The sequence below is a fragment of the Pseudochaenichthys georgianus genome, chromosome 12, assembly GCF_902827115.2.
Source record: "Pseudochaenichthys georgianus chromosome 12, fPseGeo1.2, whole genome shotgun sequence".
NCBI lineage: Eukaryota > Metazoa > Chordata > Actinopteri > Perciformes > Channichthyidae > Pseudochaenichthys > Pseudochaenichthys georgianus.
The window spans coordinates 28,767,886-28,839,974 of NC_047514.1; the positions used below are offsets into that span (position 1 = coordinate 28,767,886).

General features: G+C 42.4%; 2 protein-coding genes across 3 annotated transcripts; both read right to left on the reverse strand.

Annotated features, from left to right (window-relative positions):
- Positions 1-927: 927 nt before the first annotated feature.
- Positions 928-38,973, reverse strand: scai (suppressor of cancer cell invasion). Of its 2 annotated transcripts, XR_011644194.1 has the most exons (18): positions 38,730-38,973; positions 37,219-37,343; positions 35,346-35,441; positions 31,082-31,168; positions 27,850-27,948; positions 27,398-27,494; positions 26,524-26,622; positions 26,129-26,281; positions 18,340-18,441; positions 17,413-17,514; positions 16,666-16,744; positions 15,495-15,594; positions 15,142-15,223; positions 14,592-14,664; positions 12,573-12,746; positions 11,937-12,037; positions 2,042-7,571; positions 928-1,477 (listed from the first exon to the last, which is right to left on the reverse strand). XR_011644194.1 is itself a non-coding variant. In XM_034096056.2 (17 exons), the coding sequence occupies exons 2-17, from the start codon at positions 37,323-37,325 to the stop codon at positions 7,425-7,427; spliced, it is 1,698 nt and encodes a 565-aa protein (XP_033951947.1). In that variant the 5' UTR covers positions 37,326-37,343; positions 38,730-38,973; the 3' UTR covers positions 928-7,424. The 2 variants fall into 2 exon arrangements, 1 of the variants encoding a protein (XP_033951947.1); XM_034096056.2 differs by having other exon boundaries at positions 928-7,571.
- Positions 38,974-47,997: 9,024 nt separating this feature from the next.
- On the reverse strand, positions 47,998-63,648 carry LOC117456345 (serine/threonine-protein phosphatase 6 catalytic subunit-like). The gene is given in 8 exon segments (XM_034096194.1): positions 47,998-48,380; positions 48,382-48,597; positions 48,690-48,899; positions 49,696-49,775; positions 49,863-50,004; positions 50,617-50,682; positions 51,053-51,148; positions 63,481-63,648. Coding segments are annotated over 8 exon segments (918 nt in total). The 5' UTR covers positions 63,556-63,648; the 3' UTR covers positions 47,998-48,347.
- Between the last annotated feature and the right edge of the window lie 8,441 nt (positions 63,649-72,089).

Consider the following 72,089-nt stretch of genomic DNA (forward strand, 5'->3'; position numbering starts at 1 on the left):
GCTGTTAAGTGGTGCCCACTGACTGTTTCGGAGTCATCTCTGGAATCCATCGATCTGATTGATTCGCGGAGCAAATGATCAAAATAGTATGGAGGGAAGATGTGTGTGTGTATACGTGTGTGTTTGTGTATTTTTGCGTTTGTGTGTATTGTTTGTTTCCCGGGGAAAACCCTCAGGAGAAACACCGGCTGTTGTTTAGCCTGCTGTGACGTTAAGTTACTCCGTTCTCCGCTTGTCATTATGCCGAAGCTTCAAAGTTGTATTTATCATCTGAATTTGCCGAAACAAGTTTAATATTCTGAAAGCCAAGACTTTGTTTATTTGAAACCAGATGAAAACAAACTGTAACGGACCCTGCCGTGTTACTTATGATTACTATACGCCTTACATTCATAATGTCAGCGGAGGGAGGGGGGCGGCGCTGAGGAACAGCAGATTGCGAGTGAGAGCTGTCATCGTCCCTTTACAAGCTTCAAAAATGTATTTATTGTGTGATTTTGGAAATAAAAGTTTCATATTGTGAAAGACAAGACTTTGTTTATTTAACATTTTTAAAAAACACCCGAAAAAAATATATTTGAATTTCTTTTTAAATTATTGGCTCATGATAGGCCCCCGATCTCCGTAGGCCCCTGGGCTTCAGCCCAGGTCAGCCCGTGCATTAAGGCGGTCCTGCGAACACGACTGGGCGGTTGAAAAGACTGCATTTGAAATTGGACATTATTGTTTGTTTGAAAACGTTTGGTTAAATAAATAGTCTTTGAGATGCACGTCAGTCTCGCTTGAGGGGGAAAGGGTTATTCAGAGGCAGTGGCGGATATTTGATGTTTGATTAGTACATGTGTTTAACTTCTCTCGATAAACAAAATGCAACAAAGCAGTGTTATATATACTTCCCAGTCCCACAATGAAGACATTCACTGTTCCTTTTATGAAGCCAAATGTTTTTATTTTTTGATTATTGGCTCTTTCTGGCAACACATTAAAAAAGATCTTGGTTGTTAAGAGGGGAAAGCAAGAGTAAACCAGTCTTTGGCACTTTCTATTCTAAACAAACATGCTGCTCACAGAGAAATCATCGGTGCATTTTTTTTTTAAACAGAGTTTTTAAAACACATTTGACATTTTGACACTGACTGAAAATCACAATAAGCAAGTCACACATATTCCTGTTAAGGAAGGATGCACCCATCTTTTGGACATTTATACACAGGTACAAAATGATAGAAATGACCCCTGCACATCTGGGGCGGGGGGATTGATCAGTGGGCAGTTACTGGTGTTCCCAGTCAACGTGCGCTCCATTCCGGTAGGTGGAGCGGGGGGCTTTGTGCTTGTGGTCCATGTCAGAGACACGTTGACTTCCTTCCTCTCTGACTGCAGGTTAATGAGTACTGTCTGTCCTGCCTCTCTTCCATGGAGCTAAGAAACCTTATTGTAGCTGAACTCAGGTCATCTCGGTCTATCGGAGTTTGATCTGTGAAGCACGGGAATAGAACACAACAAACCCATACATGGGTCCAGGAACGGAAGTCGGTATATTTGATATCCCAAAATCTCAACAAAAAAAAGCAATTCTTAACCAATAAGGCAAAAACAGGTTATTACATGAATCGGCACAAATATATCTTAAGTGGCTGTTTGTAAACTGCTCTGTGCGAGGTCCAGGCTGTGGCTGCAGGAAGCCTAACATGTTGCTGAGTCAGCGCACACCATGCGTAAGGCTTCTTAATTCCATATGAGTAAGATATGAATTCTGTGGTGCTATAGAGCAGCCACCAAACACAGAAAGATCAACCATGTTGTGATATCTTATTCCCACAATTCAATGTTGATCACACGAGCTTACTTGTAAATATTTTGTTAGCATATGATCATTAATCATATTCAAGTTATCTAAATATATCTTTATATGTCGATCGCTCAAGCTATCTTGTTCATCTTTTGGGCCAATGTTGGTTTCTTGTTTAGATAAATTAATATCTTGCTTTTGGACATAAATATTTGTTCACAAGAATAGTGGAGTCACAAAAATAAATACCTTGTTACTTTGTGCTTTCCCAAATGAATATCTTGGTCCTATGTGAACACACATTAGCTTCAGGACTGTGTAATGTTCTGATAAACACAGGACGTGAAGCAGTCTGCCACCTGACCACACCCACTGCACCGCATGCTGCTGGGTATCTCACATCACAGACAAGGAAAGAAACAATCCTTGTTAAGCAATTTCACTGTCATACTTTTTTCTTAGCGGGTGACCACACTGGTGCTACATAATAAATTAAGTGGTTATGGTTGTGATTTAATTATGAAGCACAGAAGACATCAATACGGTGTCAACAGAAACCTTTATCGTCATATTACTGATCGGAGTACAGCGTCACTTCACTGTTTGGGATATTTCCCATTAAATAACGCTTATTTTGTGCCTTTAGGACACATCTTTTATATTTTAGAGTTCAGGGAACACACCATTCATTAAAACATTATAAACATATAAACACAAGTGTTTGAGACTTAACATACGAACTTGTCATATTTCACAGTTTAAATGACATTTCTTATTTTCTCCTGTCCGAACATGTACATGTGCATGTTCTTGGTATTCCCTCAGAATGGAGTATAAAACATGATACGCATGGTTTGGAGCACCGCTGGCTATTCAGCACAAGGATTTCTACTGCTTCCACACATGGAGCTCAACATGCTGCATATTCAAAACTTTTTGGAAACCAGCCAACACGCTGACACATTTCAGGCAGAGGCTGTTCAAAAGTGACAGCTCGTGAAATGTTTGAAATCACGGAGACGAGTTAAACTGTAAAAAAGGTCCCGGTGAGACGGCTGGCATGAAGAACTCTCACATGGAAGGATTCTTTTCCTTTTCCTTAAAGCACAACAACTACATCATAACAATATTCAACTTAGTAAAGTGCAAGCTTACAATATATGGTCATAACTGTCAACACAAGGGAATGTGAAGGTTGATATTACAATACAAAAGAACAAAGTGTAGAAACGGCTCAGTTTCCCAGACTAATGTCAAATGGAGAAAGTGCAGCAGTGTTCCTCTGCCTCTCTTCAAGTCCTTGGAACGTTGGAATGTAACATATTTAGAAAAGTGGCCGAAGAACCAACTGGCCTCTGACGTTTTGCTGCTCCTTAAGTTCAACTTCATATTTCATCACACATTTTATAGACTTACTAAATACTGAACAAACACATCTGTGCCAAAACATCGCCTTCCTCCAACCATGTCAATAAATATAGTACACACTGAAAGATAGCGTTCTGTTAACATTACAGACAATTCATAAATCTTAATCCCAACCAGCGGACGTGGCTACTTCCTGCTGCGCTCAGTTAGCCTCACTCTGACCTGTCGCTGTCACACAGAACCCCCCCACACACTCTGCTTCAGCTGGTCTCGACCTGGGTGTGGATCAGAATTCACACCTGTGAAACTGTCCATCCAAATGAGAAGCCTGACAGTTTAGCTAGCAGACGGAGTAGTGCCGGAGAAAAATATGTTACACACCGACAGCTTTGAGCTATTCTAAGACCCATTACAGGCTAAAGACGTGAAGTTTGAAAGGACGAGGCTTTTTATCTATTAATCCCATAAAAGACAGAAACCAAAGGAAGTTCCTGTTGACAGGAATCAGTGGTCTGCGTATCCAAAGCCTGAAACATGTTCCTCCTCTCCTGCTGAGCGAACGCTCACCGGAGCACTGCGGTATGAATGCTCCTCTTAAAGTGGTCCTCAACTAACCCACTAGTTCCTAGTAGTACATTAGGAGTCATGGACTAAACACTACAGAGACCAGGTGTTTAAGAGATGTTATGAGATCTTACAAACACAAATGTAATTAAAGATTAGGGTCTTGATGGGCTTGAGGAACAGGCGGGGTAGGAGACGTTTTGAGAGAGGGGACTGATGAACTTGGACTTAGAAAAGGAACAGCCTTATCCTTTATGCTAAAGGGAAATGATCATTAGATATCTGGTACCCAAAGCAACGCGTTGGCCCTACTAATGGCACTAAAGGCAAGGCGTCATCCAGAAAGTATGATCGTAGTTTTTTTAATTCCTTGTCTTCACCTAAATCTTCTGATTTCTTAAGATTTGTTTCAGCAAATCAGCTATTTCCTGTAAATCTGGTCACTGCTTGAAATCTCCTTCTAACTGTTACAGTACGGACAGAATCGTGCTGACAGACCCTGCCAGTCGCCGGGATGGCTTTTCTTTAGAAAAATGTATCTGGCAATTGTGGAGATTCTTCTGGTTTCCAGTGAGCACTGAAGTAAGGAAGCACCGCTCTGTCGGCTCTCCTATCCTCCCATGAGCCGAGTGTCAGAGTGACAGCTGACTACTGAAATGCAGAACAGAAGTCAAACAGAGAACACAGTAGGGAACCAAAGGCTGCTCTGTCTCTGCTGGGGGGCACTCTGTCTGTCTGAGATTGTATGCTCAAACATTCTGGGATTTGATACTTTTTATATCAGTGCTCAATAAATATCTCTCGAGTGGCTGCTCGGGGAGAGAGCAATGAGTGAGAGGACAGGTGCTGGGCCAGGGGAAGTGCACGGTCTGAACGCACAGCATCAGCAGAAGAACAAGTTCAAATGAATATTCTGGATGTACTGATAAATGTGCTGGTATTTATATGTGCTTTGGTCTACTTTAAAATGGTTATCGTGAAAGAATCTATGTCGTAAATGTTTTGTGTGTTCCTGCCCAGGGACTGAAGATGGAAATTGGCTAAAAGCTAAATCTGACAAATCATCTCCTCTTTTTTTTGTGTGTATGTCTGGTCCTTGATCAATTAAGACACCATAACTAAGAACAAGTAACAGTATCAGTGTGTAATAAGATGTTTCCAGTGGTCCATGTCAGTCCTCAGTGATCTCAACACTTCCCACAGTACCACCATGGCGGCGGGCGGAGCGCTGCAGTGTCTCTGTATGATCCACTGCACTGACAAAACTCAAACAGCGACTTTAATGAAATGCGTTATGTCAACAGATTTCACATAACTGTATTAGGTTAGTTGAAAGCAATAATATTAAGTTGAACCTAATATTTTTCAATTAAATGTAATATTATTGCAGTTTAAATCTGTTGACATAATACATTTAGTTAAAGTCAACAGTTCATTTATTTCAGTGTAGATACTGGCTTCACTTGTCCTAAAATAATGTCTGGTTGGAACTACAAACAAGCACTCTGATGTGGTGGGGCACAGAGAACATGCTATAACAGTATTAAAGTTACCGCCCTCAGCCGGGGCTCCTCTCTTATCACTACATTCCATTTTTGTGTTACCAGTTCCTGACTAAGGTGGCAGCGTCTGTCAGCATGAGGCAGTGGATGCATGGGGGGGCGGTGGTGGCGAAGTCCATAGGGACTTGGCTTGGCAACTGGAAGGTCACCAGTTCAAGTCCTGGAAAGACCAAGTGCTACCGAGGTGTCCCTGAGCAAGGCACCGTTCCCTACACGGCTCCCCGGGCGCCGTACATAATGGCAGCCCACTGCTCCTATCACTAGGATGGGTCAAATGCAGAGAAACCGTTTCGTTACATGGTACCTGTACTGTGTAATGACAATAAATTGAATCTAATCTAATCTAATGGGAGGTAAAGCGGCAGGAGAGTAGCCCGTCTGCAGGAGGAAGATGAGTGGAGGCCTTCATCACTTAGCTCAGAGGTGTGTGGTGTCATTAAGTAACAACAGAAAGGTGCATGTTGACTGAGAATAAATGATGGTGTGCATACCACTCTACCTTCCTTCATCTCATCTGCTATTCAACTAGATTGTCTTCATGTGTTGGCACTACTACAAAATGTACAGGCGCATGCAACACATGCACTGGCTCCATTTCCCTCCCAACCCCATAGGCGCATTCACACCGTAGTACTTTTCCCACAAAGGTTCGTGAGAACTCTTTTGTCGCGTTCACACCAAAAAGAGTCGGTACTAAAATTAGTTCATGAGAACCTTTTTACCGTCACGAAAGTCCCTGCTAGAGAGCATGCGAGAGAGCAGGGACTTTCGTGGGGCTCTCTTGTGAGAAAAGAGCTATATTTCTGATTGGCTGGGCGGATTGCAAACCACGCCCCGTAAAACTCCAAAAAAGTTTTGTGAAGCCGCCATTTTATTACCCTCGCATTAGCATTATTAGCATTAGCATTAGCCCAGCACAGAAACGCAGAGAGACTAACTTATGGCAGCACAAAAGAAAACATGGGAGCGGTGGAGATGAGGAGGTGTCGGCGTTCTGGCGATTTACTCGGAAGGCTTCAGTAGAAGCTGCTGGGACTCCCAGCAGCTTCTACTGAAGCCTTCCCCAACTCCGGGGACTTCCGGCCGGGGACTTTGGGCGGCAGTGTACGCCGTGAAGTGGTTTGCGGCCTGCCAGTAAACCCAAAGCAGAAGAAGAAGAAGTGACGTCAGCGGCTTCATTTGCCTAATCCTCCCCCAGGGACTTATTCCAGTGTGAACGCGATCTGTACTTAGTTCATGAGAACTAAAGAGTTCTCATGAAAAGTACTGCGGTGTGAATGCGCCTCATGCCATTAAACTTACAACCATTTGAAATCCTCAAAGGCGGAGGTCATTCTATGTGGAATAAAAACAACTAAATGGAAACCTCTCTTTGTCTTTGAGCATGCAGTCACAGCACAGTGATGTGGGAAAGCAATAACAACCCAGTTTCTATTAAAGGTGATAAATGGGATGCTAGTTAATGCAGAGAGAGTGTGATATCTTTACAATAATGGGGAGCTCCAACACACAACAGAACCTCATGCACCCCGCCTGCTACACGTGAAGCTGTTCAACAGCTGTTTGGCAAATACCAGGAAAACACATTTTTGGTGAAATATTTTAAATTCCAACCTCTGTGCGATTAATCTGCTAACATTATTCTTGTTGTTCACATTCACAGATGCAGTGAAGGCTTTTGTTCTCTCTGCTCAGCCTTTAGATAGATAAAGTCACACAGGCTGTCCCAACCTTCACTCTAATAAACATTCATAAATATTATAAGAAAAAGAAAAAACTGGCAACAATGATCTGATGTTGTTAGAGGCTACAGATTGTTACTGTACACTTTGACGGGGAGAACAGCCTTTGCAGCCTCTCACTTGTTCATTCACACTGACGTCTTACGTGATGCTTTATGAGATGATTCCGAGACTCAAAATGGGAAATGTATAGTACATCATATTCTCTGGCTTTTCCATGTGAACATTAATGTTGCACCACATTTGCTCCCACAGTTAAATGCAAGACATTAGCGTGTTTATGCTAAAGAACATTACCTGTAAGAAAAGAAAAGAAGAACAAACCGAGAGCTGTGAGGGCGCTGGCACGCAGTGAGTCTGTATGTACATGGTGCCATTCTGCCCGGTGACAAGATGTTAGTATGCTTCCAGTGAATCATCCCAAAATAAGCTCTGCACGTCCAGCATGGTGGCCAGCTCCAAAATGTGCTTCTGTAGGAGGCTGCTCTCCACTGTGTCCTGCTTCGGGAGCTCAGGGTAGGACTCCGGGAAGCTCTGGGCCTCCTGCAAGCACACAGAAACAAACCTGTCTTAGACAGACACTGACAGAAGCTCTGCTGTCATTCCTAGCTGCTGGGAGTTCTACTGTGGACGGAGGTCTCTACTGAAGTTCAAGGTACCAGAAATGTAGTATTTGAACTAGGGCTGTCAGTCGATTAACATATTTAATCGCGATTAATCGCATGATTGTCCATAGTTAAATCGCGATTAATCGCACATTTTTTTATCTGTTCTAAATGTACCTTAGAGGAATATTTTTCAAGTTTTTAATACTCTTATCAACATATGAGTGGACAAATATGCTTTATATGTGTGTTTATTATCATTTGAACAATGAGAAATATTCTCATGAATATTAAACACAACAACCTCTGAACATTACAAATATTCGCCTCAATTCAACCTGGAACCTCTCTCATACAATACAAATGGGGTTTGTGTGTGCGTGTGTGTATGTGTATATGTGTGTGTGTGTGTGTTGGATCGTTGTAGCTATGTGCAACTCAAGGCATATGCTCGAACGGGAGCTGCCTGGACGCTGCAATCATGTTGCTGCAATCATGAGTGTGCTGACTTTTCGAACAATGTCCCACTGTCTGGCTTCCTGCATCAAGTCAAGTGCTCGGCGCAGTTGTGGCGAAATGTCGCTCCTCTGTTTTAATTTAAACAGCTCCTTATATCAGTTAGCGCAGCTAGCTAGCACCAGACAACAACAATGCCACACATACACACACCCTCCCGGTCCTCCAGATGGCCAGTCGGTGCCTGCCGGTGAGCGTGGAAGTGTGGTCTGCCGCAAGCAGACAGCAGGAGCGGGGCTGTCAGCAAATGGTATTTTAAACTCGATGCGCTCTGAAACTACGGGCGGCCGAGGAAAAAAAATACACATGCGTTAATCGCGTTAAAATAATTAGTGGCGTTAATTTTTTATTTTGTTATTAACGCGTTAACTTGACAGCCCTAATTTGAACATATCAGTGATAGTCCACGATCAGTGGTGTAAAGTAATTAAGTAGATTATTTTCAAACCCTGTACTTAAGTACGATTCTAAGGGACTTAGTATTGGGTATACAGTAGGAGTATTTCAATGTTATGTTACTTTGTACTTCTACCCCACTTCAGTTCAGAGGTAAATGGTGTACTTTTACTCCACTACATGTATGTAATACCTTTAGTTACTTCACAGCAGTGTTGTAGTCAAGTCACCAATTCACGAGTCCAAGTCACTCTCGAGTCACCACTCTTCGAGTCCGAGTCCAAGTCTGAGTCACCAAGGGAGAGTCGAGTCCAAGTCCGAGTCACCCAAGGAGTGTCCGAGTCGAGTCCGAGTCATCATTACCTGTGTTCGAGTCCGAGTCCCCTAAGAAGTGTCCAAGTCCAGTCTGAGTCACAAGTCTTCATGTATTAACCTTCGTGGACATACAGTGGGGCAAAAAAGTATTTAGTCAGCCACCAACTGTGCAAGTTCTCCCACTTCAAAAGATGAGAGGCCTGTAATTTTCATCCTAGGTACACTTCAACTATGAGAGACAGAGGGGGGGAAAGAATCCAGGAAATCACATTGTAGGATTTGTAATGAATTAATTGGTAAGTTCCTTGGTAAAATAAGTATTTGGTCACCTACAAACAAACAAGATGTCTGGCTCTCACAGACCTGTAACTTCTTCTTTAAGAGCCTCCTCTGTCCTCCACTCGTTAACTGTATTCATGGCACCAGTTTGAACTTGTTATCAGCATAAAAGACACCTGTCCACAACCTCAAACAGTCACACTCCAAACTCCACTATGGCCAAGACCAGAGAGCTGTCAAAGGACACCAGAAACTAAATGGTAGACCTGCACCAGGCTGGGAAGACTGCATCTGCAATAGGTAAGCAGCTTGGTGTGAAGAAATCAACTGTGGGAGCAATTATTAGAAAATGGAAGACATACAAGACCACTGATAATCTCCCTCGATCTGGGGCTCCACGCAAGATCTCACCCCGTGGGGTCAAAATGATCACAAGAACGGTGAGCAAAGATCCCAGACCCACACGGGGGGACCGAGTCCATGACCTGCAGAGAGCTGGGACCAAAGTAACAAAGGCTACCATCAGTAACACACTACGCCGCCAGGGACTCAAATCCTGCAGTGCCAGACGTGTCCCCTGCTTAAGCCAGTACATGTCCAGGCCCGTCTGAAGTTTGCTAGAGAGCATTTAGATGATCCAGAAGAGGATTGGGAGAATGTCATAAGGTCAGATGAAACCAAAATAGAACTTTTTGGTAAAAACTCAACTAGACGTGTTTGGAGGAGAAAGAATGCTGAGTTGCATCCAAAGAACACCTACTGTGAAACATGGGGGTGGAAACATCATGCTTTGGGGCTGTGTTTCTGCAAAGGGACCAGGACGACTGATCCGTGTAAAGGAAAGAATGAATGGGGCCATGTATCGTGAGATTTTGAGTGACAACCTCCTTCCATCAGCAAGGGCATTGAAGATGAAACGTGGCTGGGTCTTTCAGCATGACAATGATCCCAAACACACCGCCCGGGCAACGAAGGAGTGGCTTCGTAAGAAGCATTTCAAGGTCCTGGAGTGGCCTAGCCAGTCTCCAGATCTCAACCCCATAGAAAATCTTTGGAGGGAGTTGAAAGTCCGTGTTGCCCAGCGACAGCCCCAAAACATCACTGCTCTAGAGGAGATCTGCATGGAGGAATGGGCCAAAATACCAGCAACAGTGTGTGAAAACCTTGTGAAGAGTTACAGGAAACATTTGACTTCTGTCATTGCCAACAAAGGGTATATAACAAAGTATTGAGATGAACTTTTGTTATTGACCAAATACTTATTTTCCACCATAATTTGCAAATAAATTCTTTAAAAATCCTACAATGTGATTTCCTGGATTCTTTCCCCCTATTTTGTCTCTCATAGTTGAGGTGTACCTGGGATGAAAATTACAGGCCTCTCATCTTTTTAAGTGGGAGAACTTGCACAATTGGTGGCTGACTACATACTTTTTTGCCCCACTGTATGTGTTGAAATGTAGCTATAGCTCTTCTACATTGCTTTTATCCTGTCATGCTATACTAATGTGTCTATTGAACTGCTGTGAAGCCAGTTTGGCTACAATTCTTGTAATAGGTGCTATACAAATATAAAGCTTATTACTAATGTAAGCATTGGGTTGAGAGGTGCATGCGCAGTCTGTCCTGGAGTGGTGAAGGAGAGCGTGGTGTGACTCGACAATAATAAACGGAGGCGCTATCTGGGACGCTCCAAAAAGTACTAAGTTCCTGAGTTTTTGTTACACAGAAGTATCTTTGAAGCCTTAACACCTCGGACGTTACACTAATATTAATATTATATATATTTATATATATATATTTAAAATGAGTTACCTTTTAGAGAAGTGATTATATTTGTATGCCAATATTTTCCTATGGTAAAGTTTTCGCCTCGCAGGTGCACACGCCAGGATAGAGGACATCAGACTCCAGAGAAAATTTGCCCGAGTCCGAGTCGGAGCGTCAATGTACGAGTCGAGTCATCGTGGGGGGGAAAATTCACGAGTCCAAGTCAGCTTACGCGATAATTCACGAGTCCGAGTCCAAGTCCAAGTCATCCTGCGCGAGAATTCACGAGTCCAAGTCCGAGTCAGCATACGTGATAATTCACGAGTCCAAGTCCGAGTCGCGTCAATCAGTGCACGAGTCCGAGTCGAGTCACGAGTCCCGAAAATCGGCACTCGAGTGCGAGTCCGGGACTCGAGTGCTCCATCTCTGCTTCACAGATGTGGATGAATGATGTGAAATATAATCAAGTGTTGAATCAGACTTTAGTGCAGCTACCCTGCAGTCTACAAAGTACTTCAGACTAGCTGCACCTTCACCAGCTTTGAGAACACTTTCATGATCAATCATTATAAAACATATCTTATATATTATTCTATCTGCACAATGACTACTTTTACTTTTGGTACTTTTACTTTGTTTTGATGCCAACACTTTTGTAATTTTACTTGAGGAACATTTTGAATGCAGGACTTTTACTGTAACAGAGTATCCCTACACTCTGGTACTTCTACTTTTACTCAAGTACAAGATCTGAGTACTTTTGTCACCAAAATATACCATGCTCTTTAACATACACTCCTTTATTATTGTTTATAAGTGAAAATACAATGTATTGTGTTTAATAATGTTTAAAACCAAACAAAGTTGCAATGAGGGTTCTCCAAATGCCATGATGCACTTTGCTCTGAATAGTCTGACGAGTGCATCAGTGTGGGTTAAATGTATAGTGTGTCCGAAAAGAGGGGCAGCCTTTGGCATCAAACAAACGATGAAACTTCCCGAGGAGACGCACAGCACAGAGACTCACCCGGAAGAGTTTATGCAGCCTCAGAGCAGCGGAGCAGAACACAAAGCGGATCAGGAGCAGCCGGAGGAACTCGTCACCAAAGAATTGCAAAAAGGCTTGATCTGTAGAGACGGTGAGAGACGTAACTCAGTTAGTGCTCGGGCTAGTTATTGATACATGGATTAGTTGACAGAGGGATTAAAAAGTCAAAAGGGGAGAGAGCAATGGGAAAGGAAGAGCCGTGTCCCCCTGGACCCGGGGACACGGCTGGTGAAGAATCGGTTTTATCACCAAGTAGGTTTAGCATACGAGGAATTTCATTTGGTGTAAATTGTGCATACAAAGACACGGAAAGAAGACATGGAAGAAAGGAGCAAAACAATTGTACTAATATAGAAGCTATTTTAACTTTTTTAAAGACTATTCAAACAAAATAAAAATAAAGACAATATTGACACACAAAATAAATATGTAAGAAATGGAGTATCGTCATATAAAATAAAATATGACAAATACTATATTGCAAATACTATGTATTATATGTTCACTAACTCATGTTTCACTAGAAAAACAAGCTATTCAATTCAAACATTTTCCTGGTCGACTCTTTTATTTAATGTCTGTTAGTATGTCAAGAGAATGAAAGAGATGTGCTACCTATAGTGCGTGATCGAGTTATCATTTGCCCGATGTCATGGTAGACTTTATGCAGAAACTCCTGCGCCCGCTCCCAGAGGCCGCGGTGCACACTGCTCAGGCCGCACACCGAGGAGAAGGCCAGCAGCGGGCTGTACAGGAACAGAGTGAACAGACTGCCCCGCTGACACTGATCTGAACAGGGCACACACATGAAAACAGTACATCACACACATATTCCCTCCATCGTTCACACAGAGACTCTGCCGTGATTAAACGCCATATTCTGTTCCAAACCACATCAAGCATTATTTCTGAAACAGTGTGGAGCTCAAACACTTTCTCTCTCACAGGTTTACCACAAGTTGAGTGAGTACCTTTTATATCCGGCTTCTTTACACGTATACTCTCTCCAGTACAGCGTTAGCTCTGAGTGTTAGCGATGCTTGCTAATGTAAACAGACCATATTACTTCCAACACAGGTTGCGTATTGTTTCTGATAAAGCACATGTTCTTTATTCAGTGCTTACCACCAGAACAGAGCCATTGTTTGTATTATTTATATAACAACTTTACTCTAAGTCCTTCCCGTAGACATCCTGCTGAACACACAGACACACAGCTGAGGGAGGGGATTCAGCTAGCGACTGTATATGGGGACGATAGGTTGGGACGTGGGCGGGAGTTCAACGTAAAGCCAGCCCACATTTTAGTAATGATGTCAAGTTCTCAGCAACTCTGGATCAGCTCCGTTGTACCCCCGTTTTTAGAGATGTTGGTACGGAGCAAAAGAGAGAGGGTTGTATGTTCTGACACTGAGAGCCTCCTGCACACCGGGGACACATATTTATGTGTACAATACATCAAAAAGTGCATTTTGCATAATAGGCAACCTTTAAATGGTTTCTGTATTCTGTGGGATATCATTCTGTGGCAATGTGAAACATGGGTGCACCGTAATCATACTATGGATGTGAAATTGGGGCAATAACAGTATAATATGGGTATAAAAAAGGTGTAATGTTGATGTTATACGAGTGCCATATGGGTGCAGTAATGGTGTAAAAAGAGTGTAATATGGGTGTAAAAACAAAGGTGTAAAGTGGGTGTAATAATAGTGCAATACTGGTGTACTAATTGTGTAATATATTGGTGTTACACGCTGGTGTTATGGTGTAATAACAGTATTATCGGTGCAAAATAGAATAAATATGGGTTAAAAATATAAAAATGAATAAGAAAATATTTATATGTGCTTGCCCATTTAAGTGAAAGCAATTACACATAAAGGTCCACCTAACAATGTGAATACATCGTAAGAATAAGAGCACAGTGCAAATGGAAAACCAAGGCGTATGTTAGCACGTAAGGGCTGATTGCTTTATACGGTGTGTATTTCATTACAATGATGTCAAACTGTCAGCTTTTTGTTAACTTATATCAAATGCCTGCTTTATATTGTGTATTTGTACCTTTGTCGACCACCATGAACACGCTGTAGTTGTTTTCACTCAATCACCAGAGCACGATTAATCAGTTGCTGAAAATAGTCTACATTTAACACATTTTCAATCGTCTAGATAAGGTTTGATAACTAAGTTATGTAACTGGGAGGCGTGTGGCGCAGTGGATAGAGCCTTGGTGTTGGGGTCAGGGGGGCACAGGTTCAAACCCCACTGCAGTCAGCATGTCGTTGTGTCCCTGGGACACTTCCCCCCAAAGTGCTCCTGTGGGGATCGTCCACAGTGCTGAGTGACAAGTGACATGTCATGTGATGTAACTAATGTATTTGTTGTGTCTGGAATCTCGACCCTCTTGCTCATACTGTAGACGCATTTCTGATTGGATGGTGAATCAGAAAAGCGTTGCCTGGCTTGCATACTGCAACATGTGATCAGATGCACAAGGATATCCTGTGCATTGAATGCTATAGTGGTAATACAGGCACCCCCCCCCCCCCCCTGTTCATGTGAGTGGTTGACAGTAGGAGTATATCACAGGTATAATTTAGGGAAGTGTTGATGCAGAGTGACACACACCTTGCACACTCTTGGGATATACAGTAGGAGACAGGAGGCACACCAGAGGCTGGCCAAACAGATTAGTGAAGTGCTATAAGGACAAACAAAAGACAACAAGTCAGATTCATTATAAGAATATACATTTAGGGTCAGATCATCCATTCATATACACAATAGGGTTTTTAATCCCCCAACCCAAAAATATAAACATTCAGAGAATCATCAAATGGAGGCTTCGGTGGATGTGAACAGGGAGTGCAATAACGCACATATTCAGTGGGCTGGCTGTGGGCTCAACTTATCCCCGTGGGTCTCTTTGCCTCCATTGGTTCATACTTGACTAATTGATACCGTTGAAAGTATGCTCAATGATCTATAAGCAAATCCTGTTTGTAGGGTACACTTGGATGTGAAGACCACTTCACTGGAGTACTCTGATACTGAAGGGAACTTAAACACATGATAATGGTCAGGAGCTTTTATGGGGTAGCTTATAAGATGATAAGTCACACTGAATCTAAACATGTGTCTCAGGTAAGTGAGAAGCAGTCGGAACATGTTTACGCACCTTGTAGGATTTGCTGTTTGTAGAATCCACAATTACAAAAAGTGGTTTCCGGGTGAAAGGGAATAAGTCTCCTGGATGAAGGCTGCAACATCACAACAGGTACATGTCAGCAAGCTTCTGCTGGCTACATGTGGTTCTATTATATCATTAACACTATCATGAACACAGAGTGTGGGCAGCACACATCCGACTGAATCAGACCGGATTTAGACTTAGTCCCAACATCAAACAGAATGTAGTCTTGGATTAGGTCGAAAGCAGCATTCTTCTCTTAAACATGGACACATATTCAACTTTTCTAAATCAACATCTTTAAAAATTAGAATACATCTATAAAACAAATCAATAATCACCAGTGCATTTCTTTCTGGGCCTGATTCCTCTTCTGCACCGTCTCTCCGTTCACCACGTCTCGATTTGTGTTTGTGAGAACTCCTCCAAAGTCATATGGTCCTGCAGGACACGTTGAACAAGACATGAAACACACGATAAGACATCGCTATCTACTCAGCGATTGCTTCTTAAAGACGTTGATGCGTTGGAATGGGCGTCACAGTTATACAGTTGAGAGGCGGTTTTATGAGAATAACCCTCCTGTTTTCTGGCAGACCTTTGGGAGATAACATTCTGTGATTACAGGACTTAGCGCTACGATATCAGGAAAGGGTTTCAGACATGGAGAGAACATGTTGATGATAGATGAACCGTTCTCACTGTAACTGTGAGCCTTCAGTTACAGTGAACAGTCAAAACAATCATTAACTATTTATCCCCATATGAAGGGACATGCTGCACATCTGCATGTGTACAACATCCAATAGGATTGCCCTCTTTCTGCAATGACCCGTGATTGGTCAAATGCCCTGTTGAGTGTAAGCTTGTCTAAAGACTAAAAAGAGCAGAAAGATGTAGAATTGAAGCTTTCTCCCAGATCATTTGAGGTACAATATGACGAGGTAATTAAACCCCAGCTTTAAGGTACAACAACGTAACATTTTGTAAACTTCTGTTAAACTACCTGACCATTAAGTGGTATCAAAGTCAACCAGGAGAACCAGCTTTGCTTTACATGACGGTCAGATCCAAGTACAGCCTCCTGACTTTACGTATGGAATACATGACATTATTGGCTTCATCATTTATTTTTAAATCTCTTATCATCAGTGACTTCTTTTGCAATTGCAGTCTTTATTAAATAATAATTATAAGAGGGAGGAACGACCCCTCCTACATTTTTGCAGCAACTTTTCAATTGACATTATTAGAAAGTGAATTGTGTTTGATAAGGTCGGAAAGAGCAAAACATGAAACCAATATTTTCCGATGTAGCCTGTCTGCTATGGACGCAGCTCAGAGGCTGAATGCTGTGCCAAGAATAACACAACGCACCCATTCAGACAACCTTTGCCTGTTAAGTTGCCAATGTGAATGATATATCATTTAACATTATGTTTAAAATATACATTTGTATTTATAAATTTCAGAACACATAAGTAAGATTATGAGTTGTGTTCATTTAGTTACCTTCATAATCTGAATGTCCGGTGGGGAACACTCCGGTCGCTGACAGGTAGACGAGCAGAGCGCTGTTGGCAGGCAATTCCTAAACATGAGGGCAATGAGAGAAAAGATAATGTCGCTAAGTATACTTTAGAGCAGTGTTTCTCAAACTTTTTCATACCAAGGACCTCCTAACCAATAAAAAAACACTCGCGGACCACCTAACTCCACAAATATCCAAAAACACATCGTTTTTTACAAATCCCCTGAAAATGGTACAAACAAGTGGCAACATGTGTGATGAAGGTGTTTATCTGGGCTATAACATGCAATCGAAAGTGAAACTTAAGCTTGTTCCATTGCGGAGATATTCCCACGAGAGTGCGAAAAACCTAAATAAATGTATTTCTTTCAAATGTGAAATTTTACCAATATACTTACGGACCACTAGGGGGCGCTCACGGACCACCAGTGGTCCGCGGACCACACTTTGAGAAGCACTGCTTTAGATGGAAGGGCTAAATGTACTTTCACTGCTGACATTAAATTGTTATATTAAAATAAAAGAATAATAACTAAATATTGTTACTAACTATGAGAATCTCCCCCCAGCTGTAAAAAAACGTTCAATAAAACTAAATAATAACCTGCATATATAGCGTATCATGTGGTGAATATACGTGACAGATCGTGGCGATATTGTAAGTTTGAACACAGACCATTAACTGGAGTAGTATTTAACCCAGAAGGTTACGAAGAGCGAACACTGACCTTAAAAGAGGCAGACAGGAAGGTATACAGCTGGCTGAACGTGGGCTTGTACAGCAGATACTTGTGAGGGTTTTCCCGTTTAGCTGGCTTCTCATTTGGTTCCTGTGGGAAAAGGTTTTCAAAAATTACTGTTCAAATTTCATTCCAACATTTCTGTATGCTTGGCAGGATAGTTAGTCTTCTGGAGGAAATGGGTGTTCTTCACGTTTATAATCTGTAATCAGTCAGACACCATCGGCCACAGTTGAGTATAAGTGGGGATGCTATATTATTTGATTTCAACCATTTTTCATCAACTTTGTTCTTTTGTAAATTCATGTATTTCATCTATTAATGTATTTGTTAGTTTTTATTTTTTTGGGGGAGGAAGTGACATTTTAAAATGTAGTGTATTCAAACCCCCACTCATTCAGTAAAAATAGAATGAGGAGAAAAAACATTGGCCAAAGGGAGGGATGTATCCTCAGAATGCAGATAGACATGGGGCCCTGGGACTCTCTGCTGAGGGGCCCTGGGACTCTCTGCTGAGGGGCCCTGGGACTCTCTGCTGAGGGGCCCTGGGACTCTCTGCTGAGGGGCCCTGGGACTCTCTGCTGAGGGGGCCCTGGGACACTCTGCTGAGGGGCCCTGGGACACTCTGCTGAGGGGCCCTGGGTCACCCTGCAGTTCGGAACACAACGTTCGGTTCTGTTTATTAAATACCTCAACATACAGCTTTATTGTCTGGCAGGAAGTCAAACTTCACACACACTGATGTCATTGTATGTGAACCAATCACAAAGAGGCTTTTGATAAAAAAGGCGTATCCATATATTCTGTGAGAATATAACAGAAAGTAAGACAGATGAATCTTTAGCTAATGGTGTTTCTCTTTATGTTGTTTGAACACAGCCTCCCAAGAGCACTCTCTTCAGACCTGACACTCACCAGCGCCCCCTGCTTGGAGGTCTGTGTTGCCAGGTTCACAGGCTCCCTCTCCAACGCTTGAAGCATGCGGAACATATCGATGGTTAACTCACTGAATTTCACCTGGAGAAATAAGGAAACAACACTGGCATTACCTTACAATACAGAGAACTGTGGAGAATTATATTTAAGCATTGGGGTTTTACAGATGAGACAAAAGTTCAGGCTTAGAATCAGAGGATGAAACCCTCTTTAACTCTCACACATACATGCACACAGCGACATTTAACCCATCCCTAGGAGCAGTTTGTTTTAGTACACAGAGAGTAGTTTGTAAGTAGAAAAAAAAATGAAGAATTTCAAATGCGGTGTTGATCCGATGCTGAAAATCAGGGGACAAAAACACTGCATGTCAGGAGTCATATTAGCGGGCCTGGAAAATATGGGCTCGTACTTGTAATTTTCTATCTATAGCCAATCAGATGTCTCCTCAATTCTAAGCCAATCACATGAGCGCGCCCCCACGAGGGTAGATTTCTTGCGTTCATGACGTAGCGCTTCGTGTACGCATTTTGCGCAGTCCGGAGCTGACAGGTCCATGGAGCCTGCAGGCGCTAATCTCAGGACATCTCCACTCTCAGTACAGCGCCACTTTCCGAACAGGAAATGCACGCAAATACAAGCCTTTATATTATTAAGGTACAGCGCCACTTTCCGAACCATTGATGAATGCTTGTGTACACAAAAACGGCAGGCAAACCCGTTTTAAATGTGTGTTTCCTGTGTGGCGAATACAGCTGCTGTATTTAGGTCTGTATGAAGTTGTTGCGAGTGTGGAGGGAGCAGCTACAGGTTAGCTTAGCCTAATTTATCAGTGCACTACGAAGCCAGTGGGGGAGGAGCCCCACCGGTCATTATCATTTATCGTAATATTTACAGAATTATAAATATATAAAAATATTTTATCATAATATTTTTAATTTTCGCACCTATACCTGTCATATTATTTCATCCAGTAGCCTAGTTAATCTTTCACCAAACCGTTGAAAATGGCTTTTATGATGTTCTGAGGGATTCGGCGGCTCATGGTCTCAGCCTCTCGTGCGCACGAGAAAGTCACCGGTGCGCCAAGTAGGAAGTGGAGCACGCAGGAGACAACCGTTTAATTGCAGACTGTTATGTTAATGTGGGGAAATGGCAGTGCATACATTATTTGAGACATATTTCAAACTCGGACTTCATTTTAAAGACATGTCGGCCAGGGGTGTAGATCTATTTGTTTAGGCACCGGATTGTCAAAACAGGAGAGTAAACCAGTCTGCCTTGATCTATGAATTCATGTCCGGGACCTCACGGTATCTGCTGTTTTATAGAAGGAAAGCCTCCTTCACTTCATGAAATGGCTGCAGCATCAGGAGGCAGCGGGACGTGTAACTCCGCCTCTGAGAAGTGCAGCACAAGCGGGTAAAGATGTGCCTTTTTACGCACCGCCTTCACTGTGTTTATCTTCATCAGAACAGTTTAGAGTGACGGGGTCGTAAAGTCACGTAGATGTTACTCATCTATGAAAATCGATAGCCTAGTAAGCCTACTGCTATATTTAACCATATATCGAGCCCGATCGTCGATTTCTAATGGCTTAATGCAATGTTTTTTCTGTCTGGCCATTGGAATGGGACTCTTTGAAGATCCAAAAATCTCCGGTTTTCTTACATTTCTGATCGGATTAGCAAAAACTTCAGAATTTGTATTGACCGCCCGTTGTTTTCCCCAAAAAGTCGGCGGAGCCGTTATTTTTGCCCGGAAGTGAGGCATTTGTTACTAATCTGTTGAAAAAAAAAAAGTGAAAAAAAAATGAATGCATGAATCCGGGTTTCGGCAGCAGAGGAGGAGAGTGATAGGCGGAGACGGGCAATGTTTTTGAGGTGGAAAAAGGCGGTCCTGGTGATGTGATTGATGTGGTGGTTGAATTTGAGCTGACTGTCGAAGATGACTCCGAGGTTGCGGATGTGAGGGGGGGGAGATGGAGTGTGGCTGTCAATGGTGAAGTTGAAATTCTGGATGGCTTTGGTACGGGATGGGGGGCCGATGATGATGTCTGATTTGGCACTGTTCAGTTGGAGATAGCTTGTTTGCATCCATGCTTTTATTTCTGAGAGACATGGTGAGAGTGGAGTGTGCTGTGGGGGTGATGGTTCTTGTTGAGATATAAAGTTGGATGTCATCGGCGGAGCAATGAAATTGAAGGTTGTGGCGACGAATTATTTTTGCACCAAACCCTGGGGGACGCCTTGGGACAGAGGAGCAGTGGAGGAGGAGCAGTTGTAGATGTTGATAAACTGATGTCTGTCGCTGAGGTAGGATTTCAGCCAGGAGAGTGCAGTGTCGGTGATGTTGAGTGATGATTGGAGGAGGGACAGCAGGATGGTGTGGTTGATGGTGTCGAATGCTGCGGTGAGGTCGAGGAGGATGAGGATGTTCAGGTTGCCGGAGTCAGAGGAGAGGAGGAGGTCGTTTGTGATTTCCAGAAGAGCTGTTTCTGTGCTATGTTTTGATCGGAAACCGGATTGAAATGGCTCAAAGAGGTCATTGGAGCTGAGGTGGGATTTAAGTTGTGAGGCAACGACACGTTCAAGTCTTTATGACAGAAAGGGGAGATTTGAGATGGGCCGGAAGTTGGACATGATGTCAGGTGTGAGTCCAGGTCTTTTGAGAATGGGTGTGACAGCAGCCAGTTTGAGAGAGGGGGGGGAACTGATCCAGATCTGAGGGAGGAGTTAATGATGGTGGCGATGAGTTGGGAGATGGCAGGGAGGCTCTCTTTAACACATTTGGAGGGCATTGGGTCAAGTGTGCAGGTGGACTTAATTCCAGTCATGAAGTGGGACAGTTGCATGGGGTCACAGGGGAGAAGTGGGACAGAGGCTGTGAGGTGAAGGGGGGGAGCCAGGAGGGGAGGTGGGGGGTGCGATGAGGGTGTCAGATTGCTGTAAATGTTGCTGATTTTGGTTTGGAAAAACGAGAGGAAGGAGTTGCACGGTTCGGTGGTGAAGGACGAGGTGGCGTTGTCACAGGGTTTGAGAAGTTTGCTGATGGTGGAGAACAGACGCTTGGGGTTGCTGGAGCCAGACTGAATGAGTTGTGAGTAGTAATTAGACCGGGCTGCTTTGAGTGCGTTACTGTACTGCTGGAGATAGTCTTTGTAGATTTGAAGATGGACTGTTAGTGTGGTTTTCTTGTGTTGGCGTTCAAGTTGACGTTTCCTTGATTTCATTTGGCGGAGTTCGGGGGTATACCAGGGGGTACGAAAGAGACATTTTGTTTTTTTGTGGGGGCCAGTTCATTGAGACTAGGGATGCATATCATTGACTTGTTTATATGTATACCGATACATCTATACCACTGAACGATACCGATACTCAACCGATATATATCGTGATACTTTGAAAATGTATCATCCCACAATTACTCCCATGAAGCGCTTTACGATATAGTTAACATGTCAAATGAATATTAAATTCAATTGTGGGACTTCTTGGATCTTTTAGTACTGAACAAACATTGAAAAATACATACAAAATATGGAGAAAACCGATTATGGAATATCTTTTATAACACCCGCCATCAGGTGTGCCGCGTGAATAGCACATCTTGTCAATGCAAACAGACCGTTATAGCACCGTTATAATTAATGTTAAACCTGAGATTCGACTAGAGAACAAATACATAATAGAATAATGGTCATGAGATCTCGGCATTGCACAAACAAACAAATCTCATCATTACAATCAACATTTGCCTTCACTGGTGAGAGAAAACAAATCCCATCACAGTTCATTTGTGGGACTTTTACCTTTCTAGTATTGAACAAACAATGAAAAATACATAAAATATGAAGAAAAACGATTATGCAATCTAATTCATAACACCCGCCATCACGGGCCATACCTTAACATTTATTTATTTATGCATATTTGTTTTTATCTCTCCAGTTTTATAGGATGTTTTTGGTTACTGTCCTATAGTATGCATTGGAATGATTTCAAACCTGTTTATCCCAATAATTATAAAGGAGTGCCTTGGAAATGTGTGTTTACATAAATTGTGACCAAACTGTTTGAACTTAGACTAAAGTGAACTATCTAAACACTCAATAATAATAATAATAAATAATATATTTTATTTATAAGCGCACTTTTCATTTGCGTAAACAAAACTCAAAGTGCTACAAAATTAAAAAGGGTGAAACAAAACAACAATAAAAAACAATTAAAACAACATAATAAAAGAGGTGACATTCATGCCCGCATGGCATAATGTGGGGGATTTAAAAATCTAGTTAAAGGCTATTCTAAAAAGATGCGTTTTTAGGCCTTTTTTGAAAGCCTCCACAGTTGCCCCTTTCACACCAGCGCCTTTTCAGCTCCGGCTCGGAGCTAGAGCCTGAAAAGCGCCGGGTTTTCCAGTTCACACCGGAGCTGCGCCGGCTCTTAGCTCCGGAATCCGCTTCATTTCCAGCTCCAAAAAATTGTCGGTCCAGAGGCAAGAGCTTTGGAGCTAAGAGGTGACGTCGCTTACGTCTCTCTTACGTTGAGGCGTGCAGGAAACTAAACCCACCTCCCATGGGTCGACTGTCAGCCTGCCTACAAGCAGTAGTGCCTATAAACACACTTTATAAAGTCAGGCAGCACTAACCAGGCTTCGTGTGATTCTGTTTATTTGTGCCTTACTTTGACCATCCGTTCACTGTTATCGATCATTGTGGAGAGAGGCAGACGTGTTGTTTTGTATTATTGCAGCTATCGGATGCAAGTAGTCAGTTTAGCTTCGGTTGCTATGCTAACATCACCCGTTTTATACCAGAGAAACTTTCATAACAGCGTTGTGATACCAAACAGTGTCAATTCAGACTGACACACATTCACTTAGGCTAAGGGGAACTGGGGATATGCATCAGCTGCTTGTGTGAGTCGGACAGTGAATACTTTAGAGCGGCCGCTGCAGTGTGAGCTAACCGGGAGCTAACGGGAGAATAAACTCCCGTGGAAGAGCAGCACTGCAGCGGTCGGTAAATGCTGCAGAAACACATTAATAAACAATGAACCACGGCACTCTGGAGAAAAGCATAAGGTTGGAGAAGTCGTTATTTAATTTATTCTGGCTTCGTGTGATTAAAAGCAACACGATCATCGACCCGACGCAGTTGTTGTTGTTGTTGTGAGCTGCCGTTGGGGGGCAAATCAGCGATGTAAACAGTGACGTCATGACGCAGCAAGGGCAGCTCTGGGGCGCCAGTGGGCGGTGTGCACAGAGCGGGAGCTGAAAAGGGAAACCGGAGCTGAACCAGAAAAGCTCCCGCTCGGAGTTAGAAACTGAAAAGCGCTGGTGTGAAAGCCGCAAGTCTGTGGTGTCCTCAGCTGGTTTGGGAGGGCATTCCACAGTCTCGGAGCAGCGGAGCAGAAGGCTCGGTCTCCCATGGTCTTCAGTTCTGTCCTTGGTGGGATGAGGAGGTTTGCCTTTACTGAACGTAGGTTCCTCGTGGAGGTTTGTGGGGTGAGCAATTCCTTGATGTAGGAGGGAGCATTTCCATATATGCACTGATGAGTGAAGAGGGTGATTTTGTAGTCAATCCTGAGAGAGACCGGGAGCCAGTGCAGTGATTTGAGGATGGGTGTGATGTGCTCGTACTTCCGCACTCTCATCAGGATCCGAGCAGCGGTGTTTTGGATGTGTTGCAGCTTCTGGATGTTCTTGCTAGGAATCCCAATGAGAAGTGCGTTACAGTAGTCCAGCCTGGAGGAGACAAAGGCGTGGACAAGCTTTTCAGCATCTGGCAGACTGAGTGTGGGGCGGAGTTTTGCAATATTTCTCAGGTGGTAGAAAGAGGTCTTGCATATTTGCTTGATGTGGGCCTCAAAGGTCAGGTGAGGATCCATTTTAACTCCCAGATTGGTAACCGTTGTTGAGAGTGGAATGTTCTGACCGGAGAAGGTGATGCTGGTGATGGCAGATGAACGGACCTGATGTGGAGTGCCAATAAGAATGGCTTCAGTCTTGGAGCTGTTTAGCTGGAGGAAGTTGACTCAAGAGTCCTTTACCTGTACCTCACTGAGCTGAAGTTATCAGCCTCTCAGTCTGACTGGAGAGGACTCTCCCTCCACATTATTGTAGAAACATCTTCTTCTTATATCCGTTAGAGCAGCTAGCACCAGATGCTAATAACAACACCGGGCGGTGCGCCCTTCTCTCTCTCTCCCTCGCATTTTGGCTGTGAGCTGCGGGCGCCAGATAAGCCAACATCGCCCATCGTACAGGGCAAATGAAACGTGTAACCGGGGTGAAAAGGGTGTTACATTTACTTAATTATGAATGTTGTTACATCAAGGCCGAAAATTAGGATGAGCACCAACGATCAAAACTGTTTTTTCCCTCCCAGAACTGTCAGCACAGCGCCTCCACAGAACTGGCGCCCTAGGCGAACATCTAGCCAGCGCTACGGGCCGACCCCGCACCTCTGCACCAGTTATGTGCAGCCCTGGTAATAAGGGTGTTATGAGTGAGTTTCTGTGCAATGCGTTAGCATTTTCCCGCTCGTGGCCAATTCAGAGGCAGAGTGTTAGCTTTGTGTTTTTTTTTGAAAAAATAAATAAAAATGATCAGTTAGCTGAGTTTCCTCCCGTTTCATGGATATAAAACATTCATAGATTATTGAATATTAAGATGCCCTCAGACGCTGTTTCCTGCAGATGACGCATTTTTTTGGGGGGGGGGGGGGGGGCGGTGTAGAACAGGTTAAGTGTAATTTGGCTTCCTATTTTGTATGGACATACTTTTATTTTGAAGGAGAGTTAGCGCTGTTGACAGGAAGTTGTTGTTGCTATGGAAACAATGTGACGGAGATTAACGGAGAAAAGTCATATCTACATATAAAGATGGAGAAAGTAAACGATAAAGTGTATGGTTAAGTGTTAGCACCCCCCGAAGAGGCACAAGCTCTTACGTTGATATTGGAGATTTCAATAAATAAAAAAATACGAATAACGAAATTGAAACCCAAATAGTACTCCAACGAACGAATATTCGGATATTCGGGTACAGCCCTAGTACAACTTCAGATAAAAATGAACACATAATAATTAAATATGACCCCCGGTTTGATGATTGACAGGTCACAGAACAATGGGAGCTATCTACCCTTACCCACAATTTAAAGTAATTCACACAGACTATCTCCTCTTTACTCTTCTTCTTCGTTTGTTTTTCACTTAGTTCAGCTTCAGAACTAAGTGAAAAACAAACAAGGGCATAAAATATTATTAATATGTCGGGTAGTAATAGATTTCTTTATTTTCTTCTCAGAGTGTACCAGAATGCGTAGTTTATATGTTAGTATTTCTAAAAATCTCCTCCAGACCCCATCTGGGGTGGGGTTTTCAGCATGTGGGCCTTTTTATGTTATACAGTTCAGCTTTGATTCCATCATCGCATTAAACCTTTTTTTAAAGCATTCTTAAGTTCTGTGAAGGGATATAAGGGATATATGTACTTCACTTTAATTAATATTGTATGCTGAAAAGCGTATGTATATTACAGCACGATTTTCTGTTGAATAGATTTGAGTGGTTCAAATTTTCGGGTCGCGAAAGGAAAAAGTGGGTCCAGAGGCCTGACCAGTTGAGAACCACTGCTCTAGGGGAAATGTGTTTTTAATATTGTTTGTTTGAAAGCCAACAACCTGTCTTCTTTAATAAACTGGTCCACAACAGTATTGATGTGTAAGAAGTGTGAATTATAATTAGTGGGTTAAAACCTGGTTGTTACAGTTTCCGATGATGAGTGCATCTGCAAGCACAAGCTGCCCCACCACCATGCCTTGCTCCAGCGGGGGCACACTGCCCTCCTGCAGACGGTTGCTGTTGACAACCACAGAACTGTTGTCGTTCAGAACTACCACTGGATCTGCCTGTTTGGTAAAAACAGAGAAAAACAACAATGACCCACAACAGACAACTCACTCCTGCCAGATGAAATGTTGCATTCATGTGTCACCATCAGCAACAAACCATCAGTCTTGCTCTAACAGATTAAACAGCTATGACATATTAAGATAGGCTGAATACAGAATTAAAGAAACCTCAGGAAAATCTAATCAAACATGGATAATAAAATAGACAACATTGACAGTTTCATTTGGAGGTCAGTTACCTCTACAAAAGCTGCCACTTCCTGTAGAACCAGGTTCCATTCCAGCTGGTCCTCCGTGTTAAACCTCTGTGTGTAATCTTCAATCTCCTCAGATAACTCCTGCAGGCAGCAAACACACAAAGACTGTCATGAACGGCTACAAACAAATACTTATTTTATAGTTTTAAAGTTGGACTTCTGCTCGACTCACAAAGTAAGATCTAGTACAGGTTTCATACGGCAGTCTCACTCGCCCAGTATTCTAAATGCCTAAAGTGGAGCCTGCAATCAGAGCTTGGTTTGTGAAGCCAGTGTACTTGTTTTGATGTCTGACTAAGAGAAACACTTCCCACATTCTCTCTTTTCTATGAACACCAGACGTTTGCTTTGATCCACTTGGCAGAATGAGCCGCTCATGCTGGGTTACAGTGAGGAGGGAGGGCGGTTTAATGGGAGAGGAGTTTCTCGTGTCACATGAGGAAGAGAAGGACAGTTCTTACTTAATTACCCAAATGCAAGGAAAGGAAATCAGGATCAATAAAACCTGCTCTCCTCTCCTGCACCACAGCAGGCTACTGCTCTTTACAGCAGCCTGGTAGACCCCCACAGCAGCCTGGTAGACAGACCCCCACAGCAGCCTGGTAGACCCCCACAGCAGCCTGGTAGACCCCCACAGCAGCCTGGTAGACCCCCACAGCAGCCTGGTAGACCCCCCCACAGCAGCCTGGTAGACCCCCCCACAGCAGCCTGGTAGACCCCCACAGCAGCCTGGTAGACCCCCCACAGCAGCCTGGTAGACCCCCACAGCAGCCTGGTAGATGCAGGAATGTGTCCATGCTCCTCAGGGGTTTTCATCACTTGGCATGCTATAGTTAAGGGAAACTGTATGACTTACCTTAACCAACACTTTGACTAGGTCCATCTTGTTCAGCAGTAGACAGACGACTATGTAGCGAGCATAATATCGAAGCTTCTTCACTACTAACTCCGGCCTGAGGGAAGATAAGTCAATATTACATTTAGATCTCAGACAAACCCACGTTGAAGAACACCAACATTTGTATTTCTTCGTTGGCACTTTCTGACGTCTGAAGATTACAAATAGTTGTTTTCCGGCACAAACCTGATCATCTTAGTTTGCCATAAATATATGATTTAATCCTCAACAAACCTCGAGCACACAAGAGAGTTTGTTTTCAATCACAAAAACAGTCAACTTTCAAACAATAAATGTCCAAGCTGTTTACTGTAAACAAGGCAAAGACTTATCTACTTCCTCATATTGAGACTCACAGCATTTTAAGTAAATATTGTTATACATATTATATAAATATTGTAAAAATGTACCGGTCTTCTTTGTTGACCTGGAAGTAGTAGGAGCGCTGGCGGATGGCTGAGTAGAAGGAAAAGGCCTCGTTCAGGTAACTCGTTTCTGAGGTACGAAGGCTGTGAATGGACATCAGAAAGGTGGGTTACTATCTCTGTCGCACCCCATTTCAAATACATTCATGTCATTGCAATCACTCTCAGCTGAGGGGTTTTTCTACCACACCCTCTTCACTAAGCCAGCGTCAGCGGTGGTGTTAGAGGATCTCAAACTAAATGAAATATGAATAGTGAAAATGCCAATCGTGTGTCATCAGAGCAGCGCTGTATTGTGCAAGACATGAAGAGGGAATGCTTTTCACTGAAGTGATGTTCCTAAAGTAAAGCTAATGGACAATAGAGAGTATATTAGGCATGTTTTATATTTACTGTCACTTACAACAGAAGATGACTGTGGAAAATGATCTTCTCCGACTGCCTCTCAGTTCAAACAACGAGTGACCAGTTAAAGTTCCAAAACCCGCCCCTTACAATCTGTGATAACCTATACAGCTCAGTGAGTTGGCCATGACGATATGCTGAAGAGAAATCATTGTTTATACATCAACACATTATATTTAGCTTAATGTCTGTATATGTCAGAAAAGTGGACAGTACATGCAGGGTCGGCGTCATGGGGGGTCATGCTCCCCCCAAATTAATCACTGTGCCCCCCCCAACGCAGGGCGGGCAAGCCTTGCCACTTTTTCTTTCTTTTTTTAGATCATATAAGTGAAAACGTTTCCACTAAAAGCAGTGTGAAATAAAGCAGAAATAAAGAATACAAATATAAAACACAGCCTGAGGTGTGCTCACTGCTGCTCTCTGATTGGTGTGTTGCTTGACCAATGACCCCCGACCTTTGTTTTGTTATCATTACGTGGCTGTGTCTTTAGACAGGGTTGCCAACTCTCACGCATCTGGCGTGTGACACACGCTTTCACTCTCAATCTCACGCTCTCACGCTGCCCAAACTATTGTCACGCCAAAAACAAGATGAACCGGAGATCGTTTTTGGTTGGTTATTTACAATGTTGAGTTGACAGCTGCTCAAGCTGTCGATCCGCCCCCGCCACTCTTAACCACGTTAACAGACAGCAGAGCAGTGGGAGCCGGTTGGTCAATCCTCGACCCGTATTGCGCATGCGCAGATCTGAGATCCAGTAGAAATGATAACAAGTAAAAGCCTGCTGCTTATTGTTCTACTAGGCCCAAATAGAGTCAAAGAGTATATGAGAGTGTGAGTGTGTTAATTAATATATTTGGCAGTTTGGTCTGTAGATTTGTGTGTGTGTGTGTTTCATGTATAGGCCTCTCACGATAATTAATTTTGTTGGATACATTTTCCCAGAAATTATTGCGATAACCGATAATATTGTCGGCACCGTTGTATGACCATTTTAGACCACTGACATAATGATAATAGATAATAATAATTCAAGTTCATCCTTTCAAACTGCTAGTCACATCCTCATGTAAATGGCAATTTATCGAGGTCAGAAAAGTTATCGAGTTAATTTTCATTTATCGTACGATAAGTCAATTAATTGCTTATCGTGACAGGCACACAGTGGAAACAAACATGTGTTTGACTTTCATTAGTGAATGAAACTGTGTGCCCTTTATAGTCTGTGTCCAATATTGTGTATTTGTATATATTGTATACATCATATATATATGCTACTGACAAGATAGCAGTCATTTAGTGCGCATATGCGTAATTAAACCCATGATATCAAAATCTCTCCAGCCAGGTACTCAAAGTTGGCAACCCTGCTTTAGATGAAAGCCCAGTGGCGATCTGTTCATCTGTTATACTGATTATACAGTAAATCCATCGAAAATAATATGATATACAGTACAAGTACTTCTGGGTCTCTGTGCTTCAAGCTCGGCTCTGTGTGTGTGGCACGAGCGCATTTTGTGAGTGCGGGAGCGGTAACGTGGAATGTTGTTGTTAGCATCTGGTTAGCTAGCTAGCTATGCTAACGGATATAAAGAGCTGTTTCTACACCAAGGTGGAGGAGAGTCCTCTCCTGTCAGACTGAGAGGATCTTATAACGTCAGCTCAGTGAGGTAAGGAATCTCTCAGTGTTTAGATAGTTCACTTTAGTGTAAGTTATCTCAGTGGGTCTCAAACGGTTTGGTCACCATTTATGTAAACAAATATTTGCGAGGAACACCTTTATATGATCATTATAGTTATTAAAAAATAAGAGAATAAATGAAAACACAGACAGTAAAACAAGAATACAGTTTAAAAAGGGGAGTGATTTGTAAAATATCCATAAAGAAAAAGTAAATCTGTTTACAGTTCTGTTTCATATGGATGCTGAGAGATGTAGACTATCCATAGATCTCTTCATTTTGCTCTCAAAGTGCACCAGATTGATGCATTTAACTTCAATATTTTAAAAATAATCTTCCCGGGGGAGCATGCCCCCAGGACCCCCTAGAGGAGGTTAGGTCCACCCCAACCTAAAACATGTTCACATGGATATAGGATACTAAATACATTTGCACACTTTTTATATGGTGGCCTATGTCCATATGTTTCTGTTTTGGTGGTTTTGCCACAACCGTGCACAAGTCATAGGTGCGCTGTAAAATAACACTACACCCTGCAATGTGTGTGAAAACGAGAGACTTTACAGCATGTTTTTTTTAAATTGAAGTTGTGTTTGTGTGTTGGTTGTTGACGGCAGTGTGTCCCCCCCCCCCTGTGGTAAATGATTGCCCCCCCATTCGATTTGTTCTAAAGCCGACCCTGAGTACCTGACCTGTCAGACTGGACCATTTGAAATTCTAAGTACAGGAACATTGGTGAAAGCCAATACATCTGTTAAATCACTGGAACCTGCCACATATGAACAGATCTGATGAGTGGTTCTAGCATGAGACCCGTTTTGTGTATCCGTGATAGCTGATGAACATCCTGAATGCATTTCCTTCCTCATTAAATATGTTCTGCATTATTTGCATCCATGTTGTTTGTGGCCCAAGTATGCTCTCTGGGGTTTCCCTCTCCTGTAGTGTGTTCCATAGGTTTCTGTGCATGTAAATGGTCTGCAGAGGCTAAAATCCCTGTGTTCCCTGCAGAGGGAAATCTGTTCCTATACCCTTACCCATCCACCTTTTACTAATACCTTTTTACGGACAGTGAGACAGTGAAAGCACTTAGTGATGTGCACGGTGGAGACATGGATAGACTTACTAGTAGTGGTAGTAAAGCTGTCCAATTTTAGAAGCAACCTCTCCAATCTGCCATCTCTTCAAGCCATACCGGGTGTCCAGAACCTGCCTGTCAATAAATAAAAATAAACAACACTGAGCAGTGAGTGTGACAACAGACCTTTTGACAGTTATCACCCTATGTATCTTTTGGTGTATTTACTAAGAGACACATACTACAACATATTTAATAGAAATATGAATATGGGGAACACCAGTCCTTACAACTGTGTGTAAACCCAGCTAGGGTTTCAAATGACTTCATGAAACACCCAATATGTTTTACTTCGAAAAATGAAGTGATAAAATATGAAATGTGTTGGGAGTAACAGATTATATGCAACTGGATAATGTCATCAGAATACAAAATAAAAAGGTATGTGTATTCAAAAACGGATTTAATCAGATTACTGGTATATTCGTTAAAAATGGGGATTACTAGCAGGAATACAATGTTACAAAACATTTAACAACAAATAAAGATATATATATTAAAAGGTAGACATACTACTACTTTTTTTTTTTTCAGGGTACACACATGCTAAACACCACTGAACATTCCTCGTTGAATGTGGTCGTGAGAGGACGCTGGCGTAGACTGTTCGCCGCTTCTCCGGCTACACCTAGTAGTGTTTTTGTTTGTTTGTCGTTTTTTTTGCCGGCTCTAACTGTCGGCCTCTTACTCAGCCGTGTATCTCATACTTCACGTTTTATGTGAACACGTCTTTACACCCAATTCCTCTGATCTTTTACCTGTACGCAGCAGCTGCTACACCAGCTCCTCTAGCTAGCTGTAGCAGTTAGCTGTAGCAGCTACTCAGGCTCCAGGCTAGGTGTTCTTTGCTTTCCTGTCATCTCCGACGGATTGCTCTGTCCTGCCTTCCCTGCGTGCCCCGACTCTGGACTACCTGTCACCGACTTTCGATCACTCATTGCCAACATCACCACCGAGTGCTCGACAAACCCACCGGTGCGGTTAGCCTTGCTGGCTAGCTCCGCTACATCTCAACGGCTGGGGCTTCGGCTACCCTCCTCAGAACATATCTGGATCACCCGTCCTCACCCGTCTCACCCCCCCTGTGCTGTCCATGCTGAGAGTTCTGTTCCACGACACATTCAAATCCATCCCGGAGTGGCTAGCCGCTTGGTTGGGACCACCCTCTCCCAGTTGGCTCTCAGCTAACGTAGCATCGTGCTACCATACCACCGGCTCTATGATGCTGAAATACTCCACCGCACAACTGGTTACTCTCAATAGTTGTATTATGCACCCTCTACGCTTAGCAGTCATCTAAAAGCTTGGGCTGTTACGTAGCAGACCTCAGTACATCCATAGAGGCTCTTGGCGTAGGTTTGTTGTCGCTGGGTCGGAGCCTCTCTCCAGCTGGTCCTGCGCACCGTCCCTGCCTCACTACGTCATCACAACAAACCTCGCACGTGCATTGGCAATCTGAAGGCCCTGGTTTGTGTTGACCGTGTCATTCTGCTCACACCACCAGCATCCAGTAGCAACGCCCCCACATTCATGCTGCTGATACCCGTTCCCTCAATAATAAAGCACCACTCATTCAGGACATCATCACTGACAGGAAAATGGACTTTGTTTGCCTAACGGAGACCTGGCAAAATCAACAAGACTTTTTCACCTTAAACCAGGCCACACCCCCAGGCTATATTTACCTACAGAAGCCCCGCTCCCTGGGTCGGGGTGGTGGGCTGGCTGTTATCCACAGAGCAGAAATCCCGATAAAACAACTAGCTGTGGTAAATACAACCTCTTTTGAGTGTATCGCCTTTTCTCTGGCTGGTTCATCACAGCTACAGGTTGTCCTCATATACCGCCCCCCCAAAGCCTCCGCCATCTTCATGTCTGAGTTCGCTGAGCTGCTCACCTGTGTCTGCTCCAGGTCTCCATCCACATTACTGCTTGGTGACTTTAACATCCATGTCGACTCTAGTACATGCACCTTTGCCTCTGAATTTCTCTCACTACTCGACTGCTTCAACATCACACAGCACGTCCAAGGTCCCACCCACACCAAAGGTCACACGCTGGACCTAGTGTGCTCTATAGGCACCCCTCCCTCCCATCTCCAGTGCCTGGACCTAGCTGTTGCGGACCACCTTGCCATACTCTTTACTGTTCCTGTCCCCTTGCCCACTCAGCGTGCAAAACGCACCATCACATTCAGAAACACCAAAATCACTGAGTGCACCAGCCCTGACCAGCACGATAGCAGCCCATCTAGCCTCCATTCCCCTTACTACCACAGTGGATGGCCTGGTTGCTCGCTACAACTCAGCTCTATCCCTCAGCCTTGACTCTCTAGCCCCCCTCAAAACCCGGACTGTCTCCTTCACCCGTTCGGCCCCTTGGTTCACCACTGAACTCCGCGCCCTGAAGGCTTCTGGTCGTCGGCTAGAGAGACTCAAAACAAGAACTGACCTCGCCGTCCACGCGAAGCATACCAGGACCATGTAAAGGCCTACAAAGAAGCCCTCTCCCTGGCTAGGTCTTCGTACTACTCCACCCTCATTGGCATCCAACAATCCCAACCGAGAATGCTGTTCTCAACCATAAACCGGCTTCTCCGCCCTCTTGATCCCCCCCATCCTCCAGGTGCTCTTGATCTCTGCTCTTGGATCTTGGAAAGAGCAGTTGCAGCACAACTGCAACACCACATGTCACTGCATGAGCTCTACGAACCCCTCCAGTCTGGCTTCAGACCATATCACAGTACTGAGACTGCCCTCATCAAAATCACAAACGACCTCCTCATCGCATCTGATTCTGGCCTCATCAGCATCCTCATCCTCCTGGACCTCTCAGCAGCCTCCGATACCATATCCCATTCCATCCTCCTCAACCGCCTGTCTGACTACCTTGGCCTCAGTGACACAGCTCTTGCCTGGTTTGAGTCCTACCTGTCTAACAGGAAAAACTTCGTCACCATCAGTGACTGCAGCTCCTTTCCCGCCCCAGTCAACCAAGGTGTACCTCAAGGCTCTGTGCTTGGACCCCTCCTATTCAATATCTACATGCTCCCACTTGGTCAAATCATCCGCCAACATGGTCTCAGCTTTCACTCTTATGCTGATGACACACAGCTCTATCTCCGCACCAAACCGTCCACTCAGCTCCCCCCTCAATCCCTTGTCAACTGCCTACAGGACATAAAAAACTGGATGTCATCAAACCTGCTCAAAATCAACAGCAATAAAACAGAGCTCATGATTGTGGCTCCCAAGACGCAGCTCCAGAAGGTTGGAGACCTGCTTCTCTCCATTGACGGCTGCTCCATCTCCCTGTCCACTGAAGTCCGCAATCTGGGAGTCATCCTGGACACCACCCTCTCTTTCCAGGCGCACGTCAAATCTGTCACCAAATCCGCCTTCTACCACCTAAAAAACATTGCCAGAATCCGGGCTTCACTCTCTGACTCTGTGGCAGAAACCCTTGTACACGCCTTCATTACATACCGTCTGGACTATTGCAATAGAGTCCTGTCAGAGGTTCCCAGCAAAACCCTGGATAGGCTCCAATACGTCCATGGCACCATATCACCCCCACCCTCATCCAGCTACACTGGCTGCCGGTCAAGTCCCGGATTCAATACAAAACACTCATCCTCACGTACAAGTCCCTCCATTCCCTCGCTCCCCAGTACTTATCGGACCTCCTCCATCCCTACACCCCTTCTCGGAGTCTGCGGTCCTCAGAAACGGGCCTGCTCTTCATCCCCCGCTTTCGCCTCCGGACTGTTGGTGACAGGGCATTCAGTGTTGCGGCCCCCACCCTCTGGAATGCACTTCCTGCCGAGATCCGTAATGCTGCCTCCCTGAACATCTTCAAATCATCACTAAAAACACACCTGTTCACCCTGGCCTTCGGGCACCCTTTTCTGGTCCCCCGGCTTCCTTTATTTATTTATTTGGTTTGCCCGTTGATTGTCTGTTTGTTTTGTTTGTCCACCATGTACAGCGACCTTGGGTCCCTTGAAAGACGCTGTATAAATATCATTTATTATTATTATTATTATTGTTGTAATTTTGACTTTCATTCTTTTTTTATATTTAGTTTTTTTGAATGCAGTAAATAGACACCCTATTTATAAAAATAAAACTGTGTTAACTTTTAATTAAAGTTTTAAACTTAAAAAGCTATAGTATTCTGTAGGACATGCAACTAGTAATTGTAACGAAATAAATAGTTATAGTATCCCTCCCAACCCTGAAGATGGAGTAACCTGTGCTGCTGCTGGAACTTCCACAGCTTAGTGTACACGTCAAAGGTCCGTCCGAAGTACGACTGCCACTGCTTGTGTCCATACTGAGGGAGGTCTCTGAAGCAAAGAGCACAACAAGGTTCAGAGGAGAGAACAGAGACACAGTCACATACCCAACATGTTTAAATCCTCTCAGCTCCACAATCAACCACTCTGCCATCAAAGGGACTCTCAGCGTTTGGGACACAGCTGTCAGCAGTGACTGTGCTTCAGCTGCTCTGCGTCTGGAGGCTGTTCAGGCTTTTTTTACCACACCCTACTCATGATCAAAATAAATTATTTGCACATAAAAGAGAATCCTTTCAGATACCTAGCTTAGATTCATTTACATTGATAGTTTGGAGAAGTTGAATTCTCATTTTGCCCATTGTAGAACTCAAGAACCAGTTCCCAGTTTCAAAACCTATTCTTTGGTTGTTTACAAAGTCTGGCTCCCTCCTCGGATATTATGTGAGTGTTTTATTTTTTCAAAGGATGGATATGATACCAATGCCAATTCCTTGCCAGCCATGTTTTATTCCCCCACCGCTTGAGTCTCATCAGCATCCTTTTCATACGTTTTATATTTAGAGAAGTAAATATGATTTTAACTGTGCTATTGAACCCTCAAGATAAAGACTGTGTCTCTTTAGCCTTACAACATCTCATAGAACAAAATGACATTATTTAAGAATCAAAATAGATAGAGAAATTAAACTAAAAAAAACAATCATCAGAAGGAATTATGGAAAAATGTAATTGTATTCATGATGAATTGTTATTATGAAATGTTTAAATGGCATGTCAATGAATCGGAGATGGCAGTGTATACAAGTAGGACAGTGGAGCACACAGTAATCATATCCAGGGCAGCAATGCACAGCTGATCATTGTTTCAATTCAATAATCACAAGAACAAATATAGTAAAACAAGGAAACATAAGTGGCATGACTCCATTCGTCTCATTAATGTATAAATAAATAAATGCTATTAAAGAAACTGAAGTGCCACTAAAGAATAGATACAATTCTTTGGGTAGATATTTAACATCACAAAATTAAAGATATATATATTTTTTTACTTTGACCCCATTACATTCTGACAATGAAGCCATTAGTGTCTTACAGGAGGCTGCAGCGTCTCCCAGTTAGAGCCAGAGTTATTATCATGTACTAGCTGGTTGCAAAGGAAGAACAATTACGCTCAAGAGATTTAAAAAAACATGCATAGCCATATTCACAGCAGGGTCACAGCTAGGTACAAGGTTGTTCTTAGAGGAAAGGGAAATGAAGCACTGATTGAACTTAAATATAATAATAAAGATCATAATGGGTCTCTGGCTCTCACCAACACAGAGTGGTTGTGATGTGAAGAGCTTGAGTTTGATGTGCAGAGAGTATTTTAAACAAGAAGCATCATCTTTGCAAAACCCCTGACTTGGTTCTATGCCAACATTTAAAATAACTTGTACATGATTTACTGTCTGTGTAATGCTGGCTCCTGTGCAAATATATTCATGGATGTAGTAATACAGTATCTTATTATGACATTGGATCAGGCTCCCAAGTGAATGGTAGTAATAAAGACAGAGAAGAGCTTTAGAAAGGGTGGTACTGTTGATAAACTAACATCAATGACACATTTTGTATTTAAGCTCTGTCCAATTGTATCCAATGTGTGTGGCTTGTGTTGGTGCTGGAAGTAAGTACATCCTGCGCTGCAATATAAACGACGGGTTTAGGGGTAGTGAAGTGGAATCCAGCCATCCCGACATACAACTGGCACTGTGAGTCAATGCTCGATTACAACATGCAGTCCAGCAGACAGGACACAACACGGGAAGTAGAAACTGACCTTAGCCCATTGAACAGTTGTTTAGACTTGTCCAGGAGATAGCAGAAATCTGTGACAGTCTTCCTTTCGCCTAATGGAATATCATCCTCATTCTCAGCCCCAGTCATGACACTGACTTTTCACACCTAAATTACAAACAAACACAAATACTGGATTTACAATGAAGAAAGATCCTGCATTAAAAAGATACAGGTTAGTAAGGTTTTTCTTTTTTAAATGGTAAGAAATATTGGGAGTGCAGCACTTGGCAACTCAGCCAAAGTTCCATCACAAATGTGAACTACTTGTGATTCTTTAACGCATCAAGCTATAAGCCATTTTCAGGCAAGACGTTGCTGGTGCCCTAATTAAATATGAACAGAAATGAGAAACTATGGAGGAAATGCATCACATGTTCACCTTTTTTAGGTTGTCTTGGGCTGTCCCAGATTCACTCTCACAGTGGCTGCAACCTCCACTCTGATAAGACTGGTGTTCAATCAGGTCAAGGCAGCACGCAGTCAGGTCACAATGTTCCACTAACGCAGGGCCTTTTGAAAAAATAGCTTATTCCGCCATGGAAATTAATGATGTTAGCTTCATGGATACTACCTTTGGGAGATGTGGGTGTCTTTTTATATATATATATATATATATATATGCCTCTATCTATCCATCTATCTATATACATGTGTATGTGTATTATAGTATAGTTTACTTCTTATGCATTTACCTGCACATTGGTCACTTGCAACATTATCTTTCTGTACTTTTCTTCTTGCACAATTCTTTCATTGTTTCTGTCTTATATATATATTTATGTTGCATTGTTGAAGGAGCCTGGGACTTCATATTATCATTGCCATAAATACACTGTAGCTACTGTGCATGGCAATAAACAGTGTGGCGTATGTATCTGAGTAACACACTGTTATTTGAGAACTGTCAACATTTGCTGATTTATTGTTTCATTAAGAATAGAAACAAATATATTTTTAGACATCGGAAAGATCTAATTCAGTTATACAGAAAGATTTTCTCACGTGAACATGAAAGGTCGTTAGGGCTATAATATGAGTGAGAGGAAGAGAACATAAAACGCAGAGCGCTGAGCCCTCAGAGGCATGTCACTACTACAGACATGCATTACCAAGAGCACGATCAATCGAAAGCTGGTGCATAGTTTCTCAATGATTATCTTACGTTAGCTTACTTGGTTGTTATGCATGTATGTTGACAGCAATTAACTCGGTAACATTAACCTACATGACGTTAACTAGCTACCAATGACACCAGGCTGAATTGGGTCGTGAGCCTAACATACCCATTGCTCTGTATCTGACGGTACCCTGTTATCGTTGAGCCAGCCAGGAGACCACTCCATTAACGCCATGACAAAATACACACCTGGATATTAATGTGTGGATAAGAAAGATAACCAGCTGTAGCATATATGGGTCAGTTATACAGGCAGGTCACAGGCTGGCTGCAGCCGCTAGCCCCTCCGCTTGTGTAATTCCCATTCTCCTTACCTCCCGCCGGTGCTGCTGGAGAGGACCGCGGGATGGAGCTCAGCACTCAGTCACAAGCTGCCTCGAGCTCTGCAGGTGAAGCGCGCCTTTCTGGGCATCTCACTGTGTGGACCTGACACTGGACCACGGTACAACAAGCCGTACACCCCGCAGTGTGGCTGGCACCGCTGTCTGTTAATGTCTCTGTGAGAGAGGATGTAGTCCTGTGACAGGTGAGGAGCAGGAGGAGCAGGGGCAGCCGCGGGCTCCGTTCCACTATAACTGGCTAGCTACTTCCGGGTCAACATGTTACAATCAAAGTAAAGGTTACATCACGACAAGACTGACTTTATATTCTAAAGTTAAACTTTGATGGCAGGGCAATAATACAGTATGAATATAAAAACTGAATCAAAATAGAATGTGTTTTTTAACTGAGCATCCCATAAATCGCTTTATTCATTCATACATTTTAAGCAAAATGATTCCTCCACTTCTTCTTCTTTGGTGTTTTACGGCAGCCGTCATCCGTTGTGTTGCACTGCTGCCCCTGCTGGAACTATCTCATCACTGAGTGCCACAGTGACGCGTCCTATAACTCGGAAGTAAACTTCTTTCGGTTCCTTCGACAAAAACCAATGCAATTTCTCCATAGGATTTGGGAAAATAGCTCGAAATAAGGTCTGTGGTTGACACACAGTTAAGAGACGGATCACGTTTAGTTCAGCCGGATAATATCCACATGTCTACCCTACTTTTATAATTTTCGAATCATAAATCTAGTCGCCAGAGGCAAAATGCGAACGTTATGCTATAAACGAACTACAAACGAGTACAGCAGCAGGGTCGCACGACTTCGACGTCACGCCAATTTAAAATCGGCCCAATCCCAAACCACTCCCTCGACCCTACCCCTCCGTGACGGAGTGAACTCCGTCTGTAGCCACACTCGCAGCTCAACGAGGCTCCCTCCTGTCAGATGGAGGGAGTAAATACCATAGATATATATAAACACTAGATGGCTCATGGGAGATTTTCCAGCGTAGCTGACTGGCCGCCATCTTGCTACAGTCAACAGTTACTCTGATTCGCGTTATGGTAGCTGTTGTAAGGTGAGTGATCTGCACAAAAATAAAAAAACTCGCTGAAATCTTGACTGATTTACAAACGGTTTGGTTTATTATAAACATTATTAGCATGGCTATGATACAGGATGCTTGGACATGTTGAAATTGCAGCTTTTCTTTGTGTATGTGGTTGTATTTATTAGCTGGCTAATAACAAGAGGCTGTCAGTGAGACCTAGTATTACAAAGTTCACCCAGCAACTTTACACCAGTGGGAGAGGCAGAACTGCTCTTTCTTTTCAAGATAACTTAAGTTACACATGATTTCTTCCAAGTGGTTTGGCTTGTTAAAAACATCTTGCATTATGATACAGGAATTTGCTGGCTTTGTGTTTACAGAAGTACCTGACTATGCCGGACTTTTGTGCAGCCTACGGATGCTCCAATCGCCGCTGTCTGCAAACAAGAACCCGTGGGATCACCACATATGTTTATGTTTGCTCAGTCTAATAAACCCATAACATGGTTGTGAAAGAATACCAAAGCTGAGGCTGGACGATGATTGATTGTTAGTGTGCCATGTGTCACTGTGTGTCTTATTGGTTTTGTGGTATACTGTATTTTATTTTATTGTGTGCAAGACACATTTAAAACAAATAACCTTGAACCTTGAAGCCCCATCTCTCCCCACCTGCTCCTGCTTCCTACATCCCCTCCACACCACACCAAGTTGTTCTTCTTAATAATAATAATAATAATAATACATTTATGTTGGGGGGCCGCCTTTCATAACACCCAAGGACACCTTACAGGGGCATAGGGGCAATATAGGGAACAATTTAAACAGTGGATTTTGTGATATATCAGCCGGGGTGAGTCAAGACAAACCACAAATGGACTACAGAAGGACATATGGTACAGTTTATATTATTCTTGGTCTTTTTTCAATAACATATTTCAAAGGTTCTCGATTTGTTTACAAATCTAGAAACTAAGTACAAAACTAGGATGATATGAAGATCTCATGTCAAAAATGTGTGATAAATTAGACAGAACTGGCCTGTCTGTGAGCACATTTTATGTTGGTTTGGTTCTTCTGATAAAGGTGTGAATATCTAAATAATATACCAACATATGCTATTGTCATTAGGTGTGTCCCTGTTCTTCAAGCTAAGGCATTGCTCAATTAACAACTCTTGGTTTACAGAGTGGTAACATGAGACCGATTTTTATATATAAAATATAAATGTATTTTAATTTTATAATTTATTTATAATTTATTTTAAATATTGACAATATAATAAAATAAATGGAAATATATACACCGGCAAATATTTAATATAAATACCTTGTGTGTGTGTGTATAGCTATTGCTTTATCTGATTAATGTTATTTTCATATGAAAGTCCATGATTATAAGTATGCAGTATCATAACTACATCTTTGATGTTTATAAAAAACCAAACCGTTTGAAAATCGAGCAAGCTATGGTTATTTAAATAGTAAACCATAATGTTATGAATGAGAGCGCTGCCTGTAGCAAGATGGCGGCCAAGTGGCAACGTCGGTCTCCATTGGCCAGCAGCGCGTGTGAGCCATCTAGTGTTTATATATATCTATGGTAAATACAGCAGCAAGCTTTGGGACGGCCTCCCCTCTCTCCGGCAGAAACAGGAAATGCCGTAACTGTATGTAACAACGGTTTCAAATCAGCATCTCTTAGACAACAACATGTAAATTAATAACTCAAATAAAACTCCAAACACCTTTTATTGTGTTACTTTTTTGTAAAGCTCTTTTAGTTTTAAACCTCATGTTTATAAGCTTCTTAGTTTTTGCAACAGTCTTTAAATATACACAACTTTATAATAACACACATTTACCTTTTTCTATACTAAACACGTATGATCCTAAGTTAAAAACATATGAGGCTATCATGAGGTTGTTAACATCGCAGTTTATCAGTGGATGTTTCCTGGAACTACTTGTTAACAGCTTGTTTCCTGACGGACACACACAGCGTGGAGACCGGTCAGGTAGAGACCGGTCTCAAGTCAGCACCATGGATGTATGTCAGCACCGATGATGCAGACTCGCTGTTTGAGGGCTTGATAGCCCACTCCCCCTCCACACCGCTCCACACTCGTTGGTTTGGAACAGCCCGGCCCCTCAATATGGCGGACCCTCCGCGTGAACGCACCCCTCCGGTAGGGTCAGGGTGTATGGGGCGGTTTGGGAATGGGCCATCGTTTCAACTGACTTTCGCGCGCTTGCATATTTTAACAAAGCTTTTCCTTTTATCCACACTGAATTTAACTAGAAGTTAAAGATGGCAGAAAACATGCATTATTGTACTCAGGAGTGGAGTTTGACAAAGGATTACTCAAAAAGTACACAGTAAAAGTACTTGATTGTACTTGTGGTACTAGTCCAAGTAGTAGCCTACTGAGTTCAACAGTATCAATTTCACTAAGAACTTATTTCAAAAAATCATTTTATCCCTCATCAAATATAGCATAAGTGGCTTGAATTTGTTCTCAGGAGGGGAGTTTGACAGAGAATAACTGAAAAAGAACACCTTTTATTGTTGGTAGCAGTCAAACTACTTCAACAGTGTCAGTTGTATTAAGAACTAATGGTAAAACATATTTGTATCGAAAAATATAGCACAAAAACATGCATTATTTTACTCGTGGACGACCGTCAGTGCCGCTTCTCGGCGATTACCGTAAAGACGCTATTAATCGCGCACTCGAAAATGAAGAGCTGCTCATTTGAACAAGTAAATGCGAGAGACGGCTGAGTTGACCGTAGTAAGTCATGGCTGTGTCAATTACCAGTCTGATATCGTTTTACAAAGATGACAAGAAGATTGGAGATAGAGGAGAGAACCACTACAAGTCAGGAAACGTAAAACAGTGCAGCCTAGATGAAGGTGTGCTTACCGGTGTTGTCAGGGCTAGCATGAGGGACAAGGTTTATAGAGTGTCGGTGAGTAGTGATAGCAAGAGTACCGTTAACCTAGAGTTCATGTATTCATATTAGTGACATTAATTCCCATCAACAAATCAATTTGATGTCACGTGAAATCTTTATTACAAATATTACACACCAGAAAACACAGAAATATCCATGAAATAAACATACAATAGGTTATAAACAATTAAAAGGGATAATTGGGAAGGCATTACAAATATAAATATATGTTTTAAATAATAAAACAATCCCACCACCACACAGGTAAAGAGGAGAAGAGGGAATTTAGGGAACAGAACCTAAATAAAAGAAATAAAATGCACCCAGTTTAAAGACATAGTTTGAGTTTAACGATGAACTCAAAATGTAAAACAAAGTATGAAACATGTTTCTGGACATATGTGTTTACATGTGAAAAGACACAATCTTTCTGCCACCTCTTTTATGAGAGGACGTTGGAAGTTCACTAGTGCGCAACATACCTGCACCAGTTTATGTGAGAAGTGCCTCAGGTGAGATGGAATGAACTCTAGGATCCTAAATTCTTTCAAACGAGCATTTGCTCTCTCGACGTGAATCCTATTTTGTGCGATAAGCTTTGTAGCCTGTGCTTCGCTGTGTGTCAATTGGCCATGACAGAGGAATGTTGACAGTGACTCCTTCAGGAACGATATTCTGGATTAAGAATCCCTTGTCAGCCAATATCAGATCTCCAGGTTTGAAATGCTGAATAACACCAGAATCCGGTACTATTTATTGTGTGTTCTCGTCACTTGTTGGTATAGTTTGCTGTAGTATGTGAGGAGTAGTTTGAAGGAGTGCATGCCACGGTAAACAGAGTAGGGTTGCGTTCCAATCTTTATATATACAGTCTATGGTTCCAATAGTCCATTTAGTTTAGGAACCTTCCTAACGGAGTGAAATTACCCGGAATTACGTCACTGGCAGCCATGATAAATGCCGGTGTTACCGAACAAGATGTGGCCCGAACAACTGGTGATATTCTATAACGGTATAGGCAGATATATCAGGGGCTTGGCCTTAACCAGGAAATACACATTTCGATCGCTTCTTCTGTCGTTTACATAAATCTTTTGGTATATTTGGCTCCATAGGAACACTTTGATGCACATTCAGTACCAGTGTGTGAGGTTGTGGTTGCGATGCCGATATGCGGACGCGTACAGCGAGGACTACAAAAAGACAGGTGACTGGGGATGTGTTCAAAACATTGCAAGCTTGAATAAATAATTTAAACCATTTATTTTTGCCAGACCTATTACTGAATATCATTCTTAATGTGATACCAAGTCCATCTGAGACCTGTGTACACCTTCAGACAGCCTCCAAGAGAAGCACACGTTGTTTACTCACAGTTTGAAAGCAGCGTGGAGAAGTCTTCAGCTGTGGCGAGCTCCGCCCAGGATAAACTGTGATACGACTTCTGTGGCTTGTTCTTGTTGTCAGTCTTATATTTGTATCATGTATCATTATTAATATGATGTCGAGTTGATTTGAGAACCGTTTATACTTTCATACCATCTGTTAGTGAAACATACAGTCTGTCTGAGTTGTTTACAGGCAGCGTGGAGAGCTGTGGTAAACAGTGAATGTGTGTAGTCTTTAATATTAAACATGATCGCTGGTTGATAGCCACAGAAGTCGTATCACAGTTTAATCTGAGCGGATCACTGTTTACCACAGCTCTCCACGCTGCGTTGGAGATGGGTGTAAACTGTATGTTTCACTAACAGATGGTATGAAAGTATAAACGGGTCTCAAATCAACTCGACATCATATTAATAATGATACATGATACAAATATAAGACTGACAACAAGAACAAGCCACAGAAGTCGTATCACAGTTTATCCTGGGCGGAGCTCGCCACAGCTGAAGACTTCTCCACGCTGCTTTCAAACTGTGAGTAAACAACGTGTGCTTCTCTTGGAGGCTGTCTGAAGGTGTACACAGGTCTCAGATGGACTTGGTATCACATTAAGAATGATATTCAGTAATAGGTCTGGCAAAAATAAATGGTTTAAATTATTTATTCAAGCTTGCAATGTTTTGAACACATCCCCAGTCACCTGTCTTTTTGTAGTCCTCGCTGTACGCGTCCGCATATCGGCATCGCAACCACAACCTCACACACTGGTACTGAATGTGCATCAAAGTGTTCCTATGGAGCCAAATATACCAAAAGATTTATGTAAACGACAGAAGAAGCGATCGAAATGTGTATTTCCTGGTTAAGGCCAAGCCCCTGATATATCTGCCTATACCGTTATAGAATATCACCAGTTGTTCGGGCCACATCTTGTTCGGTAACACCGTTCCAATTATCTAAATGAAAGGAAAGGAGGTTTCAAACTTCCTTTATAACCTCCTTTAGCTTGGGAACCACTGGACCTCCCTTACCGAAAGTAGAGGAGAAAATGCTGCCCCACAATGCCTTTCAGCCGCAGCATTTGCCGTCACTCAACAGTCGGCCGTTCACGGAAACAACCGATTATGACCGAGAAATTATATCATGAAAGTTACGGTGCTTATTAAGCATTTTAAAACGTATGTGGTAAGTTGCCAAAGTGCTTTGTTTTGAACGTTCATCAGTATTATAATCAAAAAGAGAAATATGAACGTTAGTTTTTACTGAAATTATCAAATAAAGTCAACATTTCACAGTCTTTACTGAGCTGTGTAGTTTGTTCAACTTTTAAAAGATGTTTGAATGGTGATATACACAGTGATAGATGTTAAGGACTTACGTTTATAATGAATACATTTGTATTGATTTTAAGATCTTTTCATAGTTCATACAATCATACGTATTGGGATCATTGGTATTAATGTGGACCGGAGGGAGAGGGAGACGAGCATAAGTGTCACTTTCCTTTTTTATTTCAATTCCAACTTTGGTCATGAAGAATATGTTTCTCTGTTGTCCACGTTCATAAAGCAAAGCAGCAGCATCAGAGCACGGTTCAGAGTCTCTAGATGAGGTCACAGTAGTCCCTCGTTCTTATTGAACATCCATGTTGTAGTCCGCTGTATAGAAAACTGTGGTTTCCATAGTTTCCCCACAGCAGCAGACGCACATTCATGACGTCCGCTGGCGCGTCATAAACATGTCAGATAGTGAAAGTGCATTAGGATTCTCCAAAGTACCGCAGTCTCTTCTCCTAAGTCCTTTTGAATTCTCCTATCCACTATCCCCGTGACGTTTGACTCAGAGGTCAAGGAATAGGAGATAGGGTTAGAATTTAGGAGCTGATTTTTGGATTATCGGAACGCAACCTAGGTCTCTTTCTGGATATCCATTTGCTTGGGGATAGCAATTTTGATGTCCATACTATCTACTATCATTCTGCAGTTTTGGATGTGCCAAAATGAAGAAGGAAAGCTGGTTTTATTTTTCTCCCGGTGTAGGTACCATATGTGTTCGGAATCCGTGACGCTTACCAATGACGTCACGCATTGGCTGTATGGCAACCCAAGAGCACATTTTACACGACCAAATTCCTAATGTATTGAAACTCCAGACTCAACGTAAAAGCTTGAGCCTCTTCGGGAGGTGCTAACATTTAAACATACACTTAATTCTTTACTTTTTCCGTTATTATATGTAGAAGATATTACTTTTTTCTCCGTCATGTTGTTTCCATAGCAACAACTTCAAAATAAAAGCGATATCCTTTTCAATTTCAAAGAACACAAATTGGGTTACATTAACAAATAACTATAAAACAACAATACCGAATAACAAATTGAATGCCGTGAATAAACCGAAATACACGTGTTGAAGCGGTTCGCTGCTGATTACAACTTCTGTAGTCCAGCCACTTGTTAACAACCATCGTTTTTCAGACACGTAAACTCACCAGTGGGGTCACTGTTGATGTATTTAATGTCGTAGAACAAAACGTGATCCGTCTCTTCAATTTGTGTCAACCATGGACCTTATTTCGAGCTATTTTCCAAAATCCTATGGAGAAATTGGATTGCTTTTTGTCGAAGGAACCGGAAGTGGTAAAAAGGCTAACTTACTTCCGGGTTTTAGGACGCGTCACTGTGGCACTCTATTCTCTATCCTTTTTGCTATACAAGTGTATCTCTGAAAGAATTTCTTAATTTCCGTACTTTAGTATTGAATACCGCTTATTTAATATATAAATGACATTGTGTTAACCCCACTGTCCTCTCCCCTGCTTCTGTATTTATTACTCTACTTTGTAAAGAATAAATATCACTAGTCAGTCACCCCTCTGTAAAATGGAGCGTCCACACTACAGCTTCAAAAAAAGCTTGGAGCTGGGCGTGTCTGTAGCTTGGGGATTTTATTCAAGCAACGCGACCAACAACCAATCACATGAATCTCCCGCCCCCGACATACAAAGCAAAAACCCCGGGGATTTTATGGGAGCAATATATATATATATAAACTCCCCAAACAGGCGAAAACCTACCCGTTTCACCCACTGTTTCTGCCACCTCCCTCCATGCCTGGTTCCTCCGGTTTGTATCCCGGTAGGTGAAGAGGGTCTGGTCATACAAAACCGGGTGATTTGCTACAGCGATAATTAGTTTCTCCTCCACCTTTTTTTGAAATATAGAAATGAACGGCGGGATATCTCTCCCAGCTTAGACGCGGTTTGATTGGCTACGGCTTGAGCTGTCAGATTTTCCGAAACGGGATTTGATTGGCTGGCGCTGGCCACACGGCTTGTTGGAGCTCCTGCCCCCCCCCTCCCTATGAGCCCACTGTGCTCTGATTGGTCAGCTCGCCCACTCTGTTCTGATGAGTCCACCACCGTTACAGCGGAACATCAGTGATCATGTGTTACAATGGCGTTTGTTAGCAACCAGGAAATGACACCAGTAATGACAAACAGATGAGAATGCTGCGTGGGGTCTGGGTGCCGTGTTGGCGGGACGCTGCGCGGCTCCCTGCTGTGAGGAGCGGACAGTGTGAGCTGGGTTCATTTCCTGCTTGCTGCGTGGGATCTGAGACAGTGAGACATCGTGAATGGACGCGGGAAGGAGGGGGTGCTGCAACACCCCCATCTGCGAGGCTCCACTAGCACCCAAACGCGGCGCACCTACAGTGTAAGCGTGCCAGTTTCGCCGCTGCGAGGCTCCAAGTGGGCATTAGCTGTTCAAACAGGAGTTATCTACAGTTCATTTCCTTATTCCAGGAATGCTCATCCTCGTCGAGTCTTCAAAAAGGCATGAGATCAAACTGCTACAATGACTAATAAAATATATATCACTTTATTTGAACATGTATTATTGGCAGTTATCACCAGTTTAAATGTTTTATTTGCTTCAGTGGGATACATAACAGAAGAATTAAAGCATTCAACATTTTTTATCATTAAAATATGAAGACATTTAAAAGGTATCATTTTCTCATTGGGTGTAGAGGAGGGTGTTTTTTCTTTTACGACAGAACATCATGAGTGGTGCAGACTGGGAAGGAGCCATGTGTTACTCAAGATGTGGTAGACCTGACGTTACCTCCAAGAACTTCTTAAAATCAGCTACTAAGTTTGAGAGATCTCCAGAGGGGGGGGGAGCAGAGAGAGCTGGCACCAGTCCTTAGAGGAAGTAGGGGGTGGTTGTTCGGGGGGGGTATGACGCGCTCCGAGTCGGGCACAGCGCGGAACAGCTTGGGCTCTCGTCTGTTGACGTCCTTGAAGACCATGATGGATGCGATGTTCCCGCAGCGGTAGCAGTAGTTTGGCGCCGACCACACGGTCACCAGCTTCTCGTCAAACATGAACTTGTAGCCTTCATGAACCAGCTGATGTGCACGGCAGATGAGCTTCAGATTGTTGATGTGCACAAACTATAACAAAACATGAGCATTACTTTCCATCAACTGCTGTTCCAGGAGTTTGCGTTTTCCATTGATTAGTTTGAAATGTTGACGACACATACCTCATTGGTAACCTTGGAGCCAAACAGCCAGCCGGCCCCTCGAGGACTGATGGCCCAGGTGTCCACGTCCTCTGGGTCCGACCACACCAGGTCACAGAAGGCGCCCTTGTGGGGGATCTCCTGGTTACGTTCAATGGTGCGGATCTGGTCCAGTGTCTTGATGTCAGGTGAAAGACCACCGTGGACACACAGGACCTGCTCATCTATCAACTGGGATGACACATTGAAAGATGTCATTAAGAACATTTGAAAATAGAATCAGGTCGATTTTACCTCTGAAAACGTCAATACATTGTGTAAATCAGTTCATGCCAAAGTGTATGTGTTCAAACAAGGATTTACAGATCTTCATCTCTACAGAGCAGTGGAGAAGGCGACAAGATGCTAAACCAAAATCTAATTTGAGTGACTTTAAAATGCAAATGAAGCCTTTTAAGTTCTCTGTTGGATGGGTGAGCAGCACAGATGTCCCGTCTGCACGTCCTTCAGGTTGGACAGAGTGTTTTTAGCGTTGTTCTGATGATGTACCCTTTCCCTGCACACTCTGGCTCCATCTGATACGCTACTTAATGTACCACCAAGAAAAACAAATCACAAGTTTAACACTGAAAACTCTCAAATTAAATAAGTTCAACAAAAATGTTTTCAGATATTAGCTTAATTAATACACATTAGTACGTTTCATTCTCTTTGTTGATTTTGATATTATACTTATATTAACCAAAACCAGAGCGCCACTGGAAGGTAGAAAAATAAACTTTAAAAGGACGGCACCACTTGCATGGATTAGGAAAGAGTAATGACAGATGGGACACATGGGATTTACTAAAGCACTAGTGGGGCCCCTAAAGATCTCCGTTTCATTTGATCTTTGAGAGGGAGATGATCTGTGTTTACACATCCTACAAAGACCAATCAAAGAATCACATTTCATAACGTCCCCCTTAACAGACAAAGGTTGTTCACGTTGTATGTCACCAATGTGAACGAGCCATGAAGAACTTACAGCTGCCACAGTCAGCATGTCAAATACTTTGGTGCAATACCTCCAGGCATTTGCGTTTCCATACTTTGTTTGGCACTCATCTGAAAATAGGCAGAACATACATGTATGATTATGAAACAGAAAACAATGGAACACATAAACAGTGAGAGTGACGCATGTGAACCTACCATAAAAGCCGTACACTTGAGTTATTTGTCTGCTTTCGTGGTTTCCACGTAGAAGTGTGATACGATCCGGCCACTTGGCTTTTAAAGCTAGCAGATGTGTAAATGTCTCCAAGCTATAATATCCTCTGTCTACAAAGTCTCCCTAGAGGAGGAAAAGAAGACACCATCAATGTAGCAAACATAAAGAGCCTCCTTATATTCATTCAAAACACAACTCAGTTTCTCTACAGTGCATGTTCATATCTGACACCATGGGGAAACTTATGGGATCAGCTCCTTGACATGAAAGAACTAGAGACATTTATTTGGACCTTGCTTTCTTTTAAAGAAGCCACACTTGATATAGCAGTTGGTGAGTATTTGTAGCCAAGGCAGCAGCTCTTGGAACAGTTGCTCTTCCACTTTTGTCCAGACTAAAATATCACAACAACTACTGTTGTACCATAACATTAGGGTTAACTTGACCATCATGCAAGGGACTTTTGGAATTTGAAATGTACATTATGTTGAACAGTAATCATGATTATAAACAATCAGGATACATGACTTTAACAATATAAATGTGGTTGCTTCCAAAAAGGTGTCAAGCCCCCAGAGCAAAATGTGTACTGTAGATATTGGGCTTTATTCATAATAATTTCATCTTGTAAAATAAGCAAAACATCAGTCCTAACTTTTCTGCATGGAGGTTAACTGACTTAGTCAGAAATAAGGCATGAATTATTGTGGAATATTTAATACTGCTGTTACTTACCATGAAAATGTAATTTGTGTCAGGAACTTGGCCTCCAGTTCTGAAGAGCTCACAGAGATCATAAAACTAGGAACATTAAAGAGAACACATTAGCCTTGGTTTAGAAAAGAAAACAGAATTGTGAGTCAAATGCTAAAGTATTAGCAATATAATAAAATTCACATTTCAAAGTTTGGGATTAAACCAGTTGTCTATCAAAGTAAAAGTAGGACACAAGTTAAAAAATGATGCTGTGAAATTGAAAAGACATTTGTAACCCTACTTATACATGTAGAATGTTGATGTCACTTATGAGATATTTTAATAAATTGCCACTAATATAACACATGTTCTATCTCCATCAGTGAACTCAGTTTGGATGAACAAACATTTGGTAACAAGCAATGTTAATTGATCATCTTTAAAAGGTGTTAAAGCTAGCAAAGGTCCAGCCTACCTGACCATGAATATCTCCACAAACAGTAACTGGAGTCGAGACGGGCTGAACATTTGATTCTTCCAGCAGTAAGTCGCATACATAGTCACATAACCTCTGTGGAAGTGAAACGGGACATGTTAGCAGTCTGACACACTCCAGCTTCATCACAGCAACACACTCAGGCTTACTGCTCAACCATCTTTATCTCCAATAAGACCCCAGGAGCTCCTGGAAGGATATGCTTTATAGTCTTGAACTGAGATTTGGCACAATCCTTTGCATTGTATTACATTTTTTTCCCGATCAGTCTATCAAGTATGAGCTCAAAACCTGTCCTTCTAAAGACAGAGTGCTACAAAGACCATTAACCAATATTCCCAATATAGTTCTTGACAAATTCACTGTATAATGCCTGGCTTTCATATTCACATCAGTGTTCTTTTATTTACATTGTAGGTGTAGCACAGGGCCGGTCCTTAGCACTGGCGTTATAGATGTTCGCCTAGGGCGCCAGGTCTGGGGGGCGCTGCGCTGGCAGTTTTGGGAGAGGAAAAACATTTTTGACTGTTGGTGCTCATCCTAATTTTCGGCCTTGATGTAACAACATTCATAATTAAGTAAAGGTAACACCCTTTTCACCCCAGTTACACGTTTCATTCGCCCTGTACGATGGGCGCTGTAAGTAGGGACGGGTACCGAGCCCCAGTATTAAACGGGCTCCGGGGCTGAATTATTAAAGGCAGTGGTACCGTTAAGCTCCAAAGTTATCGATCTTTTTATTGCTACTGGAGACATGTACAAAATATATGTCATATGTATTATTGCTACACAAACATTATATTGCAGTTTTAGTGTCGCCAACTACGTTTCTAATACGCAAAAAGACTGCAAAAAGCGTTATTTTTTGTATTTTCGATCTTTCCAATCCAGACGAGATCTCTCTCTCCCCGTCTGTGTGCGAGGGGGCGGGGCAGTTACACACATGCAGCTGCTACATGCAGCAACACACTAGTGATGGGAATTATGGCTCTTTGAAGGGAGCCGGATCTTATGGCTTTGTTCCTTTCTCATGCGGCTTTCACACCAGCGCTTTTCCCTTTCTAGCTCCGAGCGGGAGCTTTTCTGGTTCAGCTCCGGTTTCCCTCTTCTGCTCCCGCTCTGCTCCCGCTCTGTTCACACCGCCCAGAGCTGCGTCATGACGTCACCGTCTACGTGCCTGCTTCATAAAATCCAAACCGCACGGAAATCCCTCACACATCGACAACAACAACAATGGCCGATTGTATTGAAGCGCTGTTCGCTTTGGTTATCCTCTTACGAAACGAAATGGAAGGCATCGGACGACTTTACAAGGGACGACTTTACTTGGAACTTTACAAACATCACATGCGAAATGCAAGACTTCTTTGTGGTCTTCAGCATCTACCTGCCCCCGCCTCGACGTATGAGAGACGTAAACTCTTGCCTCTAGACCGACGGCGCCTCTGCGATGTGAACAGGAAAAACCGGTACTTTTCAGACTCCCGCTCCGAGCCGGAGCTGAAAACGCGTTGATGTGAAAGGGGCAAAAGAGCCGTTCAAAAGAGGGGGCGGGGTTACTTGGTTTATCTGCGAAATAATCACCAGGATAATGATTGACTGTATTGCCAGACCTAATGTCAATAACAGTGATGTAAACACAGGTATGGTGAAAAAAGAGAGAACTATTCAAAGCAGAAAAAAACCAGCGTAATATACCATCTGACAAAGGCCTGCGCTATAATGCTTCAATTAACTGCTATTCTTTATAATATACTGAGATCAATAGGAGACAGAGATGTTAAGTTATAAATCAAGGGTTTTTATTATTATTTACAGCAGGGGGGGAACCTTTTTCCTTTAAATGTTTACAACATCCTCCGAGGGCCGTACAAATGATTGAACTCAACCTCTGCTTAAAAAAAACTAAAATCACAGCCCATTTATTTCGTCTTTCTTTCATGCTGTGCAAAGAAAAAGCAACCTCTTAATCCAGATATCTCACCATGACTCGCGCATGCATGCACGTGCACGGTGTGGCATGACCACCAAAACAGAAAGATATGGACACAAGATGTGTGCAAATGTATTTATTATCCATGTGAACATGATTTAAGTGGGGGGGGCCTAACTCCCTCTAGGGGGGTCCGGGGGCATGCTTTTTCTTTTTAAATATTGAAGTTAAAACCATCAATCTGGTGCACTTTGAGAGCAACATTAAGAGATCTATGGATACATCTCAACACCCATATGAAACAGAACTGTAAGCAGATTTTTCTTTTTGGGATATTTTACAAATCACTCCCATTTTAAACTCTATTCTTGTTATTTTTAACAACTTTTTTGTTACTGTCATAGTATTTTATACCTGTTTTTCATTTAGTCTCCAATGTCTCATTAATAACTATAATGATCATATCAAGGTGTGCCTTAACCTCACTGAGCTGAGGTTATTTGAGCCTCTCAGGAGAGAGCTCTCTTCCACCTGGTTGTAGGAAAGCTCTTTAAATTTGTTAGCATAGCTAGCTAACCAGATGCTAACAACAACAGATCGCCACTGTGCTTACAACTAAAGACACAGCCACGCAAACACTGCAGCATGTATACGGCTCCTTATGGGTACTGCAATATTTGAAGAGCTGGAGCGGCGTTCCGGTGCTCTCCGTCGGCAATCTAGTCTCTACTACTTTCAGAGGAGACATATACCACGTGAAGACACGTTACGCTCTTGTTGTGTTCAAGGAACCTGCCCTTGGCCAGGAAAAACGTATTCCGTTAAGACCAACCCCATCTCACTCCGTGCTGAAACCTACCAATCAGAGTAGGGGCGGGTCTTCACAGAATATGTTTGGGGAACAAAATCAAGCTTTTTAAAAGGCGAGTGGATTTTGGCAGGCAGTGAGTGCGGACCAACGATTGAACGATAACAAGAACGGCTCTCACCAAGTAGGACTCGGTTCCCCTCGTTCGTACCAAAGAGCCATTCAAAAGAACCGGCTCGTTCGCGACCGACACATCACTAAACACACACACACGGAGGAGATGGCGGAGAGAACTAAGCGCTCCAAGGTGTGGATAAACTTTACCCGTCTCGATGTGGACAATGCTCGTTTCCAAAAGTGCAATAAGAGTTTAGCATGTAAGGGCGGTAACACGAGTCATTTGTCGAAACATTTAGCATAAGTGCTCCACATTCAGACTGTCTTTCTAGCAGCTCTGTAGCCCCATCCACGAGTAGCGTTTCCACGTCAGGTATTATCTATGCTAGCAGCAACACACGGAGTTAACTCAATTATACCAGGGCTCGACAGTAACGGTTACCAGGTTGCCATTGGCAACTATTCAGAAAAAATGTCAACCACTTCTTGGCCTTTGGTTGCCATCAGTGGCAACCCGTTTTTAAAATAAAGAAATAAGGACAACAAACAGCTAAATGTGCACCCCAAAATAGATAAATGTTAATTATTTGTTGTATTAAGAGTCAGGGCTCTCGACTAACTTTTTTCCCCATCCTCCCGGAACCGTCCCGAAATACAATCCAAGCCGTCCCGAAATTAATGTGGACCGTCCCGATTTTTATTTTTTATTTTCTACATTATCATTAGTTAAAATCATTCAAAGTGACTTTTAACATAAATAAAACATCATACAAATCATTAGATGATAATTCATCAACCTTTTTATTTTAGTAAATCATTCAATCACATACACAAAGGCCAAATATATTTGGCCTTTGTATAACACACAAACGAGAAAATTACTCTAATATTGAATCCAATCAAGTCCCATCCAATTATCAAAAAAAATCCAACACTGTCCTGAAGACAGAACCCAGAGTACCCACTAACAGGATGACAGTCTGTAACACAGTCAGGAGACCTTTACAAACTGCCCCGCCCCCTCGCACATAGACGGGACAGAGAGATCTCATCTGGATTGGAAAGCTCGAAAATACATCATAGACGCATGTTTTAGTCTTATTGCATATTAGAAATGGAGTCGGTGAAACTAAAACTGCGATATAATGTGTATGTAGCAATAATACATATGACATATATTTTTTAAATGTCTCCTGTACCGATAAAAAGTCTGATAAAGTCGGAGCTTAACGTTACCACTGTCTTTAATAATTCCGGCCCGGGGCCCGTTTAATACCGGGGCTCGGTACCCATCCCTACATGGGGAGAGGCGCAGCATATTGCTAAGGACTAAATACGATGGAGGGTTCTCATCTCAGCCTTATTACTCATAGGGGATGAAGAGGAGTAAGTAAATAAAGAGGCTGGCGCTCCAGGGTCTGGTTCTGCTGTGCGTTTTTTTGATGTAACGGTAAAACATTTCAGAATTCCTCCACGGGATGCCATTGTCATTGTACATCACTCAACCCGCGAAATACACACACTCAGTACATAGCTAGACCCAGAGCCATATTATATTAATCTGGCTAGACCATAGAGAGCGCGAATTTGCGGACCAGGAATTCGCGGGCCCAGCCAGCTGGGTGGCTGGCTGACAGCCAGCGGCACAGCAGTGGCTACATGTGTGTGTATTTCGCGGGTTGCTAAATGTTTTGTGCGTGTGTTTTTATGTTGACAAGGAGGTTTAAAGGGAAATGGAAACACTTTTCAAACTGCTTTCCATGCGACAATATTCCCGTTAGGAAATGTATTTATCTAGTCTATTTCCAATGTAAACGATCGAGATACGCGAATTTACTTTTTGAAATACGTGCCTAATGACCATGGGCGCTTCCATTGCTCCGGGACTTTTCCAGTGACGTCACTGAGTGGGTACGGCTTCCTGGGCCAAAGCTCAATAACAAATAACATGGCGTGCAATGCACCAGTAGTTTACATTACAAGAAAACGGTCGTCGTCAGGAGTTTATTGTATTGCCCCAGGCTGCACAAATGGATTTTATACGAAGAAGGAAGAAGTACATTTCCATAGGCTGCCACTAAAGGATGAGAAGCTGCTCAAAGTCCAGTCTGGATGCCTGGTTCAATACAAAACATCGGATTTGAAGCCAGGATCTGTTCCCACAATATTCGATTTCTCAACGTATGCAGTCGGGAACACCGACCGTCCCAGCACGTCGGCCGCGCAAGACAATGACAGTGTCAACAAACGTGAAGTTCGAGCAACCAAACGAGTTGCTTCAGCTGCCGAGAGAGAGGTACATATTGCAGCACTACCAGATTACTAGCTCACACATGTATTTACTGACACGGTGTGACCTTATTAATTAACGCAATCGCGTCCAAACTAAATGGTAGCTATTATTATGACGTACAATAGAGAATTGGGGGTGTTCTATAGCTCAACTAATTAAACTGGCATACGCACGCTCATCTGTCGAAAACAGCCCTAAAAAGGCTAGTATTGCTGGACTAGGTGTTCAATGGATGGTATTGCAGGACCCAGAGCGCACGGAGCACAGAGCGGACAGCAGATAACGGAATTGCAGTTGTATTGCTTATAGATTATCAGAACATTTCAAAGGGGACACAGCCCCATTGGATATTAACCTATGGATTAACTACATCATCGTTTTTATCGTTGTAATGCCATTGAAGACCAGTTTAGACCAGACAATGAGGAAGGTAAGCCGTTAGCCTGGCGTATGTTAGTACCTAGCGCCACTTGTTTTGATGTACGTTTTTGTTGATAACCTCGCGAGTTTGTATCTTTCAGTGTTGAGGTGGGCACCGTTAGATTCTGTGTCTCCTTGCGATCATAAACGATGTGTTTCGGTGCAGTAATAGGTTAGCATTTTTCGCTCGGGGCTAATTCAGAGGCTCACTGTTAGCATTGTGTTTTTTTAATTTTTTTTATTCCGGATCGTATGCCACTCTATTCGACCGAATCGGTTCATAAGCATAGGCCATGGGATGCCTGGTAACTGTAGATGCTTCCACATCAATGTCATCTCCCGACGAATAGTCAAATTCATCGTTCAAAATGTCGATCTCATTGCAAAATTCCTCCATCGCTGCCATATCTGCTACGTTGTGTATGGATACCCGGAGCGAAGACCCATCCAGTGACGTCACCATTTGGGACTCCCCTAATGGCGGCGGCCTGGTCCCGGAATTCCCCACCCAGCCGGCGGATAATGAATTTTCTTTTGGCGAGTAATATCATATACAATAAATATTACGATCAATATCCATTGTAAAATGAATAAACTACCGGAATATTATAACTGTAATTGGTGTTTCCTTTCCCCTTTAATAACTGTGTGCTACACAAAACGTGCAGTCGGTTTCATTTTCATCGCCGTTTGTAGTAGAGTTAGCAGGATATTTTTATTTTAACTCTCGTCCCAAATTCATCCCAAAATAATTTTTTATCCTCCCCGAAACTTTTTTTTTCGGCCCCGGGACGACGGGACGTCCTTAAGCTCGAGCCCTGTTAAGAGTGATATTTAATTATTGTTGTGACCAGTCGGAACCTGATACTTAAGTTGAACGTGCATTGGTGTGATTACGGAGCCAGAAAGCGATGCACGTTTACTCGCGTGCGCGGTGCGCCGTGTGTTTGTTTTACAAAAAATGGCGAAGCAAATTAAGTTGTTTGACTGTGGGGTAAAAAGTTTGGCCAACCCGTCAACATCTCAAACGAATGTTCAAAGTGATTCAACTCATAAAGCGCAAGGTGAACCCGAACGAAAAGCAAAGAGGAAATGTGTAAAGTCTTGGGAGGCGAAATATATGTACATTCTGCTTCGTTGTGCATTCACTTCCGGTAAAAGTTCCTTCAAAATAAGAGTCCCGATCTTATTACTACCAAAATAAAAGTGCTAAACGAAACTTTACCATAGGAAAATATTGGCATACAAATATAATCACTAATATAAAAAGGTAACACATTTTAAATATAGTTAGACATATTAAAAGGTAATTTACAGCATTACTAATTAATATCTAATTCTTAACTGTGAATGGTTTTCATTTATTTAACATTAGACATGTATTAGTCTGGCCAATGACAGAACCACAATCAATGCTGAAGGGCCAATGGATCTATAGTGGGGGTCAGCACAAAGGTCAAGAGAACCCAAATTTGAAAGGGAGACAACGGATGACCAAGAAACTAGTGACTTGCTCAATTCCTTTGTGAGGGATCTGTGAAGAACATGACAACAGCTGCACTACTGGTGTTTAGTATATCAGCAATTGAGGATGGACAAGTTTACTACCACTTTAGCTTCAAATAATTGTGTTAATTACTTATTGTAAAGCATTTGAACATTCTTTTGTGTCACATGTTCATTATTAGGTTGATGTATAACTGTATAGTATCTTAATTATTTAAAATACAAGGTGACTAAAAATGGCAACCGTATTTTCAGTTTTGGCAACCAAAAGCTGATGCCTGGTTGCCAGCCTGGCAACCACTTTTAAAAGTTAGCATTGAGCCCTGTATACAAACATGAGGTAAATTAGTTATTTATTTTGTTAAAGTTTCAGCTATTCTGTTTACAATTCTGTCATCAGATTATTTAATATGAATTGTTAAAACACTGTTGTTTCTTTTGATGTGAAATATTATGTATTTAATTTAAATAAAAAGCAATGTTAGTTTTGTTCTCAATTTGTTTACCTTATTTTTTCTCCAAAAGTACCGTTGAAGGACCGGATCGATAAGCGGTATCGATAAGCGGTATCGATAAAAGTAGTAGTACCGTTAAAACCTAGCTGTAAGTGATGAAAGTGGGGGATGTTGGCTTATCTGGTGCCCGCAGCTCACAGCAAAAGTGCGAGTGAGCGTGGGAGCGAGGTACCGGTGTTGCAGTATAACTAGAGTCATGACAACTGGCGGCATTCTATTATTTTCGTCATAGGAATCCGGGGCGTGTACATTGAGGACCCATTGTTGACCAGGAAATAAACATTTTGATCGCCTCGTTTGTCGTTTACATTCATCTTTTGCTATATCTGCCTACATAGGATCACTTTGATGCACATGCAGTACTCGTATGTGAAGTTGTGGGTGAGAGGTCGTTATCGTGACGCTTACAAGGTAGCAAAAATTACAAAGTAGGTGACTGTGTGGATGCCTGTTCAAAACATTGCAAACTTGAATAAATCATTTAAATTATATATTTGTGTTCAACTTTCATTTGTACATCTTTCTTAATGTGATGTATAGTAGCTTTGATAGCTGTCCATACCTTCAGACAGCCTAAAAGTAAAACACAAGTTGTTTATTCACAGCCCGAACGCTCATCGACATGACTGGATCATCTGTGACAAGTTGTGATCAGCTCCGATTAAATTGTGATATAAGTTCTGTAGCTATTCTCCAGCGAGCAAGTTTTTTTTATGAAATACCTGTATCCCTCTCATCACAACAAGACTCTACACTGTGTGAAGTGAATGTTTCACTGTGAATGAAACAAACAAACAAACTATCTTCCATGGCTAATACTGATATGTCACAGTAACGGTAAACCACAGAAAAGTAAGTCCAGCGGGGCACAAGTTGAATCCATATAATACGGTAGCATTTGTACATTGTTCTTAATGTGATGTATAGTAGCTATGATAGCTGTCCATATCTTCAGAAAGCCTAAAAGTAAAACACAATAATAAAAACGCTTACATGACATGTCCTTTGTTAAACATTAAGCTGTCTTTGGCTCTTTTCTGCTGTAATCAATGTAAATGTCCCCTCTGTGGGACAAATAAAGGTTTTCTGATTCTGATTACATTTAACATGTTGTGGAAACATTTCTTGATCAAATTGATATGAAACAAATGAGATAAATATTGCTGTGACACTAATGTCGCATCGGGACATTAACCCTAAACATTCACAGTAAACCCGGAGTGACATATGCACGATTAGAAATATGATTATGATCTGCTCAGTTAATTTAGCTGATTAAATTATATTTAGGTAATATATTCTTTATTCTTCAATTCAAAGTATGTTCAAACCAATGTAAACCAAAAAATTATCCTCATTAATTAAGTTATAAATAATAGTTACTTTACCATTAAAGCTCAATGTGACATGTCACATTTCAGATGTTTGACACTAGGGGAGGCTACTTGTCAGAAATGCGTTTTAGGTTGTCTATTTAGTCTAAATGACGTTCCCCTTTATTTCCGCAAAAGTAGAAATGGGTCCGGCGGGTTCAACGTATCGGCTTAAAGGCATAATAGAACTACTGTATGATATGGATTCAACTTGTGCCCCGTTTATTTGTTATTGGCTATGGTAGGTTATTGGTTATGTTCACATACTAATTTGATTATTAAAATGTAAACCGATCTTTAGAGTTGTAGTCCCCTAGGCAGGGGTCTCCAACCTTTCTTCATCTGAGAGCTACTTTGAAAAAATGAAAGTGGCCAAGAGCTACTTCCATCACATAGCACTCATAAATTGAATTAAGCTATACTTTTGTACACGTGTGAAATTGCAATACCCAAAGCTTATCACAAATCTCAACTTCACATCAAGGTCCAAGAAAACGAAAATGTCTCACATATTATTATGGCCCACATAATATACTTCACTGAAAATGCACATAAATCCAGTTCGAAACCCGCTCCCGCCCCACTGCGTCAGGCCGTTGTGTTGGGCAAGACACTTCACCCGAATTTGCTCCTGTGGGTATTGTCCACAGTAGATGACCATTACATGTATGTATGATCTGTAATGTGTATTTGTAAAGCGCTTTGAGAGTCATTGATAAAGCGCTATAATAAATATAAGGATTATTATTATTATTATAAATTCCCCTAATCACTACCTTACAAGCATTGTATGCACTTAAGGTCAAATAAGTGCATTCACTCTTGTTCACAGTTAGTGAGATGAATGGCACTGGATGGAGTCCACCACACAGGTGTATGCTGGACCCACCTAGGTTCACTCTAATAGTCATTTAAATGTTCACCACTCAGTCTTGTTCTGTATTTAGATTTCATGACATTCATGCCAGAAAAAGCTGCTTCACAAAGGTCTGTAGAGCCAAATAAAGCAGACGTGTTCAGTGCTGCTTGGTGATGTTCTTATAGTTTTCTGGGTCTACAAGGCTCCAGAAATGTTGTGAGTTTTGCTGAGACTTAAGCTGAACATGATTTTGGAGATTTATAACCTCCATCTCCACATAATTGACACTGAACAGTTCAGCCATCTTTTTCATCTTCTTCTTCGTCTTGACATGAAATTATAAACCACAATAAATCAACTGTATAGGTCTAGCCTCCCTATATCTGTGTGTGAAATTGTTCCATCCTCAAAAACGAAAAAACTAATACTTCTGCAGTCTAGCTGCAGCTTCTAGCCACGGTCTTCTGTTAAAAAAAAGGATACTGAATGTCCTGAATGTGGCATCACACACATGACTTGAGTCTGAACACAGCAGACAACAGCATTATAAAAACAAAAATAGTGCATGTGGGGGTGCACACTCACATTCTCTGTCTTACGGAGCGTCCACACTACAGCTTCAAAAAAAGCTTGGAGCTGGGCGTGTCTGAAGCTTGGGGATTTTATTCGAGCAACGCGACCAACAACCAATCACATGAATCTCCCGCCCCCGACATACAAAGCAAAAAACCCCGGGGATTTTATGCGAGCAATATATATATATATAAACTCCCCAAACAGGCGAAAACCTACCAGTTTCACCCACTGTCTCTGCCACCTCCCTCCATGCCTGGTTCCTCTGGTTTGTATCCAGAGGTGAAGAGGGTCTGGTCATACAAAACCGGGTGATTTGCTACGGCAATAATTAGTTTCTCCTCCATCTTTTTTTAAAATATAGAAATGAATGGTGGGATATCTCTCCCAGCTTAGACGCGGTTTGATTGGCTAGGGCTTGATCTGTCAGATTTTCAGAAACGGGATTTGATTGGCTGGCGCTGGCTACTCCGGCGTATTGTTCAACTTCTGACGCCGGAGACGCCCCGCTATGCTACCCACAATTCAGTTCGGTGAAAAGCGAGGCAACGTGACGTCACCCCATTCAAAGTGAATGGGCAGACGCGTTGGAAACCGCTTTTGAAGCTGTCGAAGCTGTATTGTGGACAGCCCATTACTGTTACATAAATCCCATGAATGTATGAGACTAAGTTAGCTTCATCATATCTCAATCAGTGATTAAGTGAATAATAAAGTTTCTATCGGGTCACTATCAGCCTGTCACTCATTATTTTCAGGGAGGGGGAGGGGTTTGGAGGAACGGAGAGGAGACGGTGATCGCGGAAGCTTTCCGCCTGCCTTCACAAACTTTACACAAGTATTTATCAACTGAAAATAGCAAGAGGACATTCATACTCTGCAATCCAAGACTTGATTAAATCCACCAAAAACCTGACATGACGATAACGAGTGTTTTTTAACACAAATCCCTCACTGTGTGTCTCAGTCGCAGCGACAGGGCCTGATTCAGTGCGGGCCATTCTGTTGTTGGTTCTAGACTGGTGTTGGTGGAGAAAGCAGACTGCTCCGTGTGTGGTGTCGCTGTGCCGCTGTCACGTCTGTTCCTTGATCTCTGCGTCACCGACCAATTTGATATTCGTGTGACAGAAACAATTCTAAAACAAAAAAACGTTATTGTCCAGCTGCGGCCGAAAAATCAAGAAGCAACCTTACTACGCTATAATCGATAATCGAGCGGCGAGCTACTGAAAAGCTGCCCGCGAGCTACCGGTAGCTCGACGTGTTGAAGAGCCCTACCCCTAGGTCTAGTCTCTAGTAATTGTGTGCTCAAAGTGCACCAGATTGAAGCATTTTACTTTAAAATGTTCAAACATTTCTTCCCGGGGGGGCATACCCCCAGACCCCTCTAGAGGATGTGATGTCCACCCCCCAATTCAAACATGTTCAATACAATACTGAATACATTTGAAGCCTTTTCGATTTATATTACCTATGTCAATACGTTTCTGTTTTGTTAGTGTATTTGTCTTTCTATATTCTATGGGGGGGGGTGGCGCCAGCTAAAATCTCGCCTAGGGCATCAAATTGGCTAGAGCCAGCCCTGGTATAGCCTATGTTGTTCTTAAAGTTTGCAAGAGAGTTATTGAATTTAAGCAATTGTTTGTATATTGATCTTGTCTGCCGTGGTTCCCATGTTTTTCCCCAACATACACACCAGAATCGCAACATTTAACTTTTAGCCAGTAGCTAGCATAAGGCATTGACAGCTAACAGGTTACAGCTTCCTCTTTCACTTTCCTGTCCTGATGCCCATTCAAGTTTGTGGCCCAACCATCGCCCTTATCGGTGACGCCGGTATAATGTGCATAACATAACAATCCATGATAACGTTAACCGTTAACTGCCCTCAGTAACACCTAACGTTTGCAATTACATTAGCCGCTCGTGTTCACCTAACATGTTTTAGTCACCCGTTGCTTCCACTGGTATGAAAAAAACCGTAGCCTATTACAAGCCACATTTACTCACCTTTAAATCGTTTTCCGGGAGGTATTTGCAGTGCCTCGCTATGTCAACGTACTTATCAAGGTCTAAAGGCGCCATTATCAGAACGCTAAAACCAGAAGAATGCTAAAGTAGTTAGCCAGCTAGCAAGTTCCTTCTCTTCTTCCTCTTCACTACTCCTTCATTTTCAACAGCAACACAAGCTCAGATGACCACATCCTGTAAGAAACTTCAAAATAAAATATAATAACATGCAAAACAGTCTTTTAATAATAAATAACACCATAATTACATCAATTATGCTATGTTATATCAATAGTGAATATAATAAGCATACATTTTTGTTTTGGAAACATTTGAAAAAAAATTACAGGAAATATTTTAAACCTTTATTTCGAAATGTCATTAGCGTTGGTTTCTATTATCTATTAACTTGACTCTCCATTTTATGGTGTTTGGTGTACGCGACAGCGCCCCCTGCGGATATAATGGTAACTGACACTTACACAATAACAGCTCCTTTGTTTTTTTTACCTTTTCTATATGGTTTCGTCCTTTGGTACCCTTTCGTATGGCCTTTTTAGAATGAGCACTTGCTCCTGCAATATACTGCACATCCATGAGGCCTGGGGTTGGTTGGGCTCCGATCATCCTGCTGGTCTTTATCCTCCACCACTGGGTGTAGAGGTCCTCCATGTGTGGCAGCACCACCCATGGTGATGTCTGAGCAGTTTGCACCACCCTCTGTAGAGTTATTATTATTATTATTATTATTATTATTATTATTATTATTATTATTATCTATGTATTAATACTGAGTTGAATAGTTATTCAACACTGAATTTGATCAACCTATTTAATTTAATTTGTGCTGTGGGAATAATATTAATGCACATATTGTAGAGGTGTATATCTAAAACCGGAAACTTAGTAAAATAAGTTAGACTTGTTAAATTTTGTTTTGTTTGCATAATACTGAATTTCCCCACAGGGATTAATAAAGGTCAATCTTATTTTATATGCATAAGTAGTGCATTTAAACACCAGAGGTGGAAGAAGTACTTTTTACTTAAGTAGAAGTAGCAATACATCCGTGTAGAAATTCTCAGTTAACGCAGTAAAAGTCCTGCAATCAAAATTGTACGTAAGTAATAGTAAAACGTATTAGCATTAGTACTCGTTATGCAAAATAGCCATTTTGAGCACCATACAGTATATGTTAAAATGATTCGATAACAGTTTTTGTTGCATTTATAACAGCAATGTTGCACATGGTAAAGGTGGGGTTGTTTTGAATGACTTATAGCTTAACCTATAATATTATAATGTATATGGATTTATATTTTGTATTGGTAACCTAAATCTGCAAAGTAATGAGTGACTAAATATGTCTTAGGGAAGATAGCTTTTAGATGCGCAGCTCCTCTGTCTTGGAATAGTCTGCAATTGAAATGGAAACTGAGCAATCTGGTGCCACTAAATGTTTTTAAAGCTGGTTGGATGCTACTCAGTCGGATGCTGTTGGTACCTGTTTATGTGGATAGTTATTGTAAATTGTAATCCCTGTAATGATGCTGTATGATGTCCTTTTTGTTGTTCTGTTTATGTTTCTATGTTTCATGTGGAACCTACTTGAGCAGGTCTCCATTGAAAAAGAGATCAATGATCTCAATGGGATACACCTGGGTAAATAAAGGTTTGAAATGAAATGAAATATGTAAAAATAAATGTACAACATTTACCCACAAAATATAGTGGAGTAAAACTATAAAGATGCATATTGTGCAAATACTCAAGTTAAGTACAAGTAACGCAATTGTTTTACTCTAGTACAGTACTTGAGTAAATGTACTAAGTGACATCACACCACTGACCATCCACCATCTCAGTTTTCTAAGGCTCAACTTTTACAAATAAGAAAAGAAAAAAACAACTCTTATCACTTTGAAATTATTTAAAAACTCTGCATTCATCGCTGCTGGGCAATTCAAGTGCAGTAGTCAAGTTCCTTGTCATGGACCAGAAGCCCTCGGCTGATCTCTGGATTCCCTGTGCTGTGGCTCTGATCTCAGGTTAACCACAGTGTGTGGAACAATTGATTCTCTGTCTACTCACAAAAAGGTGCTCATCTGTCTTTAGAGTTTGTGCAGGGGGTAAAACCAAGCAGCTGTTCACTGTCTGGGAGGACACACAGGGCAGGTCCTTTGTTTCAGAAAGCTCAGAGAGACAGGACAGGGAACGTCTGGCTGGTGGAGGAAGATACATTATGGCTTACAGAAACAATTCATCATGCATTGATTCACGCACTGGCTGCGGGGGTTTGGAATTCCTCTGACAGATTGAGGTGAGTGGTGTTGGTGCTTGATGACAGGTTCAGTTGGTACCAAGCTACATCTGAGCTTAAGTGATTTACATGAAGAGAGAAGTACTCGTACCGTGTACCTAATTAACAGTAGCCGTACCAGAGTGTAGGAATACTCTGTAAAAAGAAGAAAAGCAACTTCATTGCAAAGTCCTGCAATCAAGTTGTTACTCAAGTAAAAGTAGAAACGTATTAGCATGAAAATATCCTTAAAGTATCAAAAGTAAAAGTAGTCATTGTGCAGATCGGTCCATATGTATTCATCATAATAGTGGGGTCAGAGGTTGCGCTACACTTTTTCGCTGACAGGATCGTAACCTTTCCATCAAAATCCAGTATTACCCGTTGGCCTTTACACAACTTTGACGAGGGGGGGGAAGAGCACGCTCGTGAACTCAATGATTTGTACGGCAAAGTTAGGTTTTGGAAACGTCAGACGGAAAATATTCGGTTAACGCGACCTCTGAGTGGGGTAGAAGTTCATTGTAACAAAACGTTTAAATACTCTTAATATTAAGTAAAGAACATGTCTCTCTACTCTACTGAAGTTGTGTAAAGGCCAACGGGTACTACCGAGGGTGGTGAAAACTGCACAGCACATCACCAGTACGGAGTTGCCATCCATGGAGGAACTTTACTCCCAGCGGCTCAGGAAGAAAGCCCTCTGGATTATCAAAGACCAACATTACCCCAGCCACACACTGTTCTGTCTGCTGCCGTCTGGCAGGAGGTACTGTGGTGTTTTAAAAAACATTTAATATAATTTGTCAGGTTAAAATACTGCTTTGCAGCACCTACAGGAGCAGAGATAATAGGTGGGTTGCCCCCCTCCCATTCAGGGAATACCGTCAGCGCCTTCCCAACAATAGAGAGCAGGCCGTCAGCAGGTTCACGTCTCTGCAGAGAGTACTGAAAAGGAAACCACACATGCAGGAACAATACTTTGCGTTCATGGGCAAGCTCATGCAACATGGACACGCTGAAGAGGCACCACCGCTGAAGAATGCAGAGGAATGCTGGTATCTTCCTAAATTCAGAGTATATCATCCTCGGAAACCCAACCAGATCAGGTTAGTCTTCGATTTGAGCGCTGAACATCGTGGTGTCTCTCTCAATGATGTGTTGCTAACCAACCCGGATTTGAATAACACCTTAATTGGGGTTCTTCTCCGTTTTCCGGACATCCAACAAATGTTTTACTGTTTTGAAGTGAGCGAAGAACACAGCAACTATCTTCGCTTCTTATGGCACCAAGACAACAATGTTACTATGAAGGTCATAGAATATCGAATGAAAGTCCATGTTTTTGGTAACAGCCCCTCGCCTGCCTTGGCAATCTACAGAATGAGAAGGGCCATCAAATGGAAAGGCACTTCTATGTTGATGACGGCTTGGTATCCATACCTACCGACCATGAGGCAATGGACTTAATAAGAAGAACGCAAGCTTCTCTAGGAGAATCAAACCTCCGCCTTCACAAGTTCGCCTCAAACAGTCAACATTTTTTAAGGCTTTTCCTCCCGAGGATTGTGCAACTAACATAAAGGACTTGGACCTGGTCGGAGAGACTCCGCTCACTCAGCGCAGCTTGGGTCTTCTCTGGGAGATATCCAGATACCTTCACTTACCTTGTAGCCACAGAAACCAAGCCATTCACTCGTCGCGGTGTCCTATCTGTGGTCAACAGCATCTTTGATCCTTTGGGTCTGTTGGCACCTGTAACCATCGAAGGAAGGGCTCTCCTAAGAGAACTCAGCTCCCAAACCTCAGATTGGGACACTCCTCTCCAAGAAGGAAAACGACACAAGTGGGACACTTGGCGAGAATCGCTTCAAGACCTCAGGAAGCTCCATGTACCACATACACTGAGCTATGTGTGTTCTCAGACGCTTCGACGAAAGCAATCGGAGCTGTCGCTTACCTGAAGACGGTTCAACAGGACGGACAAACTGAGGTTGGATTCGTCATGGGTAATTCTCGCCCCCCAGGCCGAACCTACCATCCCACGATTGGAACTGTGCGCGGCTGTCCTAGCTGTTGAAATGGCAGATCTTATCCAAGACGAGTTAGACGTCAGGCTTGATGCTACATACATCTATAGTGACAGCAAGGTAATCCTTGGTTACATCTACAATACAAACGATTCTACGTCTACATTCACAACAGAGTGCAACGCATACGCCAGTCGTCAAAACCAGAGCAATGGCGCTACTTCCCGTCAAAGTAAAATACTGTCGACCATGTGTTGAGGGCCTTATCTGCTTCCTGCATCGTGCAAACCAACTGGTTCACCGGACCGCCTTTCCTGAGATCACTACCTGTCGAGAAAGCTCCGACATGTGAAAAATGCAATCTGATAGAACCGGAAGATGACACTGAAATCAGACCAGAGGTACAAACCTACTCACCTGAACGAGGATCGACTTACCCCAGGCCGCTTCCAGCGCTTCTCCAGCCTCCACCCACTCCTAAGAGGTGTTGCTTTCCACATCGCCAGATCTTGCATACAGACGAACACAAACAGTAAGTGCAAAGGTTGGCACTCGTGTAAACATCCTCATACCCCAGAGGAATTGGACCAAGCAATGCATGTTGTCCTCCAAGCGACACAAAGGTCAGTCTTCGCAAGGGAACTTGCAGCTCTCCAAGTGCAAAAACGAATACCCAAAAACAGCTGTCTCCAACAGCTCAGCCCGATCATTGAAGACAATTTAATCCGTGTCGAAGGCCGGCTACGACACACCAACTGCCTTACATGCAGGAAACACAGAGGGAAGGAAAATAGAAAAACATTAGAATTGATTTTGTTGACCTTTCAGATGTTGTTGTCGGGAGCCTCTGCAGCAGAAATGAAAGAGTTTTCAAAATGTTTACGTTTTGGTAGGTTTTTAGCGAAATGTTGTAATATTGCAACGTTGGGCTTAGGTGGGAGCAGCATTCCTGTATTTCTACTCGCATTGTCTGAATACATATATTGAACAACTAAGGGTTGATTTGCAGGATTGATTGCTTACTTAGCCCTATATCAGTATATAGCATGAATAATAATCACACATCAGTCATATTTGTTATGAATAGTCATTTATTGAATATGAATATGGTCGTCCAAAAAACAGTTTCTGTGGTCAGAAAAGCAGAGACGGACGTCACACTTGGTGCATTGGGTGTTTGTGTCCCTTTACTGCAGTGTCTGCAGCGTCCTCTCTTGGTCTTCCCTGGAAAGTGTGCCATTAGGTCCTTCCGTACGTCCAGTGGAGGCTGTGATCTCTTGGATGGGGCCCCGTTTGGTGGACTCCCATCACCTGAGGAGGGTCTCTTCTGAGCATTCAACGGGCTCCTTGATGTCACCGTCGCTGCTGGGCTCCCGTCGCCTGAAGATGGTCGTCCTCTCTTGGGTGTTTTCAGAGGAGTTGTGTTCACCTGATTAGAACAGAATCAATCAAGATACATGTCAAACATACATTAGGATACAAGTCAAAAATATTACAGTGAAATATAAAAAAATATTACAAACGGCAAATAGCAGAAATGCATTCTTACCAGGATGAGAGAGGATGCTAGATCTGTCTGAAGCTGTCTCCTGGTCAGGATCTCCTGCTTTGCCGTCTTTAGAGCTCTGCAGTCCCGCTTGTAGAGGAGCCAGGCGTTGATCACAGCAAGGATGATGCTGTGCCAGAAGATGTACACGTACCAGCGTCGGGACTTCATGGGGAACTTATATTTAGCTGTCAACAAGACCAACAAATCCACACCTCCCATGTACTTGTTGTACGTAGCCACAATGGAAGGCCTCTCAACTTCTACGTAGGTTTTGTTTGCTTTGTCCCAGTGTTGAATGTTCTGCACAGGCTGTGGTCCAGCAGAGGATGACAAGTGTGACGCTCTGCTGTCATGCCATTTGACAGCACAGATGTTGTGGTTGGTCTCCTCTCCGATGTCAAAGCTTCCTCTCCCTTTCTTCTTCCAGCTCTTTCCTCTTCAAGGTTGCAGTTGGTAAGCGCACCTGCCTGGCTGTTCCCACATAATGAATCCCGTGATCAAGGAGCTTCACTACCAATGGGACACGGGTGAAGTAGCTGTTTGCGTAGATCTTGTAGTTCTGACCTTCTGGTCTTCGTATCCCATGGACACTGCCTTGGTGCACACCAAAGTCACAGATCGTGCCAGAGACTCCAGTTCTCACCCACTTTCTCCGTTTTGGATGGCAGCAATCACATCCTGCACACTGAATTGAGGACCTCTCTTTGCTGGTGGCATTCTGAAATGGAAAAAGTAATTAATAAATATGTATCAATAATACATATGCTTATTATATATATATTATTATTATACGCTTGGCTAAGGTAGAAAATGTTGCCGTTTCGATCCAAACTAAATGCAACAAAGTGCAGTGGAAACAGACATAGCGAATAAATCCTGATGTAACATGAAGCATGTGACTTAAACAGCTAAGGAGGATGTAACCTTCCTCACACTAATACATGAAACATGTCTTCCAAGTCCATCAAGATTCCACATTCTTCTCCCAACCTTTGAGGTTTGACTGGTGTTTTTGTAATGCTTTAATGGCATCGGTTCACAAGAGCGGCTGAAGAAATCCTACAGTCCAGCATGCATCTTGTTCTTCAGTCCAAGCACTTTGGGGGAAAGCCTTTCAGCATCCATTTGCAAGAGCATTTCCTGAATGAATTCATAGTAGTGCCTTAGCTCTTTGGGGTAAGCCATGTTCAGTGTATAGATGACACAAGCTCGGGCTACAGATCCAATGTTGTCCAGAATGATTAGTCCTTCAACAAAAATCCCAACATCGTCACAATGTCCAGGTTCTCCACCCTTCTTGTTGATTTGTTGATGACATATATGCCCATGGTAGATTTCTGCAGGTCTCTGGTGACATCATCTCCTTCGATGTCCTGTATATTTAAAGAAAAAACATGTATTTATTCAATATATGTAATTTTAATGACATACTTTATCGTATACATTTTTTGTAATATTGCTCACATTTAATCCCTTAAAACAAAGCTGGTCATATTGTATATATTTCTGAATCAAACTAAACATGTGTGAGGTGTTTTTAAAGATTAACGTAGGAACCAATACGCTTGGTGCTGAGGGTCAGAAGTCAGAGAGGATTGACAGATGGACGAAGACATTGTTGATTATGGTCTTTCCATTGGACAATAACAAAAAGAATGAATAAAGCCAACCTCATCGTATAAAGAACCAAGCTGATGGTTTTAAATGCTTTAGTCTTTTGATGAATATCAACATTCATACATATATTCAGGTGTAAGGTAAAACATAATTATCTAAAATTAATGCCTGACCCTAGAATCATAAAACACTACATGTGACTGGCAAATGCAATTACAGTGACTTACCATATACTCCCGAATGAGATGTCCATCATCCTCACCAAGGTGGATGCAAAGTGCCTTGAGGATTGCTTCCAGTTTAAGGTTAACATCACTTTTATTAAAATATTTCTAAATACATCAATAATAACAAAATTGTCTATTATTAATTGTAGAAGATTTACAACCTGTAGTAACCTAAATATAGACTATATACAATGACTTTATTATACATGTAAATGGGCTGCCCTAACTTAAGTATGTTAAAGAATTGTGACTTAAATGTATTACAATGTCAGAGGTCTGAATGTGTTCACAAATTCTACTCATCCAGGGACTTTTCACCAAGAGCAATGCTCCGTTCTTCACAGTTCACACCTGGAATCTGCCTAGTACAACCACAGTCTGATCTGTTGGCCACTGAGGATTAAGTAAGTAAGTAAGTAAGTAAAACTTTATTTATATAGCACCCTTCTCAACACGGATGTACAAAGTGCTTTACAGTACAGTACACAGGACACAATTCACAGTACAACTATAAAATGTAGAATAAAAGGCATAACACGGCAGCAGGTAATACATAGGATAAAACATACGACAAAACACCAATAATAAAAAAAAAAAAAAAAAAAAGGACAGCCACTAACTCACCTCCTCCGACGACCCAAAGACCTGTCGGAACAGGTGGGTCTTTAACCACCCCTTAAAAATCTCTATTGAGGCCGACGTTTTTATTATTTGGGGGAGTTTGTTCCAAAGCCTTGGGGCCACCGCCTCAAAGGCACGGTCACCCTTAGTCTTTAGCCTGGTCCGGGGCACCCTTAGGAGGCCTTGCTCAGAGGACCTCAGGGCCCGGGTTGTGATGTGCGGGTGGATAAGGTCATTGATGTAGGCTGGGGCTTGGCCATGGACAG

What these genes read in the sequence shown, in the direction of transcription:
- scai (XM_034096056.2), bottom strand. Translation starts at nt 37,325, where the DNA reads ATGACTGGGGCTGAGAATGAGGATGATATTCCATTAGGCGAAAGGAAG. An exon ending in TCGGAAACTGTAACAACCAG is followed by an intron (nt 18,442 to 26,128) that starts GTTTTAACCCAC and finishes TTATTTCTCCAG; the next exon opens with GTGAAATTCAGTGAGTTAAC. An exon ending in GCCCAGAAAGAAATGCACTG is followed by an intron (nt 15,224 to 15,494) that starts GTGATTATTGAT and finishes GTGATGTTGCAG; the next exon opens with CCTTCATCCAGGAGACTTAT.